Raw genomic sequence first — 72,089 nt, forward strand, 5'->3', positions numbered from 1 at the left:
GAGATTGTCTGCCTCGAGGGGCCTTGGGAGGAAGGGGGGGTGCGGGTCCTCATCTAGTCCGAAGGCATGGAGGGAGGGTGGATTGGAGCGGAAGTTGTAACGGTGAGCGGTACCGGAGGCCAAATCCCCATAGGGGTCCCCAGAGAGATCTTGATGGACAATAGAGCAGGGGGTATTCAGGATGGGCGCATGGGCAGAAGCCACAGGGCAGATTACAGGGCTCAGTTTACCAGGATTAGAAGCAAAATTTGAATTACAATTTGAAGATGCAGAAACAGATAACATACATTCATTTGTAAATTGAGTATGGAGGGGAGAAGAGGTACCCGAAAAACCAACGTTTTCCCTGGCGCGTGCTCTGGTAACCGGGGCTTCCATGGTCCAAGTGCCCGACTCGGGTTGTATAGAAGTCGGCCCATCCAGACCCTTCCTCAAGCTGCCCTAAAGCGCGTTGAGATCCTCCATCAAACAACTGTGCCTTATAATCCCCAAAAGAACGGTGTAACTGAAAGAATGAATAGGACAATCTTAAATGTGGTGTGCTCCATGATGTTTTTCTAAAATGTAAAATTGATGTTTTGGGTTGATGCAGTTCTATGTGCTGTATATATAAAGAATAGATGTCCATCTAATGCTATCAGAAACAAGACTCCATATGAAATGTGGTATGGGCACATTCCTTCGGTAAAGCATCTCAGGGTCTTTGGTTCCACTTGTTATGCCTTGATACTAAAGGTACATAGAAACAAACTTGGTGCAAGAAGTCGTAAGTGTATCTTCCTGGGGTATTCAAACACCTCCAAAGCATACCATCTTTATGATGAAGTCAATAAAAAGTTTGTTGTATCTAGAGATGTAATCTTTCTTGAATCATCCAAAACTGACAATGTTGTTGAGCGGCAACTTGATCGCTTGGATAGATTCGCAAATGCAAAATCATTTCAAGAATTTGATAATTAGATTCCACATCTTGAAGGGGAGATTCCTATACTAGATAAAACTGTGGAATATTCTTCTGAAGCACTGCCTACCCTGCATGAAACTCCAACAACGGATGATACTTTAAGTGATATGATTGATAGAATTGGGAGACACAATCTTGATTCAGTCCTAACTCAATCAACGGAGCAGCCTGGACCATCTAAGAAAGGTCCCCCAAAGTGGCTGACAAAGACACTTGAAAGTGTTCATCCTGATGAGGTTGGAAAGATAGGAACTAGAAATTCAAACCGGAAAAATGAAGGTGATGTAGATGACTCTGATTCACTTGTTGATATGGATGTTTCTTATGATTGTGAATTGAATTTGTCTACAGATTTTGAACCAAATTCCTTCAAAGAAGCTGCTTCTCATGGTGAATGGAAAGAAGCGATGCAAAAGGAGTATGATGCCCTAATAAAGAATGGCACTTGGAAGTTGGTTGATCCTCCATTAGGAACCAAACCAATTAGCTGCAAGTGGGTCTACAAGAACAAGTATAAAGTTGATGGCTCACTTGAAAAGCACAAAGCTAGGCTTGTGGCAAAAGGTTTTGCACAGAAGGAAGGGGTCGATTATGAGGAGACTTTTTCCCCCACAACAAAATGGGCTACCATCCAGACACTCTTTGCCCTAGCAGCTCAGAACAGTTCGAAAGTCCATCAAATGGATGTAAAAACTGCTTTCTTGAATCGACATCTAAAAGAGAATGTTTTTATGTCCTGAAGGATTTTCTGTGAAAGGACATGAACATAAAGTATGCAAACTTGTGAAATCCTTGTATGGCCTCAAACAAGCACCGCGAGCCTGGTATGAAAAACTAACTGAGCATCTTCTGAAACTCAATTTCAAACATTATGATCTTGATGATGCAACTTTGTTTGTCAAGAAAGTTGGCAAAACAGTTGTATATCTTGTTGTATATGTAGATGATCTTTTGATGATAGGGAACAATGAGAGCTACATTGCATCCATAAAGAAGGAATTGAGGAAAGGTTTTGAAATGACTGATTTGGGCTATGTTCACTACTATCTTGGTATTGAAGTAACTCAACATCCGAAATCCATATTCCTTTCTCAAAAGAAGTACATTGGAGATCTGTTGAACAGGTTTGGCATGACAGAATGCAATCCTGTGACTACTCCAATGGAACAAAACTTAAAGCTCACATCCATTGAAGGAAAAGAATTTGAGGATGCAACAAAGTATAGATAGCTTGTAGGAAGTCTCAACTACCTAACTACTCCCAGACTAGACATTTTGTTTGCCGTTGGAATCCTCTCCAGGTTTATGCAAAAGCCTTGTGAGGGACATTGGTTTGCTGCAAAAAGAGTTCTAAAGTACTTGAAGGGAACTCAAGCTTTGGAATCAAGTATACACAGGTGGGTGACTTTAGCTTGATTGGATACTCTGATTCAGATTTCGATGGAGACAAAGAAACTGGGGTATCTACTTCAAGTTATGATATGAGTCTTGGATCAGGAGCTGTCTCCTGGAGATCATGCAAACAATCAGTTCCAGTAAATTCCACAACAAAGGCAGAATATGTGGCAGCAGCTGAGGCAACAAAAGAAATTGTGTGGCTCAGGAAAATTCTTGAAGATTTGCAGGTAAAACAAGTACAATCAACTCCACTCATGATTGACAATACCTCGTCAATAAATTTGGCCAAGAACCCAAAGTTCCATGATTGAACGAAGCACATCAATACTAAATATCATCTGATTCAACATAATGTTGAGGCCAAAACAATCCATCTCCGCCATTGTTCCACTAATGAGCAAATTGCAGACATCTTCACCAAAGCGCTTGGAAGAGAAAAGCTTGAAAGATTCAGAATGATGCTTGGACTCACCAACATCCCTTCAGATTAAGGGGGGAAGGTTGACACCTAATCATAGGGATTGGGTGAACAACTGTAATTAATGTAAATAAATAATAGAAAAGATGAAGAGTCACCGGGAGATGAAATGAACAGTCTCTCCCTCCTGTATATAATAATGAACAACCTGAATGAATTTCATGAATTGTTTTGAGGAGTTACCTCCTGGTCTGGCACAAATTACCTATAAAAGTGAAAGTGAAGTATCAATATAGTATCTATTTAGCCTCCTTGTACTCTTCCACCACCTTGTGTGATGAGTAGGAAATTTTGATATCCAGACCCAATTCTAGAAAGATGTAGTCGTTGAAAATAATAAGGACAACACAATCTTCTTAGATCATGGCCTAATGCCCAACAACTAGACTTAGAAATCCTCACTGAAAGGCACCATAGTTTAATCTTTTGGTGTAGACCCATGTTCACAAGTACAAAGATCGAGTTCATCAGGATCGAACTTACTAGTTAGTGTCAAACCACTTGGTCATCTCCATTACAAGGACCATGGCATTTCCTTAGGCCATGGAAAAGTAAATGTCAAAGCCAATCTCCCCACCAGCAAATCCATACCTAGGAGGAACAACTCCAAGCATGGAAATGGTGTCTAGAACCGAATCATAGTATGAGAAGTAATTGTTAGGAATCAATTTAACTCTGGCAACCACCATCCACTTCCATATGGAATCCTTAAATACCTTGGACAAGGCCTCGAGATCAATAGCAGATATTTTGTCATTGGATAAGTGTTTCGGTGGATAAATGATATTCCTTTTCAGTAGATAAGATATCTGGCCAATAAGGTATTCGATGGAAAAGTGATGTTCTTTTTCGACAGATAAGTTATCAGGAGAATAAGTTATTTGGTAGATAAGTGAGGTTCCTTTTTGAAAAATAATTATCATTAGATAATTTTGGTGGATAAGTTTGATTCCTTTTCGACAAAAGATATCGAGCGATAAGCTATGGGGAAATAAGTTACTTGTTGATAACTTATCAATGGATAAGTTATCGACTGATAAGTTATCAGTGGATAAGTTATCGACTGATAAGTTATCAGTGGATAAGTTATTGGTAGATAAGTTATTGGAAGATAAGTTATCGATGGGTAAGTTATTAGATAAGTTATCGCTAGATATGTTATCAATAGATAACTTATCCACCAATAACGTGTTTGTTGATAACTTATCCACAGATAATTTATCGGCAAATAAGTTAAGATAACTTATCCACTAATTACTTATTCCAATAACTTATCCACTGATGAATTATGAAGAAGAAGCTTGACTATGCGAAAAACCACCAATTTGAGGCAGTCCAAAATTGCAAGAACGTCGATCTAAGGTAGCTAGAGAAATTGCATGTCATTAAAAAGGGATTTGTGTAGAAGCAAAATGGTCATTGAGGATATAAAGGACAAGAGTAATCTACAAAACCCAAAGTAAATCAAACTGTGAAACAAAAACTTATGAGATAACGACTAGAGCTAGAGGAAGAGTGTGTTAGAGGAGTCAATCTACCAAAAATGATAACAACATTCAAAAACTCATGGATAGGATTCGATGAAGAAGTGTATTGTTTCTTGGTGGTATGATGCAAGTGCATTGAGAGTCTAATTACAGATAAGATAAATAAAACACAAGATGATGACTAATGATGACGTAGGGGAAGTAAAAGGTACATGTGCGAAGATCCATTATTGAAGAATGGTTAATGAACCATGCACAAGAAAAGATTTCCTACAAAACCAACAAATACAATCATTGATGACCCATGTATTCTAGTGGATAGTAACTTTTTTATATGGGATTCAACAATGTTTATGTTTTACAAGTACAAGATAAAAAATGAAGAAGATCGCGGGTGAAAAATGAAAAAGAACAATATCATTGGAAACTAAAGATGAAGGCTAAAAACACCAAAAGTGGAGCGTTGAGAAGATGAAGATCGTTGAGAAATATAGGGAAACATATAGACTAGGTTCTATAGCTCGATTTCTCTTATACTTTGACAAGTTCTTGTGATTATGATAGTTGTTCTTCATTATTGTTATTATGTTCTTTTCATCATCAAGACAAATTCCAAACAAGAAGATCACAAAGACACCAGAGATAGGAACTCAACCGGGGAAAACCCTATGAAGGGGAAAACCTAGTCAAACTCTTCCTTTAATGAAGTCAAATCATGATGAGACAATCCAAGACCTTTGACCAAAACATTGACACCCTTCAATCCTTCAGGTTAGCCTCCTTTGTAGACAAATCAAACTAAAGTCAAATATTCAAGTCAACAAAGATCAGTTCTTCTACAATCCTAATATTTTCAATCCTCATTGTAGCCCTAAAATTTTTGGTTCTTTCTACAAGCTTGAAATTTTTAGTTCTCTCTGCAATTCTGATATTTTCAGCTTCCCTTTAGATAGTAGTTTACTCTTCTTCGTTATACCTTATTCTTTCTTTAAGTTATCTCTCATCCTCTTCTTCATTGAAAAGTTGCAAGTTGAATTATGTGTCTTATGCTCCTCCAAACTAAGTCGAAATTTAGGGTATATATAGTGGTTATCACTATATTTTTATGCCAACATGAACAGTAGGTATACTGACTTATAGAATATGGAGTTGACTTAAAGAATGGAGGCATGTTTAACAAATACAATTATGAAGATCGACACTGGTTGCATTCTTCAAGAGTCCCTCTTAACTAGGGAGATATTCATAATTACATATAGGTGCATGGATGAACTCAAAATAATATGTTTCTACAAAGATTCACAACATACGCAGTGCTACACATTAGATACCTAACCAAGGTATCTAACCAAGTGGAACTAAGGTGTGTTCCAAGCTTCAGCCACTATAGGTACCATTAAGCTTTAGCTCTAACACCAACCCATGGATATAGATATCATATCCAAGGTAAGATCTCCACAATACCAAAAATACCCTCCCTACTTCGGTATCTAGACATCATCACAGACCAACCAGATGTCCTCCCAAGCATTTTGTCATCCCAATATGTTTCATATCTCCTTATCAACTAAATCAGATACATTCACTAGTCCAAGCATGCTTCAAAACGTTCAACCTTCTTATGGAGAGATCTACCTATACAATCACAACCCCAATTAGCAACAAACTTTCAAATATACATATGTTAGCACAAACCTTCAGTGTCTTGAAACATTCTAATGTTGCTTAGGTTATCACAATATTCAAACTTATTTCTATGGAAGCTTCTTTCTTCAATTTCTTCAGCAACACCAACCTCAGCCTCAACACTTTTCAAAACATCCAATTCTTGTTTACATCTTCATCAATCACAATTTTATTAATTACAAATACAACTCATGAACAACCATCTGTAGTGCTTCATCTATTCTCTGATCTCATTCTTTCTTCAAGGTCTTATAGTTGTCACAATATGCCCTCCCTCTTAACTAGGTTTGATATACACTTTCTTTCATCCAAGCTCCCTCTCAACTTAGGGAGATCGACAACTTCATTCTTACAGGTTCTTTATCATATCAACTATATCAAAATCATGTCATTACAATCGAAGCATCAAAATAATAAAACTTTAGGCATCAAATACCTAAACCTAGTTAGGTTCATAGTCAACCAGGGTTACATCTTTTATATTATGGACTTCAACAACCTAATAGGGTTTTTGTCACAAACCTTAATTTCCATCATCAAGACTCAAAGCCTTATATATTAGAAACCAAATAAAGTTAGCAATCCAATCATAGATTTTTTACATCTAGGGATTCAATGTTATGCTCTTAAAATTTCACGTCAAACTCTACTAGGGTTTTGTCACAAACCTTAGATTTCATCAAACTGAATCATGTATATCAATAATCAAGATAGCATTCTATCATTTCATATCTAGGGTTTCATTATTATACCCGAGAAACTTATATTAATCCCTTATTAGAGTTTTTATCGTAAATCCTAGATACAAACATCAAACTCCAAAATTAGATATACAACAATATTGACGAGGCTAGGGTTCCAATCATACGAGAGCACATATACCTAGGTTTTCTTTCTTAGGATTTTATATTAACTATCATAAGGGTTTTGTCATAAACCCTAAATCACCAAACCTTAAAAATCTAGGTTTCATCATATAACCTAGATATCAACAACAAACCTTAAAAAGCATGTGGTTTTATCATAATATTATCAAAACCCTAATCATTAAAAAGTAGAATTTTATCATGTGATCATTTATCAACAAACCCTAAGCATCAAAAAGCTAGGGTTTTGTAGCAAACCCTGAAGGTTAGGGTTTTACTAAAGTAAACAAAAGATAAAGAATATAACAAGGTTGATTTAATCTAAATATTAATCACCTTAAACAAGAATCTTAATGATTCAAAAACCTAGACATGAGAGAGTTAGTAATATAAATTAAATTCCAAAAATAATCGTACATTTTTATGTTAGGAAGACTAGCTATAAATCATGTGATTTTTGAACATACCTTGAGTTGTTACCTTTACAAACCTTGTTAGGTTTCCTTATTGAAGGACTCCCTCTTAGCATCTTCATGGTCTATTACCATATGAGTCAATTTGTGCCCAATGATTCAATTTTGCTTCCTTCAATATATCCCTGCAATATTTATTGACAAGCACAACAAAAATATACAAGTATTAACTAGGGTTTCCATTATCTTGAATGAATTTCAAGGGATTTTGAGTAAAAACCCTAACTAGCTCTAAGGACATTATGTCAAAATATAAACATCATTCAATTCTATTTTCACAAATAATTGTCATATACTTACAAGCCCAACAAATCATGTGTTAGAAACAAGAGTATTAGGGTTAGAGTTTTTCATATGTTCTAGCTAGGGTTTATTATCGCTAAATATTAACAATCTTCAAGCCAATCCTAAAATCATATGAGTAACCAAACCCTAATACATTTCTTGCTATACCTTTTAACAAATGATTATTTTATACATACATCAAGATTACATACCTCAGCCCTCTATACTTGAAAGTTTGAAGCTTCATTGAGCTCATTGCTTTTCTTGTAAACTATAGACATAGTGTTAGATGAATTAGACATAAAGAAACAAAAAAATCAATACTTACTTGACTTTGATGAGATCCTCAAATCTACTTCCACATTCTGGTGTAAGACAAACAAGTTTGTAAACTTCTTCCTTTCTTCCACAATAGATTATGCATTGATATAGTATACTACTTTTAAGATAGGCCTATAATGCATAGCATAGCAGAGATTATTTTTCTCGACTTTTATGTCACTTATAGATCTCGGCCTCCATAAATATGTATAGGTCTATTCATAACTTAGATCTTAGATACTCCATTTATTGATTTATGGAGCTACATCTTTCTCTAGACGAACATGGGTTTCTTTTAGTGACAACTGTAGACCTTGAGGTGATTGTAGCTTCTAATGAGATTAGGAATGTCTTCATAATGTCAGTCTTTTAGTTCATTCAACAAGTGATCCTTTCATTGGTTACTCCAATCTAGAGAATTTCAGATGACACATATCCTATTTCGTATTTCTGATATGGTATAAGGTTTGGATTACTGTACATACCTTCACTTTTTCTCCTAATGATCTTGGCCTTGACAATATTTAAAGCCTCACTATTTGGAACTCCAAGAAAAACTATTCGACTTCTTTTATTGTTGAGGTTATTAATTAGTCTGCAATCTTTATTACCCAAAACTGAAGCCTAATCGCAGAAAACTAGTCTTGCAATCATGCTAAAAAAGGTGCTATTTTTCAAATTTGGTTTTTCCTCTTAGGAACTCAACCTTGAGGATTGATGCTTGTAGCCTTACTGTGATCCTCTAGTTGCCATTTTTTATACTCCTTAGCTCTGATACCATGTTGAGAATTCTAGGGCAGCGTATAGACTAGGTTCTTTAGCTTGATTTCTCTTATACTTTGACGAGTTCTTATGATTATTATATTTGTTCTTCATTATTATTATTATTATTATGTTCTTTTCATCATCAAGACAAATTCCAAACAAGAAGATCACAAAGACATCAGAGATAGGCACACAACCATGGCAAAATCCCTATGAAGGGGAAAACCCAGTAAAACTCTTCCTTTAGTAAATTCAAATCATGATGAGACAATCCCAGACCTTTGACCAAAACATTGACATCCTCCAATCCTTCAAGTCAGCCTCCCTTGTAGACAAATCAAACTAAAGTCAAATATTCAAGTCAACAAAGATTAGTTTTTCTGCAATCCTGAGATTTTCAGTCCTCATCGTAACTCTTAAATTTTCGGTTCTTTCTACAATCTTGAAATTTTCAATTCTCTTTGCAATCCTAAGATCTGCAACGTCCCTTTTGATAGTTTTTTATTCTTCTTCATTGTACTTCATCTTTCTTTAATCTATCTCAGATCCTCTTCTTCACTGAAAAGTTGCAAGTCAAATTACTTGTCTTATGCTCCTCCAAACTAGGTCAAATGCTAGGGTATATATAGTGGTTTGTCACTAGACTCTTAGGCCGACAAGACGAGTAGGCAGGCTGACTTATAGAATATGGATCTGGAGCCGACTTGAAGGATGGAGGCATGTTATATATTTTGACTCAAAACATATTTTTCTCTTTTTTTGACATAAAAGCCCAAAAAAGGTCTTTTACATAATGATTTTGGTTTTGACTCAATACAAAAATCCTAAAGCACAAAATGGATGTTTTGACCTATTGATCAATGAACCAAGCATGAAACCCATGCTTTAATAAGTCAATAAAATTTTATTTTTCTTTCTTTTGACAAATATAATTATGAAGACTGACACTAGTTACTTTCTTCAACAAGGATGAAGTGGGGAACCAATTCAATGAAGATTGTATATTTAGATCACAAGTCACTTATTAAGGGGGAGCAGGACTTAATAACTCTTATTTGTGATGTTTAGTGAATAAACTATATGATGATTTGTAATGATATAAAATAATTCTAGAAGTCTACATACGAATGAGATATGGGGAGAAATGAGAGAAGGTAGGAATGAAGAATTATTGAGAGATTCATGAAGATTTGGTCGAGCTAATCATCCAATTATAACATAGTTGTTATGCTCACCTATAACTATATAAAGGAACCATTTGTATAATAAAAATAAACGCACAAGAAAGATGTTGAATTAATATAATTTCCTCTTTAATGGTTTATGGATCATATACTCCCATTGCCCCTTGGTTTGTATAGTGTTGTTTATTTGTAGCTAGCAACTACATCAGAGAGTGAGAATTGGGGACGTATCATTCCATTAGATAGAGGCCAAGTCTATGTGTGGCATCTTTCTATTTGTTAACAACATTGTGAACCCAATGGTGAGTCCTTTCCCCATGGAATTAAGATTTCAAGATAAGATTAATTGTTTAGGATAGACACTCGATGACTCCTTGCTCATGAGGCAATGAGCACTATCCCCACACCATGTTTAGCAATGGTCTGGGTGTTACATGTACACGTTGATATTTTAAACTTGAACAACATTTTCAAGTATAAGTTCACATAAATAAGTGAGTTGTCATACCATGAGAAGCTTCCAATTTTCAGAGCATGATTAAATATAACATTTATTTTTTTACATATTAAAAAGGTCATTTCCGCTTTAATTAATGATCATGCCACTCAAAATTCCACAATCCAAAGGAGATCATGACCTAAGGGTAAAGTTGCTTTCTAGGTAATGGAGGTGGGATAAAAAGGACTACAAAAGATAGAGATCCAATCCTAACAATGGGATATATTCATAATATATATAAACCCTACCACCAAGATAATATTTAAGGAATATCTTAAGTGAGAACCTATTTCTCATAACCAAACCCCTATAAAATGAGGGGAGGAGAAAAAATGTTTTTAAGTTCTCATAAAGGCTCCCATAAAATGAGAAGATAATAGAACTACAATTGTTCTTTCAATTTAATTTGTATGATTTTTATAATTAGCCATTTAAAATGGTGTTCATCATAACCACTCCTTAATAAACATATAAGAAAGATATTTTGCATGAAACAATCTCCTTTTAATTTCATCTTAACTCCATTTCTATTAAGTAACAAAAAAGAAAAAACTAACTATCTATCTATCTATCTATCTATATATATAATTTCATAGATTTCTATTATAAATAATTCTTCAAATACACCACTTTCATATCAATACATCCCAAATTTTTATTATCACTCAAACTAATATTATTTATTTTTAAAATTTTGTATATTAATTTTTCAAATAAATATACAATATAAACACTATTCCATTTTATATTTTACTTTATATAATATATATTTTTATATTTTTTTTTTAAAAACAAAATAAATTCCAAAAAATTATACTACTTGAATAAACAACCAATCTTAATAACATTTTGACATTTACAAAGGGAAAATAAGAAAAAAAAAAATCCTTTAATATTAAATTAATGTAAATTATAAGGAAAAATAGTATTTGGTTTTATGTGTGAGGAGAGTTATGATATTTGGTTTTATGTGTGAGGATAGTTATGATATATGATAAAAATAAATGTTTGTTGGTTTTCACCCAAGTTTCCAAGGAATCTCAATGTCTAATGATGTGTGTTTTTTTTGTTTGTTTTAGTCATTCTATTTGTTGTTGCTTCCTTACATGACATTAGAACTTACATTATCAAACATGTGATTAAGGAACTTAATTAAATGAACAACGATAATGTAAGATCACATCACGAAGTTCATGTTAATATAGTGCAACAATGGTTGTTCTGTTATGCATCTCACTATTCCATTCCTAAAGTTACTCTATGCAATGATAAGATTTTATGAAATGGTCCATGAAGTTGAGCATTGGTAAATTCCATAAAAAAGATATTTAATACCATGTGTTTTTACACGAAGCTTACCGGTGATGTTTTCATATTATTATGATATATGATATGAAGCTTACCATGGATTTAACTTCCATGGAATAATTTAAAATATTCTTAGTAGTATACATAAATCTAAGGTTGAAACTTAACCCTCAAGGGTTAGCTCATCCTATTATTTGGCTTCAACAATAGAAATATGGGGTATTAACTTTCTTGTTATGCTTATAGATATATCCATTTTAAAATAGGGCTTCCAGAATTTTAATTTAATTATCAAAAAATTTTAAGTAGATGGTAGGGATTTAACTTCTACGGAATATTCTAAAATATTTTTAGTAGTATACATAAATCTAAGGTTGAAACTTAAGCCTTAAGGGTTAGCTCAATTGGTCAAGTCCCTCATGGGTTCAATTCTCTCAAGAGCCTCGAGGTTAAGCTCCATGTTTGCTTCGGGTGAATCTACCCAGTACAAATATTTTGTGTAGCTCAATTCGCGATCTTATGAGATATTATGTAAACCATGAAATTAAAGGTTCAAATCGCCAATGAGTCAAGCCAAAATAATAATAATAATAATAAAACAAATTTTAAAAATAAAATTATAATTTAGTTAGTTTTATGATTATTTTAACTTTTAACAACATTAGATGTATTATCAAGTAAGTTAACAACTATTTATTTTATATGCTTGTATTTTTAAATAATATTTAAATTAAAATCGTTTTTTATTCTTATTGTATACTTCTACTACAGTAAAAAGATCATGTTTCTTATATAAAAAGAAAATATTTAACTATACTTAAAACTAAGAAAAATATAAATAAACCAAGTCAAGCTTTATTTACATTACTGTATTTAAAATAGACTAAACCATAACAAGTTATTTCAAATTGTCCGGTTTTTTTTATATACCTATGTTTAAAATAGCATTCAAATTGTCCGGTTTTTTTTATATACCTATGTTTAAAATAGCCTAACCATGTAGTAAATTTTTCTGGTTGAAACAACCAAAAAAAATTGCAGCCACCCATGTCACCAGAAATGCCACAAGAATATTTCAACCAATACTCTCCATCACATCTTATGAACTTTAATCTTATTTCAAATACAAGATGACCAGAGTTCATTGCTTTCTTTGATCAAATTTAGATAAATGGCACATACATTTCTCCACGCTACTGCATATATGATCCATTCCTGATGAACAGAAGGAACAACACTAATGACTCGGGTTTACTTTCGGCATTTTTTGAAAATTGCTGTCCTACAGTATATCGAATTGTACCCCTGCTCTTTCTCGGTTGATAACGAAAAGATTCCACAAATGTAGAATACCTGTCAATCTAGCAAATTAGAAATCTTCATCCGGTCTTTCTCAAAGCTTGCGACAAGTTATTTTCTGGTCTTACCAAACACCGGGTTGCAACGAGTGACCATCTTTAAATTCTAAAGTTAGTCAGCAGTGGGGATGGGTTGAGGGAAGCAGGGATAAAGCATAGAAATTGTAATGGTCTGTAGATTTCTATGGTGTGATTTTTGAGATTCTGGATTGGGATATTTCACAGTGTTTATTTTAGATTTTTAGTCTAGAACAAGACTCATCTTCAGCACTGATTTACAAAGAAGAAAAGTGAAAGCTATAAATATGGCTTGGAATGATATCAAATTTGGGAAGCCAACCGGCGCAACATGAAAATGTTTTAGATTAAAATGTGTTTATGGTGTTTAATTGTTGTTAATAAATTTTATTGAGAATTATATTATATTAATAAAAAAATTTATTATGATGTTAATAATTTTATTATTACCTTTATTAAGTGTGTTAATATATTATTTCGTTTTTATAGATTTTATTAAGCCTATGTCATTAGTTTGTTGTTAATAATGTGTCATTTAAAAGATTACTAAAAATGTTATTTTATTTATTTAAAGGTTAATATTTTTTTATTTAAATTTTAAAAAGTTAAATAAAACGTTATTTTATTTGTTTAAAGATTTATTATTATTATTATTATAACAGATTGTTTTTAGTTTCTTATTAATAATGTTAAAATGTTATTTTATTTATTGTTTAATAAATTATTTATTTTAGTTTAAATTTTTTCTATTTTATTAAAGATTTATGATATTATGTTTTTTAATTAATGTTAATATAATTTATAAGAGTTTTATTATATTTAATAATTATTTATGTTATTAATTTCATTCTTATTTATATTTTGGTTAATAAGAATTTTAATAATATAATTCATCTTTAATCATTTATGTTATTAATTTTATTCTTATTCATATTTTGGTTAATACATAATTTCTTTAGTTTTATGTGTTATTTTACTAATGCTTAGATTTCTTACTAATGCTTGGTGTTATTTTTAGGGTTAGGAGAGGGGTGGAGTTGGTAACCAAGGATAGGGGCTGACGAATGGATGGGTTCAAAGGGTCATACAAGGGGCATGAGAGGATTGTTAGGGAAATGTTAAGGGTAGGGGGACATGATATAGGAGATAATTTTGAGGGGCAAGGTTAGAGGACGGGCATGATGAAGAATGGTAAGGGTGATGAGTAGGGGCGATGAGAAGGGGTGAGCATTTTATTCAATTCGAGGGAGAAGGGAAATCCAATTTAAGCCTCCATCTCTATTGAGGTTGTGCGGGTGCTTGATGATTTCAAGAGCCTCCCGAACTTTACGCTTAAAATGATGTTTTTCAAAGGCAATGACCTTTGTGTCTTCAAGGCAGATGTGGTGGTTTGTCTTGCCTGCATGCTCAGCTAAAGCTGAAGAACGAGTTCTTTCATTCCGAATATCTGCCCCATGCTCTTTGAGCCTGATCTTGACCGACCTACCTGTTTCCCCAATGTAGTGTTTCCCACAAGAGCAATTGATCATATAAACACCTTTCTGCTGGAGGTGCTCTGGGACGTCCTTGACAGATTTCATTCTTTGCTTAATAGTCGTTAAGGGTTTGAATGAAGTTTTGATATCTTTTCTCATGAGAACTTTAGCAAGCTTGTCAGTGACCCCATAGATGTATGGAAGGTAAGCATTAGCATATGGTTGGTTTCCAAGTTTATCTTTCTTGCTTCCAGATCTAGCTTTCTAAATGGCTTTAATGATGTTTTTATTATTGTATCCTAAGTTGGTAAATACTTTTCTTAAGTAATTAATCTCATCTTCGGTGTGGCCCTCATCTGATATTCTACAAGCTCTAGTAAATAGGGTTTGAAGAACACCCATTTTTTGAGCTGGGTGGTGGTGAGAATCTACATGAAGGTAATTATCAGTATGTGCCTTCTTTCTAAATACTTTGTGTCCTAGGGAACCATCCTTATTTCTGATGAGGAGGATATCAAGGAATGGTATGCAATTATTCTCTTCAACTTCCATTGTAAACTTAATGTCTTCAGACCTGCTATTGAGATGGTTTAAAAAGTTTTTAAGTTCATCATCCCCATGAGGCCAGTTAACACTGGTGTCGTCCACAAACCTGATCCAAAACTTGGGTTTTACTAGATAGGCATTATAGAGATTGTGTTTAATGCTCCAACATTGTCTTGCCAATCCTTGTCACTGTTAAGAAATTCAAGCTAATAGTAGTAACAACATATCGTAGATTTTAGATTTTTGTGATGTTTTGTTAGATGAATTGAGATTTTCCAGTGTTGCAGATAAAGAATTTGGGCTTACAAAGAAGAGCATTTACAAGAGGGCAATCAGGGACAAGGACATTTGGAAGGATCTTCCAACAGGTTTTTTCGATGGAGATTGTCTTAAGAGGAAATGTGGGTGTGGTGCTTTCTTTGTGTTAGAACAGGGTAGATATTATCATTTATGGTGGGGGGGTGGATATAGCACAAATAGCATGACAGAAATTATAGCTTTCTGGGGTTTCTCATATGCGCAAAATGGTTGGGTTTGGAGACCCTTCATGTACATGGTGATGCAAATTGCATTATTGAATGGTTATGGATTATACACAGTTTAATCCTCCTATCCTATCAAACTAGATGAGGCGCATACGTAGTTTGGTGAGTTCTTTCCAGTATATTTCTTTTGGACATATTTACAAGGAACAAAACCAGGTTTCCAATCTCCTAACAAAGAGAGGCATTACTAAGTAGCTGGGGAAATTCTTCTTTGTAGCTTTTGTTGAGAATGGATTGGTAAACGCTGGCCGCATAAATTTCTCTTAAGATGCATAATTTTGTTAATTTTTTCTATTTTCATATGGGATAGTTTTTGTTATCTTGAAGTTACAATGTGACAACAAAATGGACTTATCATTATGATGATAGATGGACTTATCTACTAACATACATAGGTTCTTTTTATGGATGATAGATGGAGAGATTTTGTATAAAAACTACAGAACTTTAGGTATATCTAGCAAGATTCATAAGGGAATGATGATTTAGCTGAGATTGATCTTTGCTTTTGTCTTCTCTTTTTATTTAATCAAAATAAAGCTTTTTTTTTCTTCTAAAAAAAAGAATTTGAATTTGCCACAGTGATGTACCAACATAACCAATTGCTCAAGAAAGCAAGAAAGAAATATGTCTCATTAATCATCACTTACTTGTAACCTTTGTAAGGAAGTGGCACATTGCTAGGATAGCACCACTGCGAAAATTTGCTGCAGTAATTAATTTATTTCTTCTACTTATTTATGATAAGTTATTCACCAATGCTTCAATAAATATCAAAATATATTCGGCTGCAGACTTCACAAATTAAGAACTGAAAATTATAAGTCAATAAAAACATCAACATGTGAACAATCACATTAACACACTTGTTTTTGAACAATTGTCCCCAGAAAAACCCAACGTGGAAAAATCGGTGCAGTAGATATGAGGGTTTCCATTATTGACAGTGAATATCTTAATACAATTTGGATGCCCTAGAGAAAATGGCAATCCACTCAGAGAAGATGATTGAGAATTCTCTCACGTTGATTTTTGAAATTGTATCTTGTCCCCAGCTCCTGGATGACCCACTGCGTAGTCTCTACATGAGCCTATACAGCCCCTGCGTGATTTATGCATGGAGGCTCCCTCTGATTGCGTCAACCTGGGTTGTTGTTGCTTTTGCTGCTGAGAAATCGAGATTTCTCCTGCCAATCACTCTCAGTGGTTCCCGGCACTGATCTTTGTTTGTTCCCCAACGCTTTTGCGTCAACTTCCTCCAGTTTATGTGTTGTCCTTCTGCGTCAATCTCCTCCATCCATTGTGCTATCCCTCCTTGGCCCAATGCTAGCTCTATTATCCTTCCCTGTCCTCTCTAACGTACATTCACTGGAACTGGAAATCACTTCCTTCCAGTTTTGCCTCTAATCCTCACTGCTTGACCATTGGTTTGGTTTGAATTCCTTAGCAAACCTTGCCCTAGGAAAATCGAACTGACTGAACAACTCTCTGTGTGTCTCTAAATGAATCCCAAGTCTCTTTCTTATACTTTTCCTGTTGAGACTTCAATGGCCAAGATTAAATCTCTAATCAACGGCTAAGATTAAAACTTGACTTGATCTGCCTTCTAGATCATTCTCACCCATATTTTGATTAATATCCATTAATATTTTAATTTTTCCGAGTTTAAACTTAGGAACCCCATTAAAAATATTAATTATTTTAATAAAATACAATCCGGGTGGAATTTCACCAAACGGTTTATGGGTTCTTTAGAACTCATGTGCCTTAGCCTCTCCACCAATTTTCAAGACTAGAGAACTTCCAATGCTACCAAAAACTAACACTCCCTATTAGCAAGGAAAGTGCTCTAGCAACAATGTCCCACTACATGTTGCTCTGTCTCTGAAGCGCCTCCTTTCCGCATTGTTGTTGCCACCAACACTATGTTGTTGCTGCGACGGTATTGTTACCCATGAAACTGCGCCTGCCACTGCTGCATTTGTACTACAGCTCCCTCTCAAATGTTGCATCACACTATTGAGAGGGATTTTCCAACATACCCATCAGTTCCCGAAATTGAACAAACTTTGTTCTTCCTAGAGCCTTGGTGAGGACATCTGCTACCTAATTTCTTGTGGGAGTATACTCCAACTGTATCGCCCCACGCTGGACACAGTCTCTGATGAAGTGACACTAAATATCGATGTGTTTGGAGCGATCATGAAACACTGGATTTTCAAAGAGCTTGATACAACTCTAATTATTACAGAAGACCTTTGTCGCTTCCATCCTTTTTCTGAATAGATTTACAAACAATTTCCTGAGCCATATAGCTTCACATGTTGTTTTGATAGCTGCCATATACTCAGCTTCATCAGAGCTCACTACTACAGAATTTTGCTTCTTACTGCACCAAGAGGTCATCCTAGATCCAATACCGAAGCAATACCTAGTGGTACTTTTCTTGTCTATTGAACTTCCTGCCCAATATGCATCAGTGAATCCACTCAATTTGATATCATCGCCCTTGGTGTATCTTAATCCAAAATTGATTGTTCCCCACACATACTTGAGAATGTGCTTTGCTGCTGCCTAGTGCACCATTTTGGGTTCCACCATGAACTGACTAAGGGTGTTGACAACATAACATATGTCTGGCCTGGTGTTGACCAGATACATAAGCGACCCAATGAGTTGTTTGTATAAGGTGGGGTCCACTTCCTTGTCTCCAGAAGCATCTATTTTCTTCCAATTGGTAATCATAGGCATAGCCATAGATCAATAATCCTGCATTTTGAATCTTTTCAAATTTTCTGATGCATATCTATCTTGGTCAAGGAAGATCTCACCATCTTGCTGCCAAACTTCCAATCCCAGAAAATAGTGCATTAGCCCCAAATCCTTCATATCAAACTTTGTTTCCAAGTTCTTCTTGCAATCCTCTATGAGTCTGGATGATCTTGTCAAAAATAGATCATCCACATACAATATAAGAATTAACGACTCACCTTCTACCAACAGATAATATAGAATTGGATCGGCATCGCTCTTGATGAATCCCCACTGTTGTAAGTAGCTGTCAATTCGACCATACCAAGCTTTGGGTGCTTGTTTCAGTCCATACAAGGCTTTCTTCAACCTACACACATGAGTTCTCTTTTCATGTGTTTCGAAGCCTTTTGGTTGTTCGATATATACCTCTTCTTTTATCACCCCATTCAAGAACGTTGTCTTGATATCCATTTCGCTAATCTCCCATCCCATCTGTGTTGCAATGGATATAATGGATTTGATAGAGGTATATCGAGCTACTGGGGCAAAGGTTTCCTCATAGTCTATTCCTTCCTTTTGAGCATATCCTTTTGCGACGAACCTAGCCTTGTACTTGTCTACGCTGCCATCTACAACATACTTGATCTTGTAGATCCATCTCGAACCCACAACTGATTTGTTCTCTGGTCTTGGTACAATTTCCCAGACATCATTTGTCATGATGGAACTGTACTCTTCTACCATGGCATCCACCCATACTGGTGTTGTACAGCTTCTCGAAAACTAGAAGGTTCTTCAACCTGAGCTACCAATGCTTTGTACCTGTCAGGTTGTCTACGCTGCCTTTTCTCGGCTCTAGGAGCTCCAATGAATTCCTCTGCGTCCCTTAGAGTCTGTCATACTTCTCGACTAGTTCTTCCACTGGTGGTGGGAGGTTCCATTTGTTCCTCTTCCTATTGTTGTACCTGTTGTGACACTCTTGACTCCTCTTCTCTTAAGGAGATGCTAGTATTGATTACCGTGCTTGACCCAGACACCTGTCTTCCTGCCAGATTTGATCCATGTTGTTGGACCAGAGGAGCATCCTCAGCCTATTCTTCAAACGACATCTCTCGAGATTTCTTGAAAGCTCTATCTTCCATGAACTTTGCATCTCGCCTTACTACAATCTTCCTACTGCTCGGAATGTAGATTCGATACGCCTTTGAAGTCTCGTTGTAACCCACGAGATACCCAACTTCAACAGTCTGCTCTAACTTGGTCCACTTCTCTTCTGGAATATGGCAATAAGCCACACTTCCGAATATCCTGAGGTGACTTACTTCTGGCTTCTTTTCCGTGAAAACACCCTCTAGCATCTTCTTTCCTAAAGCCCTGTGAGGAGTCATGTTCTGAATGTATATAGTTGTGTTGCATGCTTCTACCCATAAAAACTTGGGTAGATTTTGATCATATAACATCGCCTTTGCAGCTCCAACAATAGTTCTATTCTTCCTTTCTGCAACTCCATTCTGCTTTGGATTATAAGGTAATGTCCATTCTCTTCGGATCCCTTCTCTTGCGTAGAAATTTGTGGAGTCCGTATCCGTGTACTCTCCACCATTGTCTGAGTGCAATATCTTGATCTTCCTTCGTGTTAGGTTTCCAATAGAGCCTTGAACTCCTTAAACCGATCAAAGACCTCATCCTTGGTTCTCAAAAAAAAAAATCCAAGTTTTCCTGGGATGGTCATCTATGAAGGTGACAAAATACTCAGCACCACTGATGGCTCTTGTAGACATTGAACCACAAATGTTTGAGTGTATTAAGCCTAATACACTCTTAACTCTATTGTTGCTTCTGGAATAAGCTGCTTTAGCATACTTGCCTAGCACGCAGCCTCTACATGTATCATCATGCTTGGTAGTAAGCACCGAAACCCCCTTAATAGTTTCCTTGAGCATCCTTAACGCCCCATGATGTTCTCATCCTTCTATGCCACAGTTCATTTAATTATTTTTCTCCATTGACATTATTGCTTATCAGTGCCATAGAAGATTCGAGTTGCAACTTGTATAATATGTTGCTTCGAATTCCAATTTGGGCCCTCTTTTTCCACTTAGGATGCTTGACATATACTCTATTACCAATGAAGTATACATCATATCCCTTATCTTGTAATTGAGATACAGAAATCAATTTCATTCCCATCCCTGGCACATGCAGTACGTTCGTGGCCCGAAAACTATCTCCTGTTGTTGTCTGGAATGTAACGGTTCTCTTTCCTACTAGGGTGTATTACATCCTGTTACCCATTGTGATTTGGAAGTTCATATGTTCCTCCTGATAGCTCAAGAAATATTCTCGTTCTCCAGTCATATGAGTCGAAGCCCCGCTATCAATGTACCAATCCTCTGTTGATGCAGAACTCGATAAGCAAGAAAATTCCTCTTCTAGAAGCTAATTCGGAAATACTATGATCCCTACTGTTCTCCATGCTCTTTTTCTTTACTTCCATCTTACCTGGACCTTGCTATGATACCATGAAAATATTTGTTGCAGTAATTGATTTATTTCTTCTACTTATTTATAATAAATTATTCACCAATGCTTCAGTAAATACCAAAATAAATTCAGTTGCAGACTTCCGAAATTAAGAACTGAAAATTAAAAGGCACGAGAAACATCAGCATATGAACAATCACATTGACACACTTGTTTTTGGACAATTGTCCCCAGAAAAACCCAATGTGGGAAAATTAGTGCAGCAGATATGAGGGTTTCTATTATTGGCAGTAAATATCTGAATACAATCAGGATGCCCCAAAGAAAATGGCAATCCACTCAGAGAAGATCACTGAGAATTCTCTCACATTGATTTTGTAGATTTTATCTTGTCCCCAGCTTTTGGATGACCCACTACGCAGTCTCTACATGAGCCTACGCAGCAGCTGCATTATTTCTGCGTGGAGGCTCCCTCTGACTGTGTCAACCTGGGTTGCTGCTGCTTCTGCTACTGAGAAATCAAGATTTCTCTTGCCAATCACTTACAATGATTCCCGACACTGATCTCTGCTTGTTCCCCAACACTTTTGCGTCAACTTCCTCCAGTTTTTGTGTTGTCCTTCTGCGTCAATCTCCTCCAGTTGTTGTGTTGTCCCTCCTTGGCCCAGCACTGGCTCTATTATCCTTCCCTATCTTCTTTAACGTACATTCACTGTAACTGGAAATCACTTCCTTCCAGTATTGCTTCTGATCCTCACTACTTGATCACATGTTGAATTCCTTAGCAAACCTTACCCTAGGAAAATCGAACTCACTAATCAACTCTCTATGTGTCTCTAAATAAACCCCAAGCCTCATTATACGTTCACTGTTGAGATTTCAACGACCGAAATTAAGTCTCTAATCAACGTCTAAGATTAAAACTTGACTTGATCCGCGTTCTAGATCATTCTCACCCATATTTTGATTAATACCCATTAATATTTTAATTTTCTTAAGTTTAAACTTAGGAACCCCATTAAAAATATTAATTATTTTAATAAAATACAATCCAGGTGGAATTTCACCAAACAGTTTATGGGTTCTTTAGAACTCACGTGCCTTAGCCTCTCCACCAATTTTCAAGGCTAGAGCACTTCCGATGCTACCAAAAACTAACACCATTGGCTCATCTGCAACATCCTAATAAAGAAAAAATGATGAATTCCAAACAAACTTGAAGGTATGGTGACTCTAGACAATTTTTGTGTTTTTCTCGTAGCATATTTGTTTCAAGCAAAAGTGATTTGAAACATCAATATTTAGTCAATCGTCAAATTCAGAAATTTTAACCACCACGAATGTGTATTATATGCATTCTACATAAAACTATAATTGCTTCTAATGAAAGAAGAAGACATAATATGGGCTTTGAACATCTCTATTTTGTTTTCAAGCATAGAGTGGTTGACTCGAGAGGCTTATTCTACAGCCCAGTATGAGGGGGATGTGTAAGTATGTTGCATATAAAAAATATTCAATATGGGTTTATCAATAAAATATTTTAATAGGGATTAATATTGACATATACTTAAAAATATAATAATAATAAAATACCATTTTAATTTGCATGATAAAATGTCTCCATGTACATGTGATGTAAAATATTTTAATGTAAATTATGTATATATTATATATTATTTATAAAAAAAAAATGTACATATCATGAAAAATTAAGTTTTTATGGTTAAAAAGTTTATTTAGCATTAAAAAATACATTGTATCTTGTACCTTAAAGAAATTTGCATGTGAAGAAATTTGATCCCTCTCGGCTCATGTTAGATCCATGCTTAAGATGGATCTATGCTAGTCTTTATCAAATGAGGGCAAAAAAAAACAGCATTTCCCACCTGAAATAGTAGGTATTTGGAAAATTCTGGAGTTTGGTATTAAGTTCCACTGAGACCTGTAGACATTAAGTTCAACTGAGACCTGTAGACTTAAATCTAGAATAATCCAATCTTCTGAAGCAAAAGGTCCAACCTTTCCTTGAAGACTCTATATAAGCCCGGAAATCCCAAACTTTCGCCAAGTCACGTTAAAATGATCAAACCCAAAGTTGTAGTAGCTTTTCAGCCAAGCAATGTCCAACCAATCATAGATAATAACTCCCACGCAACACAGCCGTAACAGAGAGATGGGTTTGATCGTCTTTCCATCTCCTGACCTACAATGCCCCAAAAGGTAAGGATATTTAAGCACAAGTATCGAAATAGGTGAGTTGGAAACAACAATGTCAGTAGAAACAAGATACAAGCCCAATAGGCAATCAATATGCACCCAACAGAAGAGTAATAAATGCTGTACAACATCTATCACTCTACTCTTATCTGTTGCTTCATATTTTTTTTTAAATGGGAGGGGCTAGTTCCCTTTAGAAGCATTATGGGCCTTCTTTTTTTTTTACATATATATGGGTACAAATGTGCATCAGAACCTGACAGCCGTCAACATCTAAACATCACTGGAGTCGCCATGGAACAAATACGCTGCAGTATCTGCAGCTTGGTAGGAATCGAAACGCGGCCGGGGGCAAGTAAACCAAACCGCCCGACCATCCCGTCATGCACTCATTGTATATCCCAGTCTATACAACATTTATTACTCTACCACTAGGGTATATATATTCATTGCCCAATACTAATACATAGTTTGGGAGTCTGAAATTCGAAAGCAAAAACAAGGATACTCTGAAAAGAAATCATAAAACAAACAAGCAGACAATTTCTGGGAAGCTCACTGTACTCCATCCAGGTAGACACGAGTTGTTCCGTTGAAAGCACCAGTAACACTCAGCACCCAACCTTCGGAACTGTTATTATATCCCTGAAATTTCTGCAGAAATATAATTCTAGCATCGTAAAGGAAAAACTTGTCAACTTTCCAGCGTTGTTACCAACGGGAAAGCAAATTTGGGCTGAATAATGAGTGACTGGATTACTTCTTCAGCAAGCATATTGTGCAGGAACCTGACAACTTGAACAATGGAAGAGTGCCCAACAAAGTGTACTGGATGATTCTCATCCCATTCAGGATAATAGCCTGTAAAATTTCAAACCAGAGCGATGAATGTTTCTAGTTTCAACCAAGATATCTTGCGGAAGACATTTCATAGTTAAAGGCTGAACCCTTATATTCATTTACATTGCTCATAATTCTTGCCAAAGCGAGCATGGCCATATTGGGCACTGTGTAGTGTGTTATTTGCCATAATCTACTGTTCCACCTTTTAAGTAGTAGAAAAGCTCTAGAGCCCTGCGAAAACACAAGCAAAGAAAGTTGCAAGTTAGTGCCAGTATTAAAGAATTGCATAGAATTGTACCACACCATAGATCGTAATGGAGCTCAGATGTCACAGGCATAATTGAAGATAGAATGAAAACAAAGTGTCAGCCATTAAACCAGACCAGAAATTTAACACAAAAACCGAATTAGTCTGAATATCAACTTTACCGAGCACCCAAATACCGTCATAGCTAATGTTGTCTTCAGCTAAACACAAATGAATTGATTTGAGGATAGACTTAAACTGAGAACATGGATCGAGTTAAAAACGAGTTTAAAGCTGAGCCCAAATGCAGCACTGGCTTAAGACAGAACCAAATGGAATGTTACAGCAGATTACATAATTTTCTTCTGCCATATTAGCTTTTATAGTGCCTTTAGGAAACCTCTTTTTTGGAAATGCTGCTTATGGTAACTTGAAGTTGTCCAACTATGCGATCACAATATGAGAACCATTTTGTTCTGCCACATTAGCTTTTATAGTGCATTTAGGAAACCTCTTTTCTGGAAATGCTGCTTATGGTAACTTGAAGCTGTCCAACTACGCAATCACAATATGAAGACCATTTCTATGGCATCAAAATCACCTAGTGCTTGCACATGGTCTCATCCACACCTACTCTAGATTAAACCAGGGTCTCCATGTTAACATAAGCCCAATCATCTCACTGCTTGCCACTACACCACACACCTGTGGGGGCCTTCAGGAAACTTAAAATGTATATAGCATATTTAGAAAGTAAAAAGAGAGAGAGCAAGAGAGCAGGACATCCTATACCTGTTCTAGGTAGAGTTAGAAGCAGAATTCAACAAATTGTGGGAAATAAATAAAACTGTATTTGAACTCACCTTATTTTATGTATTGGTGGCAGAAAACATAACACAAAATTTAAACCGTAGAGCAAAAAACCGAACAAGCCAAATCATAACCTTCTTTCCTTAAACACAGCTTGACAGATCAAGGCATTAAGATCATAAATCAGTGAATTACACATCAACATGAAACCTGTCTTCACAGCATCTGTCACGTCTCCACTACAGACAGAAAAAAAAAACATATATACATAGGTAACCATAACATTGGTGACATCACCACTAATACAAAGTAATAGCAATTATAACTTTCATTATAAACAGGTATATATATACATTTTTGCAACATGAAACCAACACTGAAGTTAATAGCACCTTTTAGTCTAACATCCTTATAATTCTTATCTTAGTAAGATATACATTGTATTAAATAGTACCAAATCTTCACCTTGAGTGTAATCTCCATCACTCTCTCTCCTTTTGTTTTGTAACCCAGTGTGTTATGTTATAATAAACGCAACTACATATACAGTTTTCGGCTAAGTCACAGGTCATGTCCTCCAAGGTCCCGTGTCCCGTATTTTACGTGTCGGACACGAAAACGGCCCTAAAACGTGTCGAAAACGTTTTTCATCGTGTCCTGTAAAATGTAAAACGTATTCGCCGGTTTTCGTCGTGTCCTGCATCTGGAAAACGCGTATTCCATTGATAGAAAACGTTGCCTGCATCAGCTGCAATTTTTTTGAAAGAAACAAATAATTTTTGAGTGGGGCAGCTTAATGATCAAGTCTAGGCCCTAATATTGATATGCTATTCATGGTAATGTTAAATTCTTAAAGTAAAAGTGACATTCTTCTTAATCTTCATTTTCATCCTTTTACTTAAATTTTTAACATTACCATGAAATGACTCAGGATGTTTGAGAGTGGTTCCGGCCTCATTGGATTTCATATGGAGAAAGTAGAATTTTAGATTTCATTCAAAATGCAGCAGACTTATCAGTTTTTCAGGATTTCAGGATTGGGAGATTGTAATATTTCCAGGTGACACCACCTGCCCGGGCTACCCTTGCCACCAGTAGAGGACGTGGTCTACCTCCTATAGCTCCTACTTCTAGTTCTTCAGCTTCTAGAGCATAGCAAACTCCACTACCAACTCCACCAGCACCAACATCTACATCTAGAGGGAAAGGGAAAGTTGTGGCATTTTCTCACAAGAGGGGCAGAGGAATCAATAGGATTAGACTTTAGTTATTTTCTTATGTGCTTGTAAGTTGTACATGAACAATGAACATTGAATATTCAAGAATCAAGACCAAACATATCACATTCTAATTTCTAAATAGTAAATTTTGATTCTATTTATTTTTTTAAAGTGAACTATGAACTTTGAGAAGTAATTATATTTTAATTTGATTAGATAAGCTGCAACGTGTAATTTAATATGGATAAAAAACTATATTTCAGAGTGTATATATATATATATATATATTTATTAAATATATATAAAACGTGTCCCCCGTGTCCTATTTGCAGGTCACTACGTTTCGTATTGAATACTCGTATTTACGTGTCCTTCGTGTCTCATGTCCTCGTGTCATGTGACTTAAGTTTTCGGCATTGTTTTACTCACCGAATGATCTGAACGTGTTTACTAAATAAAAAGTTCTTAGCACTTTCCATATGCGCCCACCTACACACTCATGACTTATAACTGAAGTTCCACCACCGCAGGCCACTTGATTATTTTATCCATGAGTACTTCTCCTACGCAACGAAAGGTTCCTCAATCATGATTATATTTGGAACACCTCCTTTTAGCAAGACGTGGTCGATGTCCTAGGACATAAGTTCTTTCCCTCTCTTACCAAGATATATGTCCAAGCAACTTTCTATGACCCCAGCACCTCATTAATGATGTTTTAATGGTAGATTCCCCTTAGAGGCCATCCTAGCCTTACATCTGTGAAAACCTAAATCCAACGGTTGTCACACATCAGGGTTAGATTGGTTAACTGCTTACAGGGAATAGGCCCCAGTTGGCTCTCATTTCTTTATGTTGGGGAAGGAGAGGGCTTCGCCTTCTGGTACAAATCGATGAGGTTGCACCCTATCTGAGATCTTATAGAGTAGCGAGAAAACCCTTTAGGGTGGTTCGACGAGGCTCGAAGCATTAACACACGCCGAGACCAGAACTTGCAAACTGGTAGGTATTATCGTTAACCTGGCCTCCTCCCAGTTTAATTGCCTTATTGAATCTTCATGCCTTGTGCTCAGGTTTTTCTTACCCTATCCTAACTAAGTGGTAATGATGTAGGGCCAACAAGACCTTTTCGAGGATATTTTCCAGATGGGTTATCCCTTTCAATTTCATTTGGTAAGTGTTGTGGTTTCGTTTATTTGAATTTAAGTTTCAGCAAGAAGGCATTTACCGCCTCCCCTGTAACCCTATATCCTCTGGCTCATTTCCATAGGTCCATAACGGCGCAAGGTGAAGAGATAACAGAGGTGATTGGTCGTTCCTGTATAGGTATGTCTTTCTCCACCATGGTGCAATTTCTACTTGCTTAAAGCCCTTGTTTACTTCTTTTCCAGGTTGCCTCTCAAAATTTCTTTAGAACTCACAGGGGGGGTTATTGCATGGATAAAAACCCTATCTCATAATATTATATTTGATTCCTCTTCAGTTTCTCTCGTAGGCACCTTCCGAGCTTTCTGGTACGCACTTCTGAGCAAACAACTTCAACTCACTATCTCCTTTCCAGAATTAACACCTCCAGGTGTAATGTTATTGTAATTCCCTCTTTTATATTTTTTTCTAGGTTCCCTTTCGTAAATCGGATACCCAGAATCTGGGTCGACTGAAACTCTTGTCCAATATGTATATATTGGCCTTGTTCAGGTTATTTTTATATTTTACGACGTTTAAAACCCTTAGGGTTGGAATTGCTACTTGAATACTCTTTCGTTTTAATTACGGCCCTTTCATCCCTAACATTATGACACCATGTAATTATTTATTTAAGAGTTATGAATATTTTTTTGTTGCTACAACATTTTTCGACCACAGATGTACAATGTTATTTTTGTAGGGATTTCTTAAGCAAAACCATCTATTTATATGATTATTCTTGTTCATGTTGTGACGACGGGGCTGACTCAGTCTTATGTAAAATTGAGGATGTCAAAATATACACATGTTAAATGTTTTCTTTCTTTTTTTCGTAATGCAATTGCACCGTTCTACTATTATTGCTTTTCTTTTCCATACTTGGTATAACAAGGTAGTTTTATAAGTTACTCATTCTTAATGGTAAGAATAAATGCAAGGGTATTTTTGGATACAAACCCTCTTCCGATTGGATATGTTTTATATGCAGTTTTCATTTTCAATTTTCTTTACAAAATCTCTACATCTAATTCCTCCTAGCGAAGGAACTGTGCCTGGCCATTGAGTCACTTGACTCAATAGCCTTAGAGCTAACCCTAGGTTAGTGGAGTCCTTATAATTCCACCCTTTTATTTTTGTCACATCTACCAGGTCGTAGACATATAAATATTCAATCTTACTCTACCAATACAGTATACATGCAGTAAGCTTCTTGTGCTTGTTTTCCAATGCTAACTTTATTTTTTTAGGAATACACACATATGTTTTTCGTTCCAGCAATTTTGAACCTAAAGGTTTTCCTACGCTTCAAACTAGTACTTGCTTCTTGCTATGTATGGTCCATACCCTGCACTCCTGCAACAGAAATCATACTAACATACCACACTTGAATTAATCTTTTCTTCTCTTTTCTTTTTTCTTAGCTCTCAACTTCAGATAGAGAAACATATTAGAAACAACTATTAAGTCTATACCTATACACAATTTTCTTTTTGGTTTTACTGACCACAAGACGACTTCGCTGTGATTTTTCACACTCAATCTAAAACTTTTATTTTTCTCATTTCCCTACATAAGGGTTATACATGTGTACAGTCACTCTAAAAATCTCTTCATCTTTAAATCGAAAGGTTAGAAACTGATCTAAAACATTGGAAAATATTTAAGGATCTATTCAAACCTCCCAACCATAAGCCAAATTCCTCTCTAGCTTCTCCCGAGCTACTAATTCTTCCAGTCAAATAAACAGTATACCTTGCAATCTGCAAGTTTCTATATTCATCCTGGCGCAAAGACCTTCTCTGCTATAGGGCACACCAGTTTTATCTCCCACTGGTGTTAGGCGGCTTCTGTATTTCTCTCCCAAAGTAGCCCCTTAATGGGTACCAGAAAAAACAACATTTATCTCTAGTTGTTTAATTTTTTGGTTCCTGTCCAACGACATTTTTCTCCAGCCAATTGTTTCGTACCCTCTTCTTTCTTCAAAAGGAAGAAGAAAACCCAAGAACCCTCCTTCCGAGTAAGGAGTTTCTTTTTGTTATACCCATTCTTGGAATATAACTAATTTTTTAACTGTTTTCTTTTCTTGACTGGAAGAATTTCACTCTTCAAATAGCCCTATCTTTTCTTATCTCAAGACTAAAACATTTACCACTACAATTCCTTAAAACAAAATAAGGACACGTGTAGCTTCTACATTAGTTTCTTATTTTCACAAAACAAAAACAACATAGTTTCTTATAAATAAAGTTGTCCAAAATTCATCATTCACCTTAAATAAATTAAAAGTTCTCAAATCAAGCTCCAAAGGTATTACATCTTTGCTCCCCCTAAAAGAGACATTGTCCTCGGTGAAATCCAGTTTCCTTTCTTCTTGGAACAGTAGTGGGAAGGCTTCCTTCATCCTTTCCTCTCATTCCCAGGTAGCTTCTTCTAGCCCAAAATGTTTCCACTATACTTTTATCTGAGGAATAGTTCTTTTCTGAAGAACCACTTCCCTTTTGTCTATAATTCGTACGAGTTCAACCAGGAATTCTCCTTCTGGTTCGACCTGTATCACACCCTAATTAATCACATGATTAGAATTAGGTACATATCTTTTTAATAGGGAAACATGAAAAACATTATGTGCTTTAATATGAGCAGGTAATGCTAATTGATATGCCATTGGGCCAACTCTGACCAAAGTTTCAAATGGCTCATAATATCGCAGAGCTAATTTTAAGCAACTTCCCAGTTTCAGAGAACTTCTCCTTGGTTGAATCTTTAGGTACACCTGTTCCTCCATGTGGAATTATCTTGGGGTTCTTTTCCTATTAGCATAACTTTTTTGGCGATCTTGAGCCTGTTTTAAGTTTTGTCTGATTTTTTTTACCATCTGCTCCATTTCTTTAAGCATATCGGGCCCCAACACGAGTTTGTCCCCAAGTTGGCTCCAAGTTAAAGGTAATCTGACACCTTCTTCCATATAGTGCTTTGAAAGGGCTCATTTTTAACAATGACTGATAACTATTATTGTACGCGAATTCCACTAAGTGGAGGTAATCTTCCCACTTTGAGGGTTGATTCATACAATACATGCGTAGCATATCTTCTAAAATTTGATTCACTCTTTTAGTCTGCCCATCTGTCTGAGGGTGGTAGGAAGTACTGAAGTTCAACTGAGTGCCTAGACCAGTAAATAATGACCTCTAGAAATTAGACGTAAACTTTGGGTCTCTATCTGAAATAACAACCTTAGGTACTCCATGTAACTTAAAAATTCCTTCATAAACGCTTCTGCTACTTGGGCAGCTTTAAAGGTAGACTATACTGGTATAAAGTGTGCAACTTTCGTCAATTTGTCCACCGCCATCATTATGGCATTGTGTTGTTTTTAGGTTTGGGGCAAACCAACGATAAAATCCATAGTGATTACTTCCCATTTCCATTGAAGTATGGGTAGGGGATTCAGCAACCCCGTCAAGTGTTGATGCTCAACTTTAACTAGTTGGCATTCATGGCACTTGGTCAAATATTCTGCCACCTCCTTTTTCATTCCTAGCCAAAAGAATTCCTTCTTCAAGGAGGTGATCATTTTCTGGTAGCCAAGGTGTCCTTCATATGGTTTTCGATGATACTCATCCATGATAGTCTGCTTAATTACCTCCTGATTGGGTATGCATAATTTTCCTTTAAGGGGCAGCAATCCCTTATCACTAGTAGCATATTCCGCCCATTTCTCTGAGTCTATCCCTTCCCCCAACTTTTCACATATCATCTTATATTTTAGATTTGTTTTAGCAGCTTCTTTAATTAATTCCCATAGGTTTGTCCCATTCTAACTAACAATGATTTCGTTTATTTCCTTCAAACTTGTGCTCAGGGCATCCACTACTTTATTTTCTTTACCTTTAATATGTTTGATCTCAATGTCGTACTCGCTCAGAAAAGCCATCCACCTGGCTTGTCTAGCGTTTAAAGCTGGCTGGGTGAAGAAATACTTGAGGCTTACATGGTCTGTAACTAAGGTAATATTTTTTTCAATTAAGTAGTGCCTCCACATCTTGAGGGCATGAATCACTATTGCCAACTCCATATCATACATTGAATAATTCTTCTCATGTTCTTTTTACTTCCACAATTCATAGGCTACTACATGACCTTCTTGTGATAATACTCCTCCTAAACCCTCTAAGCATGCATCTATACAGACCTCAAAATATTTTTCTAAATCTGTTATTTTTAATATTGGTGCCACAGTAAGCAGATGCTTCATTTTCTCAAAGCTTTCTTGGCATTGGGGAGTCCACTCAAATTTTACTCCCTTTTTCTGAAGGGAGGTTATAGGATAAGCTAGTTTACAAAATCCTTTTATGAACCAGTGGTAATAGCCAGTTATTCCCATGAAATATCTAATGTCGGCTACATCTTTTGGAACTAGCCACTCCAGTATAGCTTTTACTTTCTCTGGGTCAACTGAAATCCTTTCCTTGAAAATTATATGTCCCATATATCGTATTTTTTGCTGTTAAAAGTCACATTTAGAGAACTTAGCATATAGTTGATTTTCTCTTAATGTTCGGAGTATTATCTCCAAATGTTGTTTATGCTCCTCAACTATTTTAGAGTATATCAGTATATCATCAATGAAAATTAATACAAATTTGTCTAGGAATTTACTGAAGATACCATTCATAAGACACATAAACATGGTTGGTGCATTTGTCAAAGCAAAGGGCAATATTGTGAACTTGTAATGACCATAATGAGTTCTAAAAGCGATTTTTGGTATATACTCTTCTCGGATTCTTAACTAGTGGTACCCCGATCCGAGATCTATCTTGGAGAATACAACTACCCCCTTTACTTGATCAAAGAGATCATTGATTTTGGGCAAATGGTATTTGTTTTTCACGGTCAATTTATTTAGCTGTATGTAGTCAATACAAAGCCAGAAGGTTTCGTCCTTTTTCTTGATGAAAAGGACCAATGCACCCCATGGGGATACACTAGGTCTAATATACCCTTTTTCCAGCAACTCCTGCAACTAAATTTTTAACTCTGTCAACTCAGGTACAATCATTCTATAGGGGGCTTTTGAAACTGGCACAGCGCTAGGAACTAGCTCTATAGAGAAGTCTATGTCCCTTTTAGGTGGTAATCCCAGAATTTTCTCTGGAAATGCATCAGAAAAGTTCTTAACCACTTATATTTCCTCCAGTTTAATTTTGTTTGGTCTTCCAACTTAATGCCAAAAAGTTGGCAGCCCTTCCTAGCTACTTTCTTTAATTGCAAAGTTGATATCTGTCATAAAGAGACAGGTCTAAAAATGCCTTGCATAACCTGAATCTCACCATCATCGGTGGTACAAGTAACAATTTTCTTCAAACAATTCACAATGGCTTCATGCCTCTCCAACCAATCCATGCCAATCAGCACATCATAGGAACCCAAAGGTAATATATTTAAATTGACTGTATTTGGTTTTTCATTTAATTCAATAAAGCAGTCTTTAATTAGGCTTGTGACCCTCATTTTTGCCCCAGTGGCTAATTGAACCAGCCACAGGAACTTTCAGCCACCACGTTACACTTTTCTACAGTTCTAGGGCTAATGTAACATAAGCTAGCACCTGGACCAATTAATATTGAAATAGATTGGTCACGAATTTTACCTTCAACCTCTATCATGGTGGACTAGTGTTCCACTTGGTGCTCCCCCATTGTTGCACTGATACAAGGAATATTTCGAGCTACATCGTTCACGGTGGAGGCTTCCTGAATGTTCTGACAATTTTGCACAGATATGGGATTATAGGGGCAATTTCGGAATAGATGGGGTTTTCCATATCCCCAACACTTCAAGGGCTCTTTGTCTTTTCCATTTGGTACCTTGTTCGATTCCATTTGTTTTGACCCCGTTTGTGTCTAGGGGCGGGATTTTTGAGGCTGTCCATTATTTTTGTGGAAATTCCGACTTGACCCTCCTTTGATGTTCTATCTTACTGGGCCATTCTTTACTCCCTTATTATTCAACTGAGCACAATCTTTCTTCTTGCTATTCCAGGGCTTTGAGTTATCATTTCTCTGTTTCGTTTGTTGGTAGCAGATTCTAGCTCTTCGAATGGCCTCATCCATGGTTTTTGGATTGTTGTATTCTATTCGTTTCTTGAAGGAGGGTGGAAGACAGCTAATGAAACGTTGAACCTTTGCCTTTTCTTCCTTAATATAAGGCACATACCGCAGCCAATGGGTAAATTTAGTAATCAATTCATCCATCGTCATTTGTCCCATCTTTAAACCATGAAATTCTTTAGCTCGGTCATCAAAATAACTTTCGGTCAAGTATTTTTCTTTAAATAACCGCTGAAATTCCTCCCAACAAACTTCTTTTCCATCTAGATTGTGCATTGTGTGAATTTCCTCCCACCACGGTGAGGCCTTCCCTTGCAATTGATATGTAGCTAATTTAGCCTTGAGCTCTGGTGTATAATAAAAAACTTGAAAATATCAATTGATGTTCAACAACCATGCCTTCGTTGCTTCTTCCATTTCCACATCATAACTTGGAGGCTGAATTTTCTTGAACTCGCCATGGAGCTCCACCTTTGGTTTCTTTTCCACTTTATTCATAACCTTGGAAGAGCTATGCTCTCCATCTTCAACTAGTCTTTTTCTACTTCCCACTTCTTCCATATTTCTCTTTCCAACTATTTCTTCTCTATTTCCTCCTTCCCCCATCCCCTTTATCATGTTGGAATTAAGCCAGTTTGATAGATTTCTTATCACATGTTCATGTTCTGCATTAGCCTTCTTGATCAATTTGGAGATTAGCTATCTCATTGTGCAGTTCCCTCATCATGTTCATTAATTCCCTGGTGGGAATTTGGGCTTGTTGTCCCAAATGCACGTATATTTCTTCTTCTCCAACAAGATTGCCTTCTGGAATTTCTGCCATCATAAAAATAGAAATTGTCCCTCTCTATGCATCATGGAAATTTTTCTATTAGTCATAATGGAAATCATGGTTGGCCAAGGTCTCCAATTTTAAACCTAGGCTCTAATACCACTTGTCATGTCTCCACTACAGACAACAAAAAAACATATATATATATATATATATATATATATATATATAAGTAACCATAACATTGGTGAAATCACCACTAATACAAAGTTAGAGCAATTATAACTTTCATTATAAACAAGTGTGTGTGTATATATATATATATATTTGCAACAGGGAACCAACCCTAAAGTTAATAGCACCTTTTAGTCTAACATCCTTATAATTCTTATCTTAGCAAGATATACCTTGTATTAAATAGTACCAAATCTTCACCTTGAGGGTAATCTCCATCATGTCTCTCTCCTTTTGTTTTGTTACCCTATGTGTTATATTATAATAAATGCAACTATATATATGGTTTTCAGCATTGTTTTACTCACTAAATGATTGAACATTTTTATAAATTAAAGAGTTCTTAGCACTTCTCATATGCACCCACCTACACACTCATGAATTATAACTAAAGTTCCACCACCGCACGCCACTTGACTGTTTTATCCATGAGTACTTCTCCTATGGAACGACAGGTTCCTCAATCACGGCTATATTTGGAACACCTCCTTTGAGCAAGACGGGGTCGAAGTCCTAGGACATAAGTTCTTTCCTTCTCTTACCGAGATATATGTGGTTTCAAGCCTTTTCCAAGCACCTGGTCACATTCGACAGTCTCTTGGATAACCTAAGTTACTTATTATATCTTTATATGTGAAAAATGGTTTATCCAAGTCTTTGTCCGCTTTTCGTTTTTCTTTTTGGAACTTTATATGACCCCTGCGCCCACTAATGATGTTTTAATGGTAGATTCCCCTTCGAGGCCATCCTAGCCTTCCATCTATGAAAACCTAAATCCAATTGTTGTCACACATTAGGGTTAGATTGGTTAACTGTTTACGGGGAATGGGCCCCAACTGGCTCTCATTTCTCTCTGTCATGGAAGGAGAGGGCTCTGCCTACTAGTGCAAATCGATGAGGTTGCACCCTGTCCAAGATCTTATACAGTAGCGGGAAATCCCTCTAGGGTGGTTCGAAGGGGCTTGAAGCATTAACACATGCCGAGACCAGAACTTGCAAACCGGTAGGCATTACAGTTAACTTGGCCTCCTTCCAGTTTAATTACCTTAATGAATCTTCATGCCTTGCGCTCAGGTTTCTCTTACTCTATCCTAACTAAGTGGTAATGATGCAGGGCCAACAAGACTTTTTCGAGGATCTTTGTCAAATGGGTTATCCCTTTCAGCTTCATTTGGTAAGTGTTGTGGTTTCATTTATTTGAATTTAAGTTTCAACAAGAAGGCATTTACCGCCTCCCCTATAACCCTATATTCTTTGGCTTGTCTCCATAGGTCCATAACAGCGCAAGGTGAAGAGATAACAGAGGTGACTGGTCGTTCCTCCATACTCTATAGGTATGTCTTTCTCCACCATGGTGGAATTTCTGCTTGCTTAAAGACCATGTTTAGTTCTTTTCTGGGTTGCATCTCAAAATTTCCTTAGAACTCGCTGGGGGTTTATTGCACGGATAAAAACCCTATCTCAGAATATTATATTTGATTCCTCTTTGGTTTCTCTCACAGACACCTTCTAAGCTTTCTAGTATGCACTTTTGAGCAAACAGCTTCGACTCGCTATCTCCTTTCCAGAATTAACACCTCCAAGGGTAATGTTATTGTAATTTCCTCTTTTATATTTTTTTTCCATGTTCCCTTTCACAAATCGAATACCCAGAATCTGGGTCGACTGAAACTCTTGTCTAATATGTATATACTGGCCTTGTCTGGGTTATTTTTTTGTTTCCCGGGTTTAAAACCCTTAGGGTTAGAATTGCTACTTGAATATTTTGTAGTTTTGATTACGAACCTTTCCATCCCTAACATTATGACACCATGTAATTATTTATTTAAGAGTTATGAATATTTTTTGCTGCTACGACATTATTCGACCACAGATGTACAATGTTACTTTTGTATGGATTTCTTAAGCAAAACCATTTGTTTATTTTCTTGCGCACTTGGTACTATATATGTTTGATTATTCTTGTTCATGTTGTGCGGACGGGGTTGGCTGAGTCTTACGTAAAATTGAGGATGTCAGAATATACATATGTTAAAATGTTTTATTTTATTTTTTTCGTAATGCAATTGCACTGTTCTACTATTATTGCTTTTCTTTTCCATACTTGGAATAAGGTACTTTTATAAGTTACTCATTCTTAATGGTAAGAATAAATGCAAGGTTCTTTTTGGATACAAACCCTCTTCCGGCTGGATATGTTTTATAGGCAGTTTTCATTTTCAGTTTTCTTTACAAAATCTCTACATCTAATTCCACCTAGCCAAGGGACTGTGCATGGCTGTTGAGTCACTTGACTCGGTAGCCTTAGAGCTAACACTAGGTTAGTAGAGTCCTTATTCCACCCTTTTCTTTTTGTAACTATTTTCTAAAAGAGAAAAACAATTCCAATCTACCAGGTCATAGACATATAAATATTCAATCTTACTCGGATATGTCTTATATGCGGTTTTCATTTTCAGGTTTCTTTACAAAATCTCTACATCTAGTTCCGCCTAGCCAAGGAACTGCGCCTGGCCGTTGAGTCACTTGACTCGGTAGCCTTGGAGCTAACTCTAGGTTAGTAGAGTCCTTATTCCACCCTTTTCTTTTTGTAAATGTTTTCTAAAAGAGAAAAACAATTCCAAAAATATTCAATCTTACTCGGATATGTTTTACATGCAGTTTTCATTTTCAGATTTCTTTACAAAATCTCTACATCTAATTCTGCCAGCCAAGGCACTGCGCCTGGTCGTTGAGTCACTTGACTCGGTAGCCTGGGAGCTAACCCTAGGTTAATAGAGTCCTTATTCCACCCTTTTCTTTTTGTAAATGTTTTCTAAAAGAGAAAAACAATTCCAAATCTACCAGGTCGCAGACATATAAATATTCAATCTTACTCTACCAGTACAGTACATGCAGTAAGCTTCCTGTACATATTTTCCAATGCTAACTTTATTTTTTTTAAGGAATACATAAATATGTTTTATGTTCCAGCAATTTTGAACCTACAGGTTTTCCTACGCTTCAAACCAGTACCTGCTTCTTGTTGTGTATGGTCCATACCCTACACTCCTGCAACAGAAATCATACTAACATACCACACTTGAATTAATATTTTGTTATTTTTGTCTTACCTCTCAACTTCAGATAAAGAAACATACCTGTACACAATTTTCTTTTTGGTTTTACTGACCACAAGACTACTTCCCTGTGATTTTTCACACTTGGCATAAAACTTTTATTTTTTCTCATTTCCCTACATAAGGGTTATACATGTGTACAGTGACTCTAAAAATATCTTCATCTTTAAATCAAAAGGTTAGAAACTTATATGAAACACTGGAAAAGATTTAAGGGTTTATTCGATCCTCCCAACCATAAGCCAAATTCCTCTCTAGCTTCCCCGGAGCTACTGATTCTTCCAGTCAGATAAACAGTATACCTTGCAATCTGCAAGTTTCTAGATTGACCCTAGTGCAAAGACCTTCTCCGCTACAGGGCACACCAGTTTTATCTCCCACTGGTGTTAGGAGGCTTCTGTATTTCTCTCCCAAAGTAGCCCCTTAATGGATACCAGAAATAATAACATTTATCTCCAGTTGTTTAATTTTCTGGTTCCCGTCCATTGGCATTTTTCTCCAGCCAATTGTTTCATACCCTCTTCTTTCTTCAAAAGGAAGAAGAAAGCCCAAGAACCTTCCTTCCAAATAAGGAGTTTCTTTTTGTTATACCCATTCTTGGAATATAGCCAATTTTTTCACTATTTTATTTTCTTGACTGGAACAATTTCACTCTTCGAATAGCCCTATCTTTTCTCATCTCAAGACAGTTATTATTGTCATCATTAAATATTTACCACTACAATTCCTTAAAACAAAATAAGGACACATGTAGCTTCTACATTAGTTTCTTCTTTTCACAAAACAAAAAAACATAGATTCTTATAAATAAAGTTGTCCAAAATTCGACATTCATCTTAATTAAATTAAAAGTTCTCAGATCAAGCTTGAGAGATATTACACCATCAAATATAGAATGGACTCAATTTAATAAAAACATGCAATGACAAAGGTTCCATATTTCGCTGAAATGCACTAAGATAGATAAGTAGATTTTTTGTAAGATGTCCACGAGATCAAGGATGTATGTGATGAAAGAGCTACAGCTTGAGGCAGCCCACATGTCTTGATCTACAACAGATATCTATGAGGAAATCCAAAAGTAAATCATAATTGGCATTACAAAAGAAGAATACTACATATAGGAGCAGGTTGAGCAAGAGTGAAGGAATCACTAGTAAAAGACAACAATGGGGACTTCAAACCTAAGTCTAAATCATACCATACACAGACTTCACTACAAACAATGACTTGTCGCCCATACATGTAAGGCCTGCTCACTCTTCATGACATGCAAAGGCAGATTATCGGCTTTTACCATTTACCTCCCACCCCACTCTTTCGAGAGATTTTGTTGGATTTATCTGCAAAATGCGATTTGCGAAGTTTCTTTGGTCTTGAGTTAAATAGTAAGCAGAATCCATATAAACAGACACAATAAAATAATTCATAGGCGGTTGATTCAAATCTCCCAAGCCACAGTGAGGTGTATAAAGGTGAATTGATGAACTTTTCTTATTTTCTACCTCCCCAACCAGAGAAGACTTGATCAGCCAAGTTAAGTCCTGATCAACCCAACAAATCTCTGATCAACTCTTATCTACCTAAAACGAATAATGTGAAAACATCAAAATAATGCAAATTACCAGTTGCTTGCTTGTCAGAAGGATTCATCCTGAAAGGTCATGAATAAGGTTTTGAAAAGTTAGTGGTTGATCCTCTTATCTAAAGAAAATTGATCTCCTCTTTTCAACAACTTCCTCAGATCCTTTTGGGAGGGGTAGTTCTGAGAGCACTCCGGGTAACCTGGACCACTATGAGTAAACTGATACCGTTGGTGCAGACCTATTAAACCACGGTAAGCATGTGAGCAGCTAAGTTGGAGGCCCCAAGCTTAGCCAACTCAAAATTCAAAATCAATAAAGAACTCAGATGCATCACACTTAAGCCAAATCCCATGTGCTCTCAAAACACCATAGGCTGTGAACAGGATCCAGAATGAATCACATCAAGTTCCTTAAAAATGAGCTGAAAATGCATCAAACTCTACAAAGGCATTTTACAATAAAATGCACTTTTTTAGGCATCTGAAATCAATTTAACTAGTGACTTGATAAGTGAACAAACTCAACCTTCCAAGTGAGTCATTTTTTCAGGTAAGGGAAAGTTTCTTCCTAATTCATTTTTTTTTTCAAAATTCAGGCAAATCTGGGTAATCTTAAAATGAAACAAAACGTTTGAAGCAAAGTTCCATGGTTAAGGCTCCCATTAATCAAGTGGAAAAATGAAGTCTGCTAAATTCCTACTGGATTTGGGGAGGATTTCTATTTGTCCACTTGTTAAGTTACTCGATCAATTATATTCACGAACTCCTAAGCTGCATATTTGAATGCGAAAACAAACATTTACCTATCATAAACGCTTGTCAGAGAACCCAAATCAGGAACAAGCACACCGTCATCCTTCTTTTCAGCCCCTGCCCAGTACGACACACACCCAGTTTCTGCAACCAACAACATCCGTTACTCAGAACCCCACAACTCAAAAGACAAAAACTGAAACCAGGGGAAGTCCCGAAAAGCCTTATTATGAATCATTTATGTAAAGTGCTAAAAGAGAAGGTCCAACCAGTAAAGTCCTAATCACCAGGGTTACTCCATCGTAAGTTCAGTACTTCGAAAGTAAGGTCGATCCTTCGAACTTAAGGTCCGAGAGAAGTTATAGTTGGTTTTGAAAGGCTTTCTCTGGGTTGGTCTTAAACTGCACCTCATTGGGAATCGAACTCACCCCTTTTCCGAAGCCAAAAATCCCATGAACCAGCACAATTGGAGCCAGTTCATTGCCCTCAAAATAAGGTCCATTTCCTATATCTCTACTCCCTTCAGAGACCACAATCTTTGGTTTGCTGTAACTCTCCGCCACTGCCCGCGATGCCCTAAACCTCTTCAGACGATGATTATTCAGAATTTCAACAATGTCAAACGTCACTGCAATGCTGAATAAATAAAGCCCGTAAGCCAAATGAGCCGCAGCGCTGGTCAAGAGCTCTGCCAAGCACAGGCCCAGCGACATCACTGCCCATAACCGCATCTTCAGAAACCCGAAAAGTGCCGTCGATGTACTCGAACCCGGAACCTACTGTGTCACTTTTGGACGCGAAAGCCAATCTGCAGCTGGTGAAAATGGAATTGGCTGCCGAGAAAATCCATTTGGGTGTCGTGAAAATTCATATGGGTTTCGAGAAATCCATTGTGACGACGGATTGCTGCCGGACTTTACTAATTGCCACCGCGGCAATGGAATAGGTGGGCCGTGACAGGTTTCCTGTAATGATTCTCCGAGGTTTTGGAAATAATGCATACTAGTAACCAATGCCCAGCAGTGCATGCTTTACTCGCAGAAACATTCCTTTCTATTTTCTGGTTGCTCACGTCTAAATCAGGTGAAGTTTTTCATAACCTATCATTTACTAACACGTTCTGATGACCGATGAATATGATGAATGGCCGGAATCCATCCCCGGAAAATCAACTATGCATCATAACATAAATCTACCTTGAACAAAAATATCGGAAAATCAACTGTGAATCCTAGAATAATTCTACCTTGGATAAAAATATCGATCCATCGAACCCACTTTCGAAAACACATAATCCATCCAATCTGTGGAACAATGCAAGTAAAACCCTGTGCTCTGTCATAATATTATTTGTTCAATGGAAGGAATACAACCAGGGACAATCAACTTCGGATAACTCATTCGGCCGATAAATGAAATTCTTCAAATGATACCAGGCAAATAAGTTGTTTGGAGGATTAATTATTGGTCGATAAGCTATGTGTATATAACTGAACTTATGATAATTTCTCTGCATAAGCTATGCTATCAGTGTATAAATTGTGGATGAATGAGTTATCAGTTTATGAATTATCGATATATAAGTTCTCGCTGATAATGAGAAGTTCTCAGTTAATAAGTTATCAGTGTATAAGTTATAGCTGATAAAGATAAGTTATCTGTTAATAAGTTATCGTTGATAATAGATAAGTTATCAATTATAAGTGATCAGTGTATAAGTTATCACTGATAATAGATAAGTTATCAATTATAAGTTATTAGTGTATAAGTTATCGCTGATAATAGATAAGTTATCAATTATAAGTTATCGCTGATAATAGATAAGTTATCAGTTATTAAGTTATCAGTGTATAAGTTATCGCTAATAATAGATAAGTGATAAATTATCAATTATAAGTTATCGCTGATAATAGATAAGTTATCAGTTAATAGTTAATAAGTTATCAGTGTATAAGTTATCGATGATAATAGATAAGTTATCAGTGTATAAGTTATCGCTGATAATAAATAAGTTATCAGTGTATAAGTTATCGCTGATAATAGATAACTATCAGTTAATAAATTATCAATTATAAGTTATCAGTGCATAAGTTATCGCTGATAATAGATAGGTTATAGTTGGTTTTGAAAGGCCTTCTCTGGGTTGGTCTTAAACTGCACCTCGTTGGGAATCGAACTCACGCCTTTTCCGAAGCCAAAAATCCCATGAACCAGCACAACTGAAGCCAGTTCAGTGCACTCAAAACAAGGTCCATTTCCTGTATCTCTACTCCCTTCAGAGACCACAATCTTTGGTTTGCTGTAACACTACGCCACTGCCCGCTGTGCCCTAAACCTCTTCAGACGATGATTATTCAGAATTTCAACAATGTTAAACATCACTGCAATGCTGAATAAACAAAGCCCGTAAGCCAAATGAGCCGCAGCACTGGTCAAGAGCTCTGCCAAGCACAGGCCCAGCGACATCACTGTCCATAACCGCATCTTCAGAAACCCGAAAAGTGCCGTCAATGTACTCGAACCCAGAACCTACTGTGTCACTTTTGGACGCGAAAGCCAATCTGCAGCTGGTGAAAATGGAATTGGTTGCCGAGAAAATCCATTTGGGTGTCGTGAAAATTCATATGGGTTTCGAGAAATCCATTGTGACGACGGATTGCTGCCGGACTTTATTAATTGCCACCGCGGCAATGGAATAGGTGGGCCGTGACAGGTTTCCTGTAATGATTCTCCGAGGTTTTGGAAATAATGCATACTAGTAACCAATACCCAGCAGTGCATGCTTTACTCGCAGAAACATTCCTTTCTATTTTCTGGTTGCTCACGTCTACATCAGGTGAAGTTTTTCATAACCTATCATTTACTAACACGTTCTGATGACCGATGAATATGTTGAATGGCCGGAATCCATCCCCGGAAAATCAACTGTGAATCCTAAAATAATTCTACCTTGGACAAAAATATCGATCCATCGAACCCACTTTCGAAAACACATAATCCATCCAATCTTGTGGAACAATGCAAGTAAAACCCTGTGCTCTGTCATAATATTATTTGTTCAATGGAAGGAATACAACCAGGGACAATCAACTTCGGATAACTCATTCGACCGATAAATGAAATTCTTCAAATGATATCAGGCGAATAAGTTAATTTGGAGGATCAATTATTGGTCGATAAGCTATGTGTATATAACTGAACTTATGATAATTTCTCTGCATAAGCTATGCTATCAGTGTATAAATTCTCGATTAATGAGTTATCAGTTTATGAATTATCGATATATAAGTTCTCGCTGATAATGATAAGTTCTCAGTTAATAAGTTATCAATTATAAGGGATCAGTGTATAAGTTATAGCTGATAAAGATAAGTTATCTGTTAATAAGTTATCAGTGTATAAGTTATCTCTGATAATATATAAGTTATCAGTTAATAAGTTATTGCTGATAATAGATAAGTTATCACTTAATAAGTTATCAGTGTATAAGTTATCTCTGATAATATATAAGTTATCAGTTAACAAGTTATTGCTGATAATAGATAAGTTATCAGTTAATAAGTTATCAATTATAAGTTATCAGTTAATAAGTTATCAATTATAAGTTATCGCTGATAATAGATAATTTATCAGTTAATAAGTTATCAATAATAAGTTATCAGTGCATAAGTTATTGCTGATATTAGATAAGTTATCAGTTAATAAGTTATCAATTATAAGTTATCAGTGCACAAGTTATCGCTGATAATAGATAAGTTATCAGTTAATAAGGTATCAATTATAAGTTATCAGTGCATAAGTTATCGCTGATAATAGATAAGTTATCAGTTAATAAGTTATCAATTATAAGTTATAAGTTATCGCTGATAATAGATAAGTTATCAGTTAATAAGTTATCAGTGCATAAGTTATCGTTGATAATAGATAAGTTATCAGTTAATAAGTTCTCAATTATAAGTTATCAGTGCATAAATTATCGCTGATAATAGATAAGTTATCAGTTTATAAGTTATCAATTATAAGTTATCGCTGATAATAAATAAGTTATCAGTTTATAAGTTATTGTTAGTTAAGTTATCAGTGTATAAGTCATCGCTGATAATAGATAGATTATCAGTTTATAAGTTCTCGATATATAAGTTCATATGTTATCCAACGATGAATTTAGGGAACGACAATATTATAAATTCAAAAATGGCCGACGAACAAGATTACCTGTTTGATAAATTGCAGGCTTCGAATAACATCATAAACTTTTACTGGCTTCTGTTCAGGCTTTATAAGTTCCACGCCATCTACGGCTCTCGATCAAGGGTTCCCAATCTACGGCCCCAGTGCTTGCGATTTTTCAATCTTAATCTGTGCAGGGTACAGTCATGGCGTTACGGCTGCTACCGTTGCTTCAATTCGTGGTGTGGAGCAGTCATAATCTTGCACTTCTCATTCGCGTGGTGTTTGTCATTCGTTGGCAGGTCAGATTGGTTGCCACTGGTTATCAAGCCTTCCGGGAACCACATACTCACACTTATGGTCGGTGGGGGAAATTGAACTGAGACCCCTTCATTAGAAGGATCAGATTGGCCCTTGTACGAAGGGCGAGAAGCACTTTCAGCGCAAGTGGGTAATAACCTGTCTGGGAATTGTGCTTTCTTAAAAGGAAAGCATGGCTTCTTTTGAAGGATTCGACTTTGGATGCCTCTCATGTCTGTAAGCGAAAGCTTTGCCTCTTCAATTTGTTTGATGTTTGCTTGAAATGCGGGGGAGGATGAATAGCCTCACAGCCCGCCAAGCAATTACTGCAATCCACCATTCGAAAGCACAATTGGCTTCTGGGTGTCGATGCGATGCAAACTGAAAGGAGTATTTGTCCCGGCTGAGGCTGCCCTTTCATTCTGGGAAGTGATTTTAATTTTCCAATATTAGGTCAATTGTTTGACAAAATACCTCAACCAGATTTTCGTATTGGCTAACCTGTATGACGACTGGATTGAATTGGACATTATGGATTCTCAGAGCAAGGGTATCTTTGGAAACCCCCTTGAGTGAATGCCTTCGGAACAAGAAGTGTCGCTGACCTTGAGTCGGCAGCAAATCATGACCACACTTTTTTTTTATCAAAGAATGATAATAGATTTTGTAATGATGTTTTCTACCTATTTGATTGATTGAGTTATTGAACTGAGAAGCTCATTTTACAGCTCAGTATAATAATTTTATTGAAATTTTTTTCATATTGGTTAAACTAAAAAAATCTAAAAATCTAAAAAAAAAATTAATTAATATACAAAATATTTTAAATAATATCAATTGATAAAAAATTTGCACGATCAAAGAGAAATTTCTCATGTTGACTAAAATAAAATTAAAAATCTAAAATAAAATAAATATATAAAACATTTAAATAATATTGACTCGTAAAATTTTTTCCCTTGCACTTGGATGCCTCTAGGCTTATGTTAAATCAGTATTTAAAATTACAATGAATATACTTATACTTAAGATATTGTAGGGAATATGGCTTCAGATATTGTAGGTTTAAGCTTTCTTGTTTTCCCATTTCATTCTTATTATGTTTACATTGATTACATATCAGATTTTTTTATTTGCTCTTTATTAATTATCATCCATTTTATTACTAAACTATAATTGAAAACAGTTCAATTTCCCTCAATAATATGTGATCATGGAGGTAGACAAATTAAAGTTTTTTATTTGTAGATATGATCCTGACTATATAGTTGAGTCTAAGATTTGCTTCTATGGATGCATAAAAAGCTCAATGACCTAATGAATTTTCAGGTTTGAAGTTGGAGATGAATAAACAAAGGTCTTGATATAATGTTTGTAATGTTTTTGTCTTGGCCGGTGATATTGGCATCATTTTGATAATGTGTGCCATTGGTGGAATTTGTGGCAAAATAAGTTGATTATCATAAACTCAATTTGTGTAAATGTAAAGCAATGTTGATGATATTGATGAGAATTTAAGTTTTTTTTTTTTATAAGATGACCATGTTTTTTTTCAATGACCACGAATCCTTATGTTAAAGAAGAAATAATATATGATTTATTTAAGCCATTTAAGTGGGATCTCTCATTGGATTGAAATTTGTAATTATTTGGCATGAATGCCTCACCGGGAGGCATTCATGCGATGTTATAGTATATCTTAATTTTGTTAACATTTTTTTGACAATTTAAGCACTTAATGAATAAAAAGCAATGAAATTGAGGCTCTTTGTAAGGTTAAGATGGATTATGGATTCATGGTTCATTTAAACAAAATTTGAAGTAGCTTAAGATAGATATATTGCTCATCATAACAAACTTTAAAATAGTTAAGGCAAAAATGATATAAAGAATAAGTCTAGTTTTCCATCAAAGTAAGATAGATTTATTGCTCGTTAGAATAAACTTTAAAATAGCTACGACAAAAATGATACAAAGACTAAGTCACATTGAAAATTTTGCTTCACATTTTATTTTATACAAATTTTGCTTGACATTGAAAATGGTACTTAGAGATATTGATTTCCTTGTAATTTAATTTTTGAAGATAATTTGTACCAAGTTTATTTAACTACAATTTTGTTGACTGGAGTAGAGAAGAAACGTTATGTGTGCCTAGTTGCTAAGGGTAGCAAAAAAACCCATGAGACAACCATTTTAGCAAATTATTATTTAATTAACTATTTTCTAAAGTTAAACTTAGGAAAAATTAAAATTCCTAATTTAACTTATGATTTAATCTTGACCATTAATCATGATTTATTCGCATTCATTGAGAGGGAGATTAGGGTTGAAATCTAAATTATAAGAGGAGAGAGAGTGAGTCAGTGGAAAGTCAATTGAGCATAATCAAGCATGAGAGATCAATGAAGGAAGAGAGAGGATTTCAACAGATCGCAGGACTCGACATTCGAGTATAAGAAATCGAGTGAGGGTCGAGCTCTTATAGCCCAACACAATGATATATTTGCATGTGCGTGCAAGAGCGCGGTAGTGTGCTCACACATGTGGGCCAATAGTTGATCTATGTAGTTGTTTAGAAGATCTAGTGCGCAGAAAGAGGAATCGATTTAGTTGCAAGGTGATCAAATGTTTTTCTTGTGCTAAAAGGGAAGTTTCTCCCTTGTAGTTCTTAGAAGAAAATTCTTTGCTAAAGAAAATAATAAAAACACAGTGTTCCAGGTATTCCTCGGAGTTGGGGTTTCTTGGGTATTTGATTTATTTTCCATTGTGCATGATAAGTTATAAAACTCGGTTTATGCAATTTAAGTTTCCTTCTATTTCTAGTTTTCGTACTTAGAAAATTGGAAATCAATAGCTAGGTTTTAAGGAAATCATTCCAAATTTATATTGAGATTTGTATTTTTGAAGTTTTTTTTTTGGCTTGAAACTAATCTTAATTTTGATTTCATTGTAATCCATAATTTAGGGTAATATATATTTTCTTTTATTGTACAATTGATTTACATGTAATCTGCAATCACTTTCCACTACAAAACAAACAATATTCATTCAATATTTGAATTACAATTCTCAAAAAATTAAAATTCTAGCGAGGGTAGAGCTATATAAAAAAATTGTTAAGTTTTATGGTATGTTTTATGCTTGCAACAAATACTTCAATATCTTATTAGCCCAGTAACAGTTTCACTTTAGATTCCAATAGCAATCACATTAAACTTCAATTATTGAAAGTAATTGTAGATAGAACATCATCAACAATATGCACATGAAGACAAGCCAAGACAATGAACACAAATATTTAGGAACAACCCACAAATATGACGTGAATCTGATTTGATAGGAACAACCCACAAAACCTAATTTATGACTTATCCTCCTGTTTAGGAATACTTGAGAAGACCTTGTTAGGAATAAAATGCATTGAAATCATCTACAGCCCAACCATGAGACATATATAATTTTTCTCTAAATTGATTTTTAAGAGCAAAAAATCATGACATTTTTTTAACCAAAACTTCAAGTTCCATAAAATCTATACATATATAACTATTAAAGAAGTTCAATGTAAGCTTATTATTTAGAGCTAGTTATGAAGATATTGAGTGCATTTAGCATACAATGTATTTATGGTAAGTATAGGAACTTTACTTGTATTAGCATGAAGAGCATAGACAGTGTTGGGCCCGACATAAATATGTGGTTTGTGGTGCAATTTATAATATTGTCGTTCAATGTAGAAACTAACTTGGGAAAAATACTTGTCTTTGGGGGCCCATATTGTATGGACTGGCTAAACATTGGATCCAAGAATCATTAGACTTGAATATGATGACGCCACTCGAACCGAATGAGAGATGTGAAGACAATGAGAATCCTTAGAATTTGCAATTGATGGTAACCTTCTGTTATGATGTCCTTCAATTTTTGCGAGGGTTCATAGATTTGATTTGATAGGAATAACCCAAAAAAGCATCTTGCTATGATGTCCTTCAATTTTAGACTAGTGTTGAATCATTAGACTTGGATGTGATGATGCCATTAGAACTGAATGAGGGATGTGAAGATGATGAGAATCCTGAGAGTTTGTGATTGTCGATAACCTTTTGCTATGTTGTCCTTTGATTTCTAAAATGGGCTTGCAAATCTGATTTGATAAGAATGGTCCAAAAAACATCTTTGCCATCTTTTTAAGCTCCTTTTGCTTAATCCTTGGACAGTTTGTGCACAATCAATAAGCACAAACTAGGAAAAATAAGTATATGAAAAAAATTAAACTAACCATAAACAAATATGTAACTAGCAATTTCACTACAAAGGAAGCTTGTAAGTAGGTAGAATATGGAAGAAGACCATAAGATGAAGACAGATGTGGTAAAGCAATTTTAGTTATCTTAATGGTGGGAAATTGGAAGGGCAAATGTAAACTTTCAATATTCTTTAATTAATTTATAGACTTGAATTCATAAAAGTTTCTTATAGTAATCTTAAAAACATCATGAAAAATCATCAAGGGTTTATTTATGTAGATCAACACAACAAAAATCTAGAGCAAGTTGATTTCATGGTTTGTATTGTATTCTTGTTGAATTAAGGAGTAACAGAAGATGTGATATAGTGGAAACAAACAAATATATAGCTCATTAGAATTTACTTCTTACATGTTTGGATTTATAATTGGATATGTATTATTATATCTAACTCCGTAATTTCTCGTATTTGGTAATTTTTAATATGGCATCTAAGAAAATTCATTGACTGAGCACATTCATGATCACTTATAGGGGTTCAAAGTATTGTAAACAAACTCTTGGAAGAATTGACTTATTTAATGGAACTGGAAGAATTTACTCTTATTTTAATGAGATGAAAAAGACTTGCTCATGAGCACACTCCGAGAAGGTAGTAGTTAAACAACAACCAAAATTACATAGTTGAAAGGAGTTAAAAAGTCAATGATAGTAAAATGGCAAAAACAAGCTGTCGAAAATTTAATGACACCCTTGAAATGACTTTAAAAAGTGGCAGATAATAAAATGAAAAAACACAAATGTTAGAAAATTTAGACGGAGTATCTAATAATTGTAGATGCAATATTTTTCTAATTGTGAGTAGATGCAATATTTGTCTAAGGTAAATGGAAATGGAAATAGCTAGAAACCATAGTTACAAAACTAACTCAGCAACATTGAAGAGTAGGATTTCAATTCATACCCATTAAAAGATCCATAAAATCACTCAACATAATGCATGTCAACCTCAAAAAACCTATGAAAATTCAAAAAGAACTCAAAGGCAAGAGTTTCAGACCAACTAGAACCCAGGCATCAAACTTGGTGCTGCCAAGTCCAAGTTGAACTTAATGGCAACAAAAGTTTCGCTCAAAACTATGAGACTAATTTCATGTGAGAAATTTAAACTTGAAGCAAAAACAAACAACCTTTTTATACAACTTTACAATTTTAAAAGCAATGGAACTATAATTAATTTTTGAACTTAATAAAATGGAATCAATTGGCCCATTGATTCTAGTATTCTTGACAAATTAATTGTTTCTAAAGGTATCATCAGTCACCAATACCTTTGTGTTACAAAGAAATGACAAATTAATCATTTCTAAAGGTATCATCAGTCACCAATACCTTTTGTGTTACAAAGAAATGGAAAAGAGCTTAGCAAAAGGTTTGGAGTTTAAAATAATCAAACCCATTGTCAATAAAAGAGGACCATTTTAATGATCTTTTGTGTTCATAACCAAAAGGCATTAATGTTTAAGAAATAATCTATTTCAAAAAGAAGCCCTCACATTAATGATATGGCCTCGATCCAATAAGAGGAGCAGTTCCTCTTGTTATCTTTTCAAATGTAATCTTCTTGTTATCTTTTCAAATGTAATCCTCTTGTTACTTTCAAATGTAACGTAGTCAATGTCACATGTGGTGCAGAGAGTGCTCCGGTAACCAGTGATGCTTTGGGAATCTCTTAATCGCATATTAATACAAATCATCCATGAGCCTTGCCATAGTTCTAAAACAAGAGTTACCCCTACAAGTTAGATATTGGACTGCCAACTTCAAAAATCTTCCAAATAATTTTTCGATATAATGTAAAATTCAAAAAGGCCATAACCAAAGGCAATACAGAGAAATAACCATAAACAGTGCATGTTAAAGTAATCAATATGACACACATGCCCAGAACACCTCATCAACAAAAAAAACTGACGCAACCAGTAACCAGAACAAGCACAATTAGTTTTATAGATGAGCCTGATTTCATAAACTGCTAGACAGTTTCTATTACAACGATCTACATCACAGTTTTGTGGGGTTGACGGCATATCAGACTCTAACTAAAAGGAGTTGCAGGAAATTAAATACAATTGTATGATTCATACTCTACAAGCCCTAAAATAATCATCAACAAAATCATTTGGGACATAGTCAACAGCCATAATTCAAATATAATTTACAACAAACTACATGATAATTTTGTATGGTTGACAGAATATCAAACTCCAGAGAAAAGGAATTGCAGGAAAAGCACTTCAAATTAAATATAGCCGGAAACCCGTGGACTGCTACGCATGCACAAGGATTTGCATTTATAACTCTTTGTACATGCAATGCATTTGGGATCAAACATTTTATAAAATCCATTCATTGCAATGGCAAAATGTGTTTGCATAACACCAAAGCAAACAATGATGATTTTATCTTTTTATGGTGGTGTTCTATCCATTATGTGCACACTTATTTGCAATCCCTTCCTTACATTGAAACAACTATCTTTAAATCAAAAGTTTTCCCATTCTTATAAGCATATATCTTGTCTATCTTCACAATTTTTTTGCCCGACAAAAATTACTCATAACAATAGCACAACTCAACTCTCATCTTTCTAGGAACTTGCATGGATATTTTGTTTTCATGAAAAAAAAAAGGAAGCCCCTTCATCTTTCCATTCATGAAGGTTATGAATAATATACCCATGAAATGGAAATGTATGTCAATTAAATATGAGTTGAAAGTATTGATTCATGATCATGCAAATTTAGCTTTTCTCTTCCATATATTCAAAAGAATTTCACGAGCAAAAAAAAATCATGTTAAACCCTATCAATAAGTAATCACATTTCATCAATTGAGATTTTGACTATCCCTCTAAGGCAAGGGACATTATATCTATTTGGTGTGTGCCACAAAACAAAGTTAGGCATGCTATAAGGCAAGGGCATAACAAGTAGAGAAGAGGAAACAATTGATAGTAAATCAAAATGTGCCATATCAAAGCTTCCCGTTGAATACTAATATAATTTCACTAGTTTGAATGCTAAGTATAATTAAATGCTTTTATAATTTCACTAGTTTTATAATTTCACTAGTTTGAATGCTAAGTATATTTGAATGCTTTTATAATTTCACTAGTTTGAATGCTAAGTATATTCGAATGCTTAATTTCACTAGTTTGAATGTGAAGCATAAGCATATTCTAACCATGATGACAATAACAAAAAACTGCTAATTTACAATAAGATATCCACTCATGAATTATCTCCATGTAATTGAAGGAAAGGAGCTAGAATACATGTTATTAAAGCAACTAGAACTTATGCATTTGCAGATAGTTACAAGTGCTATAAGCAATGCAATCTTGTAAATAGCACAAACCTCTAACAACGACCAAAGGAATAAATGAAACCAACTATTAAGCTGACATCCAAAATGTGTGACCTTACAACTTTCAAAGGAAAGATCTCTCCCCTCAGCAAGTCCATCAAAAATAAAACACAAATTCCTTACAGATTCTTGCTTTCCATTAATATCTGTATCAATATGTTCAAACAATAGTCATCGAACAAGAAAGCTCGTTGAGTCAATTGCAGAAACTCATGCATAATCAATGTTTTCTCAATTGAATTACTTCAATCTGAGCTGCAATTACTGTCAACCCAAAAATGCTGATTCAGTTTATAAATATAATATTCCCGAGTCTGACAAAGCTTCCGCATAAACCAGGCTTGTCTGAATGCACATGAACATATGAAAAAAAAACTCATGTGGTACAAAGAAGGGTTTAAAAATACACTGAGAAACCCTCGGAAAGAACATTCATGAATTATGCTCCAATGACAGACTTTCAATTTTTACACGACCTAGAAAAAAAATATAGTGACCAGGACTGCACCTACATACTCATTTACATATGATTTACAGTTGCTTAACCTCCATCTACAGTGCTGAACAATATTTGATGAAAATTACAATCTTGATAGAATGCCTCAAAAACTGGAACACAAGTGAGGCATTTCACTGCCAAGACGTGCTACCATTATTCATGGTATTCTTGTAAATAAAGAGTCGGTAGACACAAAGTAGTACAGTGTACTTCAAATTGTTCTTATGTTCCCATTGAACTACCTTAAGGGTGGTTCCGAACCTTGGTTATTTAATGTTGGATTTGATCCGACAGTTCCATTATCTGGGGGAGGTCCAACACCCCATTTCCCTTCTGACTCTTAAGGCTCAATAACATGAACTCCTCCATCTGTCATTCCAAGAGCAAATTGATTCGGTTCGGATGGATTGATGCAACGACTAGAGGATAGGCGTTACTGCTGCATAAATAACAAAACAACAAATTAAATCATAATATGCCTTGTCAAAAGCCAAATCTGAAAAATAGATGTATCAACCTTGATAGAATGAAAAAGCCCATTTACCTGTTCATTCCCGATGGTAAATATGCAGAAGGTGCAATGCGACAGTGAGGCCTCGAGCTTTCTGCATCAAACACTCCAACTGCACCATCACAGAAGCTCGCATAAACTAGGACGCTTGTCACATGAGTATATGGCACTTGAAATAGGAGCAGATAGGGAATCATGAGGAGACCACTGCAATGCAACCATGTAACAAGGTCATCCAATCAGATACAGAAGATAAGTGACATTATATAACTGTCTATGTTTGAATTCAAGACTGCTTACAAGTACTTACATAGCGCAAGCGCTCCAACTTGGAAACATCATATATAGCAAGCTGGCTCTCAGCACAACTAACAAGTGAATTTGATCATTATGAAACTGTACTCTTGTATCTCCGACTGGTGCTGATGATCTTCCTGGCTGTAGTGGTACAACTTTTGACTTTCGCTTGTCCCACCCATCTATGCCCCAGAGACATAACTGCCGAAAGACGTGGTTGTGAGTACAGGAACATTTCCACTCGGTAGATTTGTGTAAACTTTAAAGTGAACATCACGGAGTCAAACTATATATAATAATAAAAGACACCATATACCTGGGCATCAGCTCTAGAAGATACCAACACATTCAAAACAAGTGAAAAAGCCAGGCCTGTGATTTTCACTTGTAAAAGATCATTTTTGGTAAAAGGGCACAATGAAGAAAATGATAAGAATTTTAAATTCAAAGATATATTCACAGGCAGCAACTCATCAACTCGAACATTGCATACATTGTATATTTGAATTGATGAATCCTCCATGCCAATTGCAATGATGTTATTTGTTCTGAGGGTGGAAAGCCAGAAAAGTGGCTGCAGGTGGCATGAAAGTTGTCATGACCTGCAATGAATCACTAATTAGCATGCCATGAAACCAGTGATTCAGATAAATTGGGAGCCTTTGAATTCTTAGCCTATAGTGGGGAACATTACACAAGAACCCTTCTAGAGTGATCCTGAACTATAGCTAGCTCCTTGGAAAAGGAGGTGTTGGAAAAGACCAACTCTAACACCACATAATTTGAAAGTTGAAAAGCACAACAATTATATTCACAGGTGAGACATTAGAGAATAAACCCCTAAGCAGACAACCGAAACTGAAATTATATATATCATCGGAAACATTAAAATGAGACTGGTCTTTAGGTAGAAGGCTCTCTTACCTTAAATGTCATCATATTGAATAAGGAGACCTTGCCACCGGAAGTAGACATCACATAGGAATCATTCTTAGACAAAGCTATACAAGCAACGGCTTCTTCTGGATTTGTATCACCAATGTCATTATTCATAACAATCCCACTAGCTGGCTGCCACATCTGTGGTGGAATACTCGCTGTAGACTGTGGAATAAAATACTAACTCTTAGTTCCTCGTCAATCATTACTACATAAAATAGAGCTGCAAATTATATATCCAAAAGTATAACAAACAAATAAATAAATAAAACAAGCTAAAATAAAAAGAAAGCAAACAACAACTACTAAAGAACCCCACCTTTCCAGATGGATTCCAGTCACTCCGTTGCCATTTCCATAGCTTATGGAGAGCATTGGATGCCAGTGCTAAAACAGCAACACCGAAATTGGTGTATATCAGTCTTAGCACATTACTTGTTTGGATCAATATCGACAGAATTTGTAGCAGATAAAATTGTATTGTATGTCAACCTTTAGTGTTTTCTATAATAGAAGGATGATTGCATACCTTGCTTGCATGCATTGTGTCAGGCAACCTGAGAGACCTACACTGACCCGAATCAGTGATCTTCAACTTCCAGTTCTTCCTCTTGTCTGTAACCTCATCTAGAAGCCTTGGTTTAACATCTGGTGTCCAACTGCTGTCTATGCTACTCTGCACACATGTTGTCTCAAGTGTCAGATAATTGTAAGAATCCACTGATCATATCATCCTATTCCTATAAAAAAATGCCAAAATAATGGCTAATAGAGCATTTGAAAGGGAAAAACAAAATCCTATGCTATATGGAAACTTGAAAGCAACAATATCTGTAATCTGGAGTGAAAGTTTAGACACTGATAAGATATATGTGACAAACTAAACTGAATATGGCTGGACAAATATTGTAGACTCTAAAGAAATAATTCTAGGAGAAAGCTCTTACAAAATTGGTCATTGACACTGCAGGTGGAAGTCACTCTGAACGTTCTATAGCACCGGGAAGGGAACCAGGAGCAGTGACTACAGGAGGCATGACATTCACAATTGAAGTCTGCATATTAAAAATTATCTAGTTAGAGTTTAAACTTTACCATTAATTAGCAGTGCATGTACATAGTAAATGTTCATGGAAGCAATTTACCTTTGTTGCCATTGTCTCTGGTGGCACCCTCGTTCCCTCAAAGGATCTACTCTCCAGCATGTGAATTAAGGGAAATCCCTCTGCATTGGCTAAGATCTTTTTGCTATGTCATTAGTTGTGACTGCCAACAGGGAACCATCTTTACTGGAACGAAGGCGAGAACTAGCCTGGAACTTTTTGGAAAATAACACAAGGATTATACATTGAGATGTGATCAAGAAAAACATTTTTTTCTCAAAATCATTCTCTCAAACTCTAAAAATAAGCCATCCTCATCTTCAAAAATAACTTCTTACCGAACTACCCTCAACATCAATTGTTGTCAGGATATTGGTGTTATCCATGTCCCAGAACTTTATTTGAAATTCATCACCAGCTGCCAAGAACGTATTCCTGGTTGTATCAAATTGCACAACACCTAAGGAACGCTTCCTAAAACCAGAATATGCCCGCTTGATAGTTCCCTCACTTTCATTCCACTCAACCAGGTACGAATCACCATCTTTACTTGTTTTACAGGAGAAGAGCCTAATAAAAAATACAAATAATTAAGGGCATTGTCTTGACATAGTACATATAGAAAATTGAAGAAAGTAAAACTCAGATCCACATGAAGACACTTTATAAACTAAACACCATTCCAAGTTTAACATTTTACCTTGTTCCATCAGCACTGCAAGCCATTGTAGTGCACCAGAGGCCAGGAGCATTATAGTCCACCCTAGATCCCGCAAGATCATACAACCAGGCTTTGATCTTTCCATCAATAGCTGTAGAAAAAATAAACTGCATACAAACAAAGAGTCATAATCCATCTATCTTTAGTGCAATTAAGTATTTCTCATATGGAAAAAAATTCACAGGAAGCCAAACATCAAACAAAAATAGAATATGCAATGTAACTTTAAAACAACTAGAATTTAATACTACTCAACTGCAATGCACATAAATTGTTCAGGTCTCAAGGAACAAAGTACCTGAATATTTTCTTTCTGGTGAGGACAAACAGAATAGACAGGTGCTTCATGACCTTCAAATGTGTACTGCTTTTAACCAGTTACTGCATCCCACACCTACAAGCGCACAATTTCATATACAGAGTAAGTAAACGACAACTATTGAAATGAGTCTTGACACATCTGATAAAGCAGATTACCTTGATGGTCTTATCATCCCCACATGTAATTATGCATAGCTGGGAGGTAGGGTGTGAAAAAGCAATATCATTCACACCACCAGCATGTGTGTCAATCTGTATAAATTATATCAAAGTTAATAAATTATACTTTCAATACAAACTTAATTTTACAGACCTACAAGCATGTACAGGTTGGTCTTTAAGCATGTAAGCAAACCTCTAGATGTTGTCTCAAATCGCCTGCCACAGTATAAGAATATATGTGAACTATATGCTTGGAAAACGCAACTCCTATAACACAATGCAGGCATGTCAGTATCTGAATAGAGGGAATAGCACACCATTGTATTGGTGCACAACCAACCAAAAGGAGACCAGAGACGTGTAGATGGCATTATTACAAATCACTCACCTTGTTGTATAAAGGAGGAAATGATATCAAAACATCTTATTAAAAAATATAGATTAATTTACCAAGGACTGCCCCATCTGGGCTCCAAATACAACGATTCACTGACACAGCTGGATCTTTCACAAGAGCAGCCTATGAAAACATAAAAAAACACATATAAGAGTTTACCTAAGGCCTGTGCTAATGATCAAATCCAGTAAAGAACTCTAAAATCTTTTCAAGATCAATTCATAGATGTACAATTTCCACAATTTAAATTACAGAACTAATTTAGGAAAAAATCATCTACCAGCATTGGAATCGAACGGACCGAAATTTCCCAAACCTTAAAGGTCCTGTAAGCTAATCTTTCTCGAGATGCCACTTCCCAAATTGCAATGTCACCAACATTTGTTCCAACTGATCGATAAAGCCAGCAATCCAAATTTGAACCACTAGCCAGTGTGAACATACTTATAAAGATAAAAGGTACATCTTCCAAATTGACTTTAGGAATTTATTTAAATGAAGAATTGTATTGAATGGAATTTGAAATCACCTAGGATGGAAATCCATATAACATTTGAACCCTGATTGAGAGTTCTTGCCACAGTCTTTGGCAGGTCATCTTGTGAGTACATATTAAGAGGATGAGTTGGGCCTGGGCCTGGGTAGGTCACCTACAATTAGAAAGTAAGCAATCTTAGTTTGTAGAAAAGCAATGCCCTGTAGAATAACTAACAAATCCTACTCAAAATCAATGGACCTGGTAGAAAAGCCAAGAAACTTGAAACAAACAAAAAGTAAAAGAGAATTTAGCATTAAGTTGTGACTCAATTAAGAGAAATGAACACATGGACTGCAGACAGACAATTTCAATCCATCATATAATCAAATATCGATCTTAATTAATGCTCTGTATGTACCTCCTTGGACTGACCACCCCGGATGTGCTTCATGAGGTGTTCGGAATCAGCAGATTGATAGTCTACAGCAGTACCATTTGATGGTGGAGTCCTAGGTCATTTTAGGAAAGCCGCTGATGCCATTCACAGAATGAGAAGTCAAAATATGCTCTGTTTGGAAAACTCGTGTTATAGAAAAAAAAAAATATTTCTGACAATATATGAACAGAGAGAGCCTACTAAATCATCCCACTTCAAAGGACACTGGTCCAGCAGAGTGCGGAGCAGCAGGATTAGGATTTGTCATCCATCCCAAGAATTGTCAACTTATCAACCTTCTAATCATCAAATGATATAGGCCATATGTAGCCTCTCTCTACAAAGTCATGTAGCTTATCTTTCTGATTGTAAGTTGCAACAGAGTAGATCAAGTTGTGGCATCTTTCATGTTGGTATTTATACTATATTGTATGAATTCATAGGATTTTTTTCCATGAAAGGCTTAGCTGCCTCCAATAGATGCTGGGATAGGTACAGAGAAGCTGTCATGGAAATGTTGCTGAGTATTTGTAGTGCCAACTAATGAACAGTAAATGCAACAGCGAAATTGTTTCTCCTGCAATATATGCTATTTATTCCTAGATTACAACTCACAACCTATCCAAATTGATGACATGCAGCAATATTGCCTTCACCTGGCAAGAGAGGGACTGCGTTGGAGGAGGTGGGCCTTGGGATTGAGAGAGGCCAACTCTATAAAGGAGAGGGGAGCCTCCTCATTTTGTCATTCGATTATGTGCATTTGAGCTAGTCATTTCGACTTAGAGCACGCTGGCTGTTTAGCTGGTCTGCAGCACTGTTTAGTGCATCGAGTGTCTCCGTTCGGAGATCTCACCCTTAGCCCCTGGGGACTTCGAGTGCCTGCTCGGGCAAGGTAGTTTTCAGCAGTCTTTTGCGGGACGATTGATCTTTGGAGGGAGGAGGAACTGAGCATTTTGGATAACTACGCAGTCTTGAGAGAGGGACGCAGTTCCTTTGGTGAGAGTTCCAGATTGAGGGTTTTGCGGAGGATTTGAGCTGGGAGATTGAGCAGGGGTTCAGCCCTTGCATATTGGAGGATTTTGGCAAAGTTTCAGGTGGAGTTTTGGAGGATTCTATTCAATGGCAGCGCAGAGCCTTGAGGGACAACATAGATCCCCAAGGGGGTGATTTTCGAGGGTCGGCTATTTCAGAAAAGCTTTCTGGGTTTTTCTGGGTTTCTTGAGTAGAGTCTGATTCCAGAGTTTCAGCATTTTCTGAGGAGGGGAACAGCCCCAAATCCTCATTTGATTTCCAGCAGTGGCAGCAGCACGACAGTTCTCCAGCAGCTTGGACGCAGTTCAGAGAGAGGCCATTCCTTTGCTATTCTGAGTGTATTTCTTCACTTGCCTTGTGCAAGTCAAGGTGCTACCTATCTAATCACCTCTTGTACTCTTTCCATTACTCAGTATAATAAAATGGCTTAGCATTTCTCTCTGCATTTCTTGAGTACCTGCTTATATTTCATGTTCACATTATTATATATTGTACCACTGTTATTTTTTTATCACTTTGAGTTTCCCAATCACTGTATCATTTAGACGTGTTTGATTGGAGTTTGCTTGGGTTTGAGGGATATTTCGGAAACGGGATATTACACCTGGCATCTCTACTTCCCATTATTAACTCACACATCATAGTCATGGAGGCTCTCAAATGTTGTGCGAAAGTTCTCAGGTGCTCAACCAACACCTGTAACCACCTTCCAACAAACTTCTAGCACACCATTCTTCATCGTCTGATGATCCAGCAGCAGAAAATCTCCCAATCGTCTAACATAGGATCGACGGTGCAAAGTGGCAATGGGAGGAGAGTTCGTCCCAAAGGGAGCGCTTTACGGCATAATTACTACCTTTGAATGGAGATATGCTAACATAAACTTTTTTGTATTTAGCATTCAATCCATTTTTTCCTCCAAGCCCTTTTAGTCTGTGTAATTTCATGTTCACTACAAATTTTCTTTCTGCAACTCCATTCCCATCAAATTGTTGACAGCTTGTGCACAATGAATAAGCACAAACTTAGAAACATAAATATATGAAAGCAATTAAACTAACAATGGTAAAAAAATAAACAAGTGGGATAGCTTAGCACAAACCTTGGTATCATGGATAAATATAACTTCTAAAATGTACAAAGCCTAGCAACCAAAATAAGAATCACAAATGCTTGCTACCACACAAAATTAAGGCAAACTTGGGGGTTAGAATCCCCAATATAGTTATATTAGCGCCGAAATTGAAGAGGTCATACATTTAACATGGTTCAATTCGCTTATCAGGTTGCCCTTTAGTGTTGCTTCAATGAATCCATAGATACAAAGAAAGAGTATGACCAATGGACAGGGCTAAAGATAGAAATGGTATATGGGGAAAGGTGAGGTAAGTAGTATCCCTGTCTTTGATCTCCTGCTTGACATGCATGCAGTGGAACATTTACAGTCAAAGGAACAAGATACAAGGAAGGTCCCAACCCTCCAAAGCAATTAAAGTTTGGATGAAGCATTGGTTGCTACAAGAACAAATCCTGGTCCTACACATGGCAAGATATAACAATAATTCATTTCTATTTTCAAAAATAATTGCAACAAATGACAATATTCATTTATATTTTTATATCTTTATAGGAACAGAAAGCACATATAATGTTCCAAAAGCTTAACACCTGTGTTTTTGTTAGTTTTAGAGAAGCTTCAGTGCTTAGTCATCTCATGTTTCTGTAAGCCCCAAAACCTTCCAAAGGCTAATGTGCGAGCCCTTATGGAAAAATATAGAACATAGTGAATAAAGTCTTTACAATTCCATAGTTTACCACTAGTGTGTTTTCTTTTCATCCTCAAGTTTCTCTTGACATGCTTTCTTCTCTTCTATGGTCAATGCTTTCCATTTAGTTCTCAAAATGGCTCCCATATCCTTGAAAATGGTATTTGGATTCTCATATTTCACCTATTGGTGATATAACATAATGAATTGGAGCAAATAATTAAAATGAAAATTCTTAAAAAGCATGTGAAGCATTCATATAATAGAAATCAAAGTCTTTCTTATACGACAATATATGCAAAAGCAAATTAGAAGGGCATCAAATATTTTGTTTGGTTTACAATAGACTAAAGTAGTCTATGACATTGGGGATATGCATCTTTTCTATGTGCATGTGATGATAAGATGGAGCATTGAAGTTTTTAAGGAATCTAAATTCCTTTCAGGCCTAATATCATAAGAAACACGATCAAGCATAAGGGCACCACTCTCAGAAAACTTTTGAGTTAATTCCCTTTAGAAGAAAAACAATTAGCATTTGGTTTCCTTCCTTCAACATTGATCTTTGTTTGCTAGTAAGACACACTTGAGGCCATTGTCCTTAGGGGAACAAAATATATGTTGAAGAAGGTTTCTTTGGCCTATTTGGACCCTTCTTTATAGGAGGGAGTCTATCAAGCATTTATCCTGATGGAAAGGAAATTGTTTCAAGAAGTTAAAGTATCATCAAAAGCAGGATGGTTCTCCTCATCGCTTCATCTTAATCTTGCTGAAAAACAAGACATGAAGAGTACAGGATTGCTATGTGGAAGTCTTGCTTCACTAACAAAATAGGGAATTAGAGGCAATGAGTGAATTCAAAATCATATTTCATCAACAAAACAAGGGATCCAAGGGTAAATGAGTGGGCACGAGAGGCTTTGAAAAATAAAAATGGGCACCAAAGGAACGTTTTCAAGAAGTTAAAGCATCATCAATAACAAGATGATTCTCCTCATCGCTTCATCTTAATCTTGTTGAAAGAAAAGATATGAAGAGTAAGGGATTGCTATGTGGAAATCTTGCTTCACTAACAAAATAGGGAATTAGAGGCAATGAGTGGACTTGAAATCATGTTTCATCAACAAAACAAGGGATCCAAGGGTAAATGAGTAGGCACGAGAGGTTTTGAAAAATAAAAATGGGCACCTAAGGAACATTGATCCAACATTAAAACTTGATGTGCCCATCTTTCCATTGCATTAAATCTTGTACTGTATGCATCAATGGATACATATTTCCATGCATACGACCACAGAGAGTCAATAGTGGATTGTAAAGACATTTTCAAATGGTGAGTTGTTGATGGAAGGGACGGTGGAATTGTTGGTGAAATGAGGGTGCTAGAATTTGTGATCAAGTGATAGTCAAGAAAGGTGAAAATCATTGGCTTTTAGCCTACACAAGCTCCAACTAAATTACTTCAATCAATCTAACACAAGTTATATTTATCCATGATACCAAGGTTTTAGTTGGTTAAGCAAAAAGTCCTATGCATAGAGCCAACTAGTAGTAGTTGTGTAGCACCACCAATAATAGAATGCTTAACCACTACATTGCTCTTTATTTGCTAGTTGCTCAATGTGCCATGAAATTTGAGTTTGTGGAAAACTAGTTGGTCGCAATGGAAGAAAAGTAAAGGAGAAAATCTTGGATCCCTACTAACAGCTTAGAAAACTGTAACAACCCATCTCTTGTAGACGACATACTAGAAACACCTTCATCAGAGGGAAAGCTTGTAAGTGCATTAATACTTCTTCAACCTTAAATAGATTTACTTCCTTAAATACACCTACCTCCTCTATTGTTATTGTACTTGGAGTTGATAGTTCTATGTATTTATCTCGGTATGCATCTCACCTCAGCATAATTTGGTTCTCCTACAGCTGCCTTAAGTGTTGGTAGTTCTACCACTAATGATGTTTATACCACCATTGTTGCTAGTGTTGTTTCTTATGGGTAAGCAACTGGAACTACTCCTGGGTATGCAGCTACTCATTATGGCATTGATTGTGCTATAACTACCCCTGCTTCTCCTACTAGTGGATTAGAAACCATATGAAGGGAAGTTGTAATAGAATTGACTGCCTTCACCATCCTCATTAAAAGCATTGTCTTGGGCCTCCCTTTGCAACCTTCGAGTATGCAATTACTCGTTATGGCATTGTTCGTGCTATAACTACCTCTGCTTCCCCTACTGGTGGATTAGAAACCCTACGAAGGGAAGTTGTAATAGAATTGACTATCTTCACCATCCTCATTAAAAGCATTGTCTAGGACCTCCCTTTGCAACCTCCAAAGCTCATATTGCATAGCTATTATGGCTCGGCCCTGATCGTGCTGTAACTACCCCTGCTTCTCCTACTAGTGGATTAGAAACCCTATGAAGGGAAGTTGTAATAGAATTGACTGCCTTCACCATCCTCATTAAAAGCATTGTTTTGGGCCTCCCTTTGCAACCTTCGGGTATGTAACTACTCGTTATGGCATTGTTCGTGCTATAACTACCTCTGCTTCCCCTGCTGGGGGATTAGAAACCCTACGAAGGGAAGTTGTAATAGAATTGACTATCTTCGTTGTCCTCATTAAAAGCATTGTCTAGGACCTTCCTTTGCAACCTCCAAAGCTCATATTGCATAGCTATTATGGCTCGGCCCTGAGAAAGTTGGAGTTGGTGCCCAATACCCAAAAAGGAAAGCATACCTGGAATGTAAATCCTTATAGCATTACAATAAGGCAAGGGAAATGACTTAGTCATCCAGGCAAGGTGGTACTTCATTAAAGACCCAAAGAGGAAAGCACATGTGGTATGTAAATCATTACAACATTATAATAAGGTCGGGAAATGACTCAGTTAGTGACGCAAGGTGACACTGAAAATTTCTAGATAGAAATCCAACTGCGGTGACTGATATTATTTCTTCTACTTATTAATTCAGAAATAAGTTATTCATAGTGTTTCTATGGCAAATATCGAAATAAACTCTACTGCAACCTTCACAATTAAAATATTGCAAAAAGTAAATGCAAAGGAAAATACTAGCGCAAGTATAATCATAATGACATAGTTATTTTTGGACAATTGTCCCTGGATTAAAATAAAAAATTAACTTAAATTAAAATAATAAAAAAAAATAAAAAACCAATGCGGGAAAACCAGTGCAACAAATGAGGGTTTCTTTATTAATCTTCGGCAAAAATCTCATGTACAAGATACAACCAGCAAAATAGAAGAGGAATCTTTGTGAGAAACTTACTGACATTTCTCTCACACTTCCCGACGAGATTCTGATCCAAGAGAGGACCTGCTGCCCCCTCTGCGTCTCACTATGTCATCTTCTGTGTGAGGATTACGCAGTCTCAGCGTCAGCCTCTAAGCTATCCCTCTGCATCACATCTTGTACGTTGTCCCTTCTCTACTCTGCGTCACAGCTTATGCGTTGTCCGTTCTCTACTCTGCGTCTTCTGCTCTTGCACTTCCGACTGATGCTGCTACCCTCTCTCTCCTCCTCACCTGCAACTCTCCCTCTAAATTATCGAACTTCGACCAGTGAGAAAATCGATTTTACTCGAGTAACTAAGTATTTCCCTGTTGTGTTTTCCAAATGCCCATTGAAATCCTTCTTATAATCCTCCAATTGAGAACCAACGACCCAAATTAGATTCTAATCAATGGCTCAGATCATTTGGACTCGATCTTCGTCTTCTTCTAGAAGTTTCACCCACAGTTAGATTAATACCCTTCAATTTTTAATACCCTTCAATTTTTTTGATTTCCTCAGTTTAGACTTAGGGCCCCATTAAAAATAATTAATTATTTTAATAAAACTGTCTCCAGGTGGAATTTCCCAAAACTATTTCTGGGTATTGTGCAATACAAGTGTCCAAGCCTCCTTACAAATTTTGAGACTTAGAGCACATCTGATGCTACCAGAAATCAACACTCCCTCTTAGCAAGGAATGTGCTCTAGCAATGCACCCTGTTGAAGCATCACCCTATTTTGTAACATCTCCCTCTGCACTGTTGATGTCCGACATCACTGCCCACCAACTACTATGCAAATGTCGCATTCGTACTGTTGCTGACCCTGCCACTACCAACACTACATCTGTACTACAACTTTCTGCCACTGCAATTGAGAAACCATTTGTTTCTGCTACTGAAACAAATTCTCTACCATACCCATCTACTCCTAGAAATGGATGAACTTAGTTATTCCTAGAGTTTTTGTGAGTACGTCTGCTACCTGATTTTCTGTGGAGACATACTAGAACTGTATTGCCCCACGCTTAGCACACTCTCCAATAAAGTGAAACCTGATATCAATGTGTTTCGACCGATCATGAAATATTGGATTCTCAGAGAGTTTAATACAACTTTGATTATCACAGAAAATACTGGTCGCCTCCATCCTTTTCCTAAACAAACTCACAAGCAGTTTTCTAAGACATATAACTTCTTACGTAGCTGTGCTAGTTGCCATATATTCTGCTTTTGCTGAGCTTAGAACTACCGACTTTTGCTTCCTGCTACACCAAGAGATCATTCATGATCCAACACTGAAGCAATACTCGGAGATACTTTTCCGGTCTACTGAACTACCTGCCCAATCTACATCGGTGAATCCATTCAATTTTACGTCATCTTCTCAGGTGTATTTCAACCCACATCCGACTGTTCCACCCACATATCTACGAATGTGCCTAGCTGCTGCCCAATTCACCCTTTTCAATTCCACCATGAACTGACTAAGGGTGTTTCCAGCAAAGCAAATGTCTGGCCTAGTGTTGACCAGATGCATGTGCGACACAATGAGTTGTTTGTACAAGGTGGGGTCCACCTCCTTATCTCCTAATGCATTTATTTTCTTCCAGTTCGTGATGATGGGCATAGCCATGGGCCAAAAATCTTACATTCTGAATCTCTTCAGGATCTTGTAGCATATCTTCCTTGTCCAAGGAAGATCTCCCTATCCTTCTGCCACACTTCCAACCCTAGAAAATAATGCACAAACCCCATATCCTTCGTGTCCAATTATGCTTCAAGATTCTTCTTGTTGAAGGATATGTAACTAGGCTAGGTCTTTATATATGTAATTTCGATATTTGTACTTATTCAAGAAAAGAGAAATTATTTTTGTATTATTTGTCAATGAGTTTCTTTCTCATTGAAAATAGGTCAAACACATTTTTAAGTGCTTCTAAAGAGTCAAAGTCAAAATGTAATTATGATAAGACCCTTTGAGGGCATTTTACATCATGTAAGTCATCATACAAGGTCATGGGAACATCTCCAAGCATGGTCAAATCCTCTCCTAGCAGCAACGAAGTCTACAAGGAGCAAAATAATGATTAAAAGTGAATTAAAGAGCAAACTATAAGTCGGCCTAAAGACAGCCAGTCAAGTCGGCTTAATTGGAGGGACAATCCTCTATTTATAGAGGTTGTCAACTCCAAAAGATAACGAAGAAGTAGCTCTGAAATCCACAAGCAAGAAGGAGACAAGTAGGACAAAGAAAAGGCAAGAAAAGGGGTTTGTTACGGCAGCGAAGAAAGGAGGAAGAACAACGAAGGTGCAGGGTTGTTTTCTAAGGTATGTACAGCCACACGTGCGAAGGGATGAGGGACAGTCTGTGGCTACATCAGCAGTAATATTACAACAATATATTCCTTACTGTTTTGGGTGCAAACTAGGCCTACAAGGCCTCTCTCTCCAGCGAAGAAGGAAGGAATAGACAACGAGGTCAAGAGGATTGTTCCTAGGGTTTTTGTCCACACATGTGAAGTTTTCAAAAGTCAACTTATGCAGATTTGACCATAGTTGAGGGAAACACACTTAAAGGTCTCATTTGGATATGCTTCCAGGTCTACAAGGTATCCAAAGAAACGGGAAGAAGGTACTCTCTATAACGAAGAAAAGAAGCCCTAATGTCCTAGGGTTTCCTAACCTAGACAAGCAGCTGAAGAAGGAAGAAGTGCGAAGAAGCCAAGTGTTGGAAGATGTGCCGAAAGTGACACTGCAAAAGGAGGAAGGATTTGACTTATGCTTGGAGGGTATCCTAGTCAAGGGTCTAGGGTTTGGCAATGGTTCAAATAAGAAGCTTCAATAAGAGAAATCTTATAAAGGGTTTTCCTCTCAAGAGTGGAGAGGGTTTGTCCCTGGCAGAGAGCCAAATTTTGTGTTCTTGTTATTTCGTTTTGATAGCAATTTGATGAAGCACACACATATGCACTAATGAGAAGAAGAAGAAGAATAAGCCAACAAGAAAAGTAGAAAGACTTCACAAATTATTATCAAGTCTAGGAGAATCATCACAACACTACTTTGCCATAGATTCTCTAACATCTTGATGTATTTATTTTCTTCCAGTTAGTGATCATGGGCGTAGCCATGAGCCGACAATCCTGCATTTTGAATCTCTTCAGGATCTCTGTAGCATATCTTCCTTGTCCAAGGAAGATCTCCCCATCTTTCTACCACACTTCCAACCCTAGAAAATAATGCATCAACCCCATATCCTTCATGTCCAATTATGCTTCAAGATTCTTCTTGCAATCCTTTATGAGCCTAGATAACCTTGTTAGAGACAAGTCATCCACATATAATACCAAAATAAGTGGCTCATTCTCCACCATTAGATAGGAGAGATTGGGATCAACATCACTCTTGACGAATCCCAACTACTGCAACTAACTATCAATCTGACAGTACCATGCCATGGGTCCCTACTTGAGCCCATACAAGGCTTTCCTTAAGCTACATACATGAGTTCTCTTCTCATGAGTTTCGAAGCCTTCGGGCTTTTCTATATACACCTCTTCTTCTATCACCCCATTCAAGAATGTTGTCTTGACATCTATCCGGTGAATCTCCCATCCCATTTGAGCTGAAGGGATATAACGAATCTGATAGAGGTATATCTGGCTACTGGAGCAAAGGTTTCTTCAAACTCTATTCCTTATTTTTGTACATACCCCTTTGCTACAAAAACCTAGCCTTGTACTTCTCTATACTGTCATCTGTAGCATACTTGATCTTGTAGATCCATCTTGATCCTACAACTGATCTATCCTCTGGCCTAGGTACCACTTCCCATACATCATTCATCATGATAGAACTATACTCTTCTACCATGGCATCCACCTATACTTGGTGTTGTACGGCTTCTTGAAAGCTAGAGGGTTCTTCAACCTGTGCTACCAAGGCTTGGTACCTGTCAGGTTGTCTACGCTGCCTCTTCTCAGTTATAGGAGCTCCGACAAACTCCTCTGCGTCCCTCAATGTTTGTCGTACTACTCTATTGGTTTTTCCACTGGTGGTGAGAGGCTCGATCAAATCCCCCTCCTTTTCCTGTCGTTCTACCTGCTGAGAACTACTTGGATTTCCTTCTTCTGAGGAAATACTAGTACTGGTCATTGTGCTAGTTCTAGGTGTCTATTCTCCTGCTTGTCCTCCTTCTCTTCTTCGCACTTCCTTCTTCGACCTCTTTCTTCTGCCTTCTTCGCATAAGAGATGAGTGAATGAATGATTCAAATGGAGGACGAGTTCCTCTTATATATAGGCTCCTTCAAGGGTGGATGTGGCTCTTCATGTAGGTCGACTTGATCTTGGAGGTATTTTGACAGTTTCGAGACAAAAATAAATTTTCTTTTGCAATTTACAATGTGCCCATTGGGTCTTCCATATATGACAATGACTCTTATATGTAGGACAAACCCTAGAAGCACTCAATGGGTGCTTGACCTATAATATAAAAGAACTTGAGCATGAAACCCATGCTCTACTAATAATAATAATAATAATAAATTCTTTTTCATTTTATATATACATCTAATTAAGACCGAACCTAGTTACACATTTTTCAACAAAAATGTGTGGGACCTCCACCTCAAACCAGCATGACATAGTAGTGTGAAGAACCATGCAGCTTCGTGATATGACAATGATGGATCTTAACCCCAAGAGATGGATTAGAAATTGTTTGACCCTATGCAAGAATTAGCCACTAGAAGTCACATTATTGTGTGAAGTGGCAAGATGGAAGAATCATAGGAAGTGCCAAATAAATACAGTGTTGAGAATGAAGAGAATGCCATGGTTTCAATCTTCTAATGCATTTGTTTCTTTTGAGGCTCGCTTTCATCTTCTATTTGTCTAGTTAGAGACCCTCTTTGGTTTTAGCTAGTCTATGTTCCTAGGTTATTGTGTGGTTTCAAGACAGGTTACTGTGTGGACTTAAGGCCCAATGAAAGTTGATTTAAGAATGGAAAAAATACGTATGTAGGATGAGGTATGAGGCTTCATCTCAAGATATGAGATAGGTTAGTGTGCAAATTAAGGCCCAACAAAAGTTGATTGAAGAAATGGCGAAAAATCGAACCCCCTAAGTAGACCCTACACATACAAAAGTTGGTTGCACTCTTTCCTAGCTTTGTGTGAGACCCTCTTTAGTTTTAGCTAGTCTATGTTCCTAGGTTATTGTGTGGTTTCAAGACAGGTTACTGTGTGGACTTAAGGCCCAACAAAAGTTGATTGAAGAATGGAAAAAATACGTATGTAGGATGAGGTATGAGGCTTCATCTCAAGATAGGAGATAGGTTAGTCTGCAAATTAAGGCCCAACTAAAGTTGATTGAAGAAATGGAAAAAAATCAAACCCCCTAAGTAGACCCTACACATACAAAAGTTGGTTGCACTCTTTCCTAGCTTTGTGTGATGCCAAATATTTTATGTTCATTATATTTCTCGACTGTGGTAAGTTACTGTTAATCGTGCATTCCTCTATGATAGAAAGACGGAAGAAGTCCATGATGCTTGTGGCTACTTCATAAAAACATGAAGAGGCCATATAGAAATTGCATATATTATCAAGTTGAAAAGACAAATGTGTAATGTTTTACTAAAAATGTTGAGATTGAAATACACACATGAGAAACCCACACCCTCCAATGGGACAAAGTGCTTATTATCCCTCGCAATTATAGATGAAGACTAGTTTGGTCACAACTTTGATTGAAACTTTTGTTTTGCTTCATCCATATCTACAAATACACATAAGAAACCCACAATCTCTAGTGGGACAAAGTGCTTAGCACCCCTCCCAATTATAAACGAAAACTAGTATGGTCATAATGCTTCGTACCCCTCCCAATTATAGACGAAAACTAGTACAATTACAACTTCGATTGAAACTTTTGTTTTGTTTCATCCATATCTACAAACTCTACGTGTCATGTTTTACTAAAAATGTTGAGATTGAAATACACATAAGAAACCCACACCCCCCAGTGGCACAAAGTGCTTAGTACCCATCGCAATTATAGATGAAAACTAGTCTAGTTATAACTTCGATTGAAACTTTTGTTTTGTTTCATCCAAATACACATAAGAAACCCACACCCTCCAGTGGCACAAAGTGCTTAGTACCCCTCCCAATTATAGACGAATACTAGTATGGTTACAACTTCGATTGAAACTTTTGTTTTCTTTCATCCATATCTACAAACTCTATGCATGTTTTACTAAAAATGTTGAGATTGAAATACACACATAAGAAACCCACACCCTCCAGTGGCACAAAGTGCTTAGTACCCCTCACAATTATAGATGAAAACTAGTATGGTTATAACTTCGATTGAAACTTTTGTTTAGTTTCATCCATATCTACAAATGCACATAAGAAACCCACACCCTCCAGTGGCACAAAGTGCTTAGTACCCCTCCCAATTATAGACCAAAACTAGTATTGTCATAATGCCTAGTACCACTCCCAAGTATAGATGAACACAACGTGCTTAGTACCCCCCCTCCCAATTATAGACGAAAACAAGTATGGTCATAATGCCTAGTACGCCTCCCAATTATAGATGAAAACTAGTATGGTTATAACTTTGATTGAAACTTTTGTTTTGTTTCATCCATATCTACAAACTCTACTCAATTAGAAGCAAGTTTTACTTCTACTCGAAGATTTCAATTACATTCTTTCACATATTTTATATAATATATTTACATGAACACACATGATATAAGAAGTAGCAAAAGAGTTCAATTAAAACAAAGTGGAACCATTAAATTATTTAGCAACAAACTAGTGAATTCCTTCATACATACCTCCTTCAACTTTGCCCATTACATCTGTTAAATCTTCATCAGCCCTAAACTCACAATATGTGTTGTCAAGGCTTGCCTTAATTTCCACACTCATAGAACTCAAAACAAAAACCATGAACAAAGGTGGGAAGAAAACAAACAAAACAAAGGAAAGCAAACATGAAAAACAAAATATCAAACTACAATTTAGCATGGCCATGCTCAAAAATGTAAAAAAATAACAGCCATAGTTGTAAAGAAAAACAAAGGAACAACAAGCAATAGTAAAAGATACAAATAGCAATAACAAAAACAAAACAAACAAAAAGAGAAATAGTAGACACAGACTCTTCTCTGCAATCCCAAAAAGTGTCCATGGCCAATCAACGACATCCTGCACATCAAAAAATAGAAGAGTATTAAATAGAGACCATAAAATATTCTTATAAAAAATATTAAATACACACCAAATATCTTATGAGAAATATAAAACAAAGACCAATATGATAGCATGGACTTTGAACCAAAAGAGAACCCACCTCTACCACTACCTCTTCACTGCACTATAATATAGTGTTTCTCACATAGATATTTCAATAGTTTCATCAATTATCCTCCATGTTACTTTCCCTACATTGCATTGCACTCAATATTTAAATAAACAACAAATAAATTAAGATGCCTAATTTAAATGAACACAAATAACCCCAGAATTTGCATTGACAAAATGCTCTTGTATATCCCTCAACTTACCATTGATGTTAGCTTACTCTCAGTAGCTGAATTCTTTATTGTTTCAGATGTGCTTTTTTTTATCAGTTTGTAACAGACTTTGGAATTGGTGAACCTTGATTTACATGCCCAAGCATAGTATCACTTGCAGCCTTGTCATTACATGGATTTATATTTGGTGTTTACCTGCAATATCATCAAACTCAAGCTGTTGTGAAGAAAATAGTTCTAACAAATAAATGATGGATGTTTACTGCAATAATTGCTTTTGATATGGTATTTTCACTCACTAAACCTATATAATAATCCTATAAGAAGACTTTAACTTATTATCCACACCTTAAGGAGAGTCATTTGAAGTGGACATTGACTTGGTTTGTTCATATAAATCCAACATTTGATTGCTAACCTCTG

General features: G+C 36.2%; 3 long non-coding RNA genes and 2 pseudogenes across 8 annotated transcripts; 2 read left to right on the forward strand and 3 right to left on the reverse strand.

Annotated features, from left to right (window-relative positions):
* Nucleotides 1-15,239: 15,239 nt before the first annotated feature.
* On the reverse strand, nt 15,240-41,470 carry LOC149144973 (uncharacterized; annotated as a pseudogene). Its single transcript, XR_016265137.1, has 10 exons — nt 40,423-41,470; nt 40,049-40,142; nt 24,078-24,188; nt 23,875-23,975; nt 23,674-23,768; nt 22,848-23,100; nt 22,787-22,809; nt 22,056-22,163; nt 16,307-16,363; nt 15,240-15,300 (listed from the first exon to the last, which is right to left on the reverse strand). The product of XR_016265137.1 is annotated as an uncharacterized LOC149144973 (transcript).
* Nucleotides 26,923-28,158, forward strand: LOC149144974 (uncharacterized). The gene is made up of 2 exons (XR_016265092.1): nt 26,923-27,407; nt 27,505-28,158. It is a non-coding gene; the product is annotated as an uncharacterized LOC149144974 (long non-coding RNA).
* On the forward strand, nt 35,210-46,003 carry LOC149144975 (uncharacterized). 4 transcript variants are annotated; one of them, XR_016265188.1, is made up of 7 exons: nt 35,211-35,544; nt 35,656-35,715; nt 35,813-35,875; nt 36,044-36,126; nt 37,001-37,097; nt 37,203-37,311; nt 45,798-46,003. It is a non-coding gene; the product is annotated as an uncharacterized LOC149144975 (long non-coding RNA). The 4 variants fall into 4 exon arrangements; XR_016265189.1 differs by lacking the exon at nt 37,203-37,311 and having other exon boundaries at nt 35,210-35,544; XR_016265190.1 differs by lacking the exon at nt 36,044-36,126 and having other exon boundaries at nt 35,212-35,544.
* Nucleotides 46,004-52,325: 6,322 nt separating this feature from the next.
* On the reverse strand, nt 52,326-56,861 carry LOC149144976 (protein TOPLESS-RELATED PROTEIN 2-like; annotated as a pseudogene). The gene is made up of 13 exons (XR_016265138.1): nt 56,856-56,861; nt 56,695-56,790; nt 56,516-56,611; nt 56,197-56,324; nt 55,835-56,066; nt 55,511-55,705; nt 54,923-54,959; nt 54,713-54,815; nt 54,379-54,558; nt 53,771-54,056; nt 53,468-53,655; nt 53,191-53,364; nt 52,326-53,085 (listed from the first exon to the last, which is right to left on the reverse strand). The product of XR_016265138.1 is annotated as a protein TOPLESS-RELATED PROTEIN 2-like (transcript).
* On the reverse strand, nt 54,971-55,450 carry LOC149144977 (uncharacterized). Its single transcript, XR_016264037.1, has 2 exons — nt 55,341-55,450; nt 54,971-55,069 (listed from the first exon to the last, which is right to left on the reverse strand). It is a non-coding gene; the product is annotated as an uncharacterized LOC149144977 (long non-coding RNA).
* Nucleotides 56,862-72,089: the final 15,228 nt, after the last annotated feature.

The sequence above is a fragment of the Pinus tabuliformis genome, chromosome X (assembly GCF_031772625.1).
Source record: "Pinus tabuliformis cultivar Carrire ecotype Pingquan chromosome X, CPIR1, whole genome shotgun sequence".
NCBI classification, from domain to species: Eukaryota; Viridiplantae; Streptophyta; class Pinopsida; order Pinales; family Pinaceae; genus Pinus; species Pinus tabuliformis.